The sequence below is a fragment of the Mytilus galloprovincialis genome, chromosome 14, assembly GCF_965363235.1.
Source record: "Mytilus galloprovincialis chromosome 14, xbMytGall1.hap1.1, whole genome shotgun sequence".
Classification (NCBI taxonomy): Eukaryota; Metazoa; Mollusca; class Bivalvia; order Mytilida; family Mytilidae; genus Mytilus; species Mytilus galloprovincialis.
Genome location: NC_134851.1, coordinates 72,476,831 through 72,537,778, shown reverse-complemented (window position 1 = coordinate 72,537,778; position 60,948 = coordinate 72,476,831). Strand labels below are relative to the sequence as shown.

The 60,948-nt window shown below is 32.5% G+C and overlaps 2 protein-coding genes and 1 pseudogene across 2 annotated transcripts; 2 read left to right on the top strand and 1 right to left on the bottom strand.

Annotated features, from left to right (window-relative positions):
• Window positions 1-4,117: 4,117 nt before the first annotated feature.
• On the bottom strand, window positions 4,118-18,757 carry LOC143058810 (nicotinamidase-like; annotated as a pseudogene).
• An 852-nt stretch (window positions 18,758-19,609) lies between these two features.
• On the top strand, window positions 19,610-36,479 carry LOC143058186 (uncharacterized). The gene is made up of 5 exons (XM_076231648.1): window positions 19,610-19,858; window positions 30,255-30,431; window positions 33,285-33,706; window positions 34,030-34,198; window positions 36,226-36,479. The coding sequence occupies exons 2-5, from the start codon at window positions 30,332-30,334 to the stop codon at window positions 36,477-36,479; spliced, it is 945 nt and encodes a 314-aa protein (XP_076087763.1). The 5' UTR covers window positions 19,610-19,858; window positions 30,255-30,331.
• A 2,285-nt stretch (window positions 36,480-38,764) lies between these two features.
• On the top strand, window positions 38,765-45,013 carry LOC143059601 (uncharacterized). The gene is made up of 3 exons (XM_076233116.1): window positions 38,765-38,786; window positions 39,609-39,656; window positions 41,339-45,013. Exon 3 carries the CDS (start codon window positions 41,563-41,565, stop codon window positions 44,515-44,517), a length of 2,955 nt encoding a protein of 984 aa, XP_076089231.1. The 5' UTR covers window positions 38,765-38,786; window positions 39,609-39,656; window positions 41,339-41,562; the 3' UTR covers window positions 44,518-45,013.
• Window positions 45,014-60,948: the final 15,935 nt, after the last annotated feature.

The window sequence follows — 60,948 nt, the reverse complement described above, 5'->3', positions numbered from 1 at the left end:
CACTCACAATCAATTATAAGGTGTTACTTGCGAAGCACAAACTACTGCGATTTCTGGTGTTCCAGTACCTTTTGTGTTATTGTCTATGTTTGCCATTTTGTATTTAGCTATCTTTATTTATACACACTTACATGAAGCATGTTGCTGTCAAGTCAGTTAATGTAATTACACTGAGTTAGTTTTAGTAAACAAAATACATACGTCGAAAAAAAACTGTCTATTTAGTAAGACACGTCCGTACGTAAGTGAACATTGCGTGTTTCTGCAAATAACATCATGACATTGTATGTTCATGGATTCACACCATTTTATTGTGATAAGTTATTGATTAGATTGTAAAAGGCTCAACAAATAAGCTTTGTTAAACGCAGTTGAATGTTAAGTTTGATAGGATGTTTTATTTCACTTCGTTTAAAATCATACATAAAACATGAATCTGCAGGGTAAATGCATGATCCCGTAGTGTCTATGTATAAAAATAAGCCAAAATCAAAATTAAGAATATGACCTTGACCTTTGACCTCGACCTAATTTTCATCTTTATGGACTAATGATCATAATCAATTCATGAAGAGGATATAACGAGATAATGAATTTATCGGTTTCTTATACGGTTGTGACATATAAGTAATAACAAGAAAAACAGTGTTCGGGGAGATAACTCTTACATTGAAAATATTTTGGTTTGAAAAGGGTATAATTGTTCAATATCATATATCATATAACTAAGCGACATCTTGCGAAACAAAACAAAAACAGCAAAGGAAAAAAAAGTTGGGCAGAAGAAAAAAAATGCTAATTTAAAAACAATTGTTCAAAAAAACAATTGAAGGTCTTTCTACCAGTAAGGATATATTTTCATAGGAAAACAGCAAAACTAAGTTTAAAATGTCAGTTCCGATTGCTTTAAGATGCATCAATATGAATTTAAAGCAAATGTCAAAATCTAGAACGTCAAATCAACCGATGACCTTGACCTCAAATTCATAGTCATAAACCAAAGACATCAAATCAAAAGATCACAGGTCTCTAATATGTATTGCTAATGAGTTACATCACTTTACTTTTAAATATAAGATGGGCAAAAACTCCCATGTATTGTCTACGCACCCTCTCAACTAAAATGTACATGTAACGACATGTCGCATCTAACAATTTAGTAAAAATAATTTGCGTAATCTTATAAGGTTTATAAAAATAAGTGAAAACAAGTTAAGATCAAAATTTAGAATATGACCTCGACCTTTGACATTGACCTATTTTTCAGTTTTTTGGACTAAGGATCTCAAATCAAAAGACCCTAGGTCTCTATCACTTATGGTTTACCAGTTAAAAATGCATATCACTTATATCAAATACATAAGGGGGAATAACTCTCATAAGGAATCACCGCATAGCTTCAATCAGAATAAATCCAATCATCCTGAGAATATAACGAGCAATTTGGTAAAATATTTTTTTCGGTTTGGAATACGGGTTGGACGTATAAGTAATAACAAGAAAAATAGTGTTTGGGGAGGTAACTCTTACATGGAAAAGATTTAGGTTATGCGGTGTCATTTTCAAAAGCGTATAAACTGTTCGTTATCACATACCATATGTCTAAGCGACATCTTACGAAACAAATCAGCGAAGGAAAACAAATGTTGACGGAAGAAAAAAATAATAATTAAAAACCAATTGTTCAGAGACCAATTGAAGGTCTTTCCACCAGTAAGGATCTATTTTGATATGAAAAATATCAAAATTTGGTTTTGAATATCAATTTCAGCGTCAAATGACAGCTTAATGTACGCTAGTTTCAAAAATATACAAAAACAAAAAGATATAACTAAGGGAGATAATGTTCTACTTCCAGTTCAAAAGATACTTGACGCTGATTCCAAAAAAAATATGATTAAACATACTTTAACAATAATTTATAAAAAAATAGCTACTTCCGGTTTACAAAAGATCACTTCCGGTTAGCTTTTTCAAGGTCATATTGCTTGCAACTTAATGCAAAAAGTCCCATAGCTTTATCAAAAATACAAATGAGGTAAAAGCAAAGGTCAAAATCTAGAACGTTAAATTTACATATGACCTTGAGCTCAATTTCAAGGTCTTCAACCAAGAACCTCAAATCAAAAGGCTCTAGGTCTCTACTTTATATTTTTAATGAGATATATTACCATACGACTGATATTAGATATTAAAGGGGGGAAAACTCGCATCAAGGATTACGTTCCCTTTCGACTAAAATTTATGTGGTGCAACATGTCGCAACTAACAATTGTGTGAAAATATTTCGTCGATATCTTATAAGTTTTCTGAAAATGAGAGATAACAAGCCAAAATCAAATTTTTGTACATGACCTTGTCCTTTGACCTTTACATCATTTTCATTTTTTGGAACCATGGACCTCAAATCAAGACCCTAGGCCTATATCACTTATGGTTTTCTAGTTAGATATACATTTCACTTATATCAAATAAAAAAGGGGAAATAACTCTCGTATGGAGTCTCTGGATAGCTTCGGTAAAAATTGATCAATTTATCCTGAGGATATAACGAGAATATTTTGTCGATATCTTATAAGTTTTCTGAAAATGAGAGATAACAAGCCAAAATCATTTTTTTGTACATGACCTTAACCTTTGACCTTTACCTCATTTTCATTTTTTGGAACCGTGGACCTCAAATCAAATCAAATACATTTCACTTATATCAAATAAAAAAGGGGAAATAACTCTCGTATGGAGTCTCCGGATAGCTTCGGTCAAAATTGATCAATTTATTCTGAGATATAACGAGCAATTTGGTAAAATAAATTTGTCGGTTTCTTATACGGTTGCGAATATTAAACGATAACAAGGAAAACAGTGTTCGGGGAGATAACTCTTATATGGGAAAGTGTTCGGTTAAGCAGGGTCAAGTAAACTATAAAACAATACCGGAAGTAACATCTTTTGAACCGGAAGTAGAAAATTATCTCCCTTAGTTATATCTTTTTGTACTTCTTTTAAGTTTGGACGCAAACAATGACATTTATTCAATTTAAAATATGAATAAAACCTACGTAAATACATCTTATGACTTAACATTTACACTGTAAATGTTAACTAATCCCTATTGGAAACAAAAACGTTAATGTAACACATTTGCGCTTGATATGTTAGAAAATATTCTCATTCTCTGATCGGACAAAAACATTGATATACGTCTATAAAATGAAAATAGCACTATCTAAAGTAAAACTATATTTTAAAGTCGTACTACATTTTGATAAAAATCATGGATCTAAATTTTGAACATCATGGTTTTTCGCACAGCTGTTTAGAGGATATTTCATCAGAAATTGTGACAACGGATCAAGCTGCTACAGACAACCAACTTGTTTCGAACAAATTATATGCAGCCATTGCCAAAAAAATCTAACTGGTGTTTATTTTTGAAATGGAAATAGATGACTATTCTATAATTTCTTTGTTCCCATACTAATTCTTGGTAATTTTATCAATGTACTGCTTACGTTTTACTTTTGTGTTTATCTATGTCTGCGTGAAATGTTAAATTATGTGACCTTAGAAATCAAGAGGTATATAGATAATAAACGCATTTTTTTTCAATATTTTATCGTTTAGAAAAACCTTCTGTTGATATTTGTTTTTATCGTAAGGTTTCTGTGTGTTTAGCGTATAAACAATAATTATAGTGATATGTTTAGCTATCTATAACACTTGGATTGTTACAACATTTTCAGGAATGTGAACGTTGTTTTGCTTTATTTTATGTGTTTGATCTCTTGGTTTTTACCATTTAATCAGAAACGTTCCCTTACTAGTTTTTAGTTCCGTGTTTTCGTTCTTTCACTTTATGAAAAGTTTTTTTTCAATTGAAATCAAAACAATATTTTAATTGGTACTTATTCCTGTAATATTCCTTTAAATTATCAATTGTTTAACACTGTTGTACACGCAGCAAGCAAAGATCTTACATGACAAATGTATTTTACATGTAAAGGTAAATTGTTTTGGTGTTTTCTGTGTAAGCTTGTTATCTCTCTTGGAACATACGGGCATCTGAGTCACACTCGTTACCAGTCACTGGTAGAGATAATCAGATAAAATACAAGGAACCAGTTTAATTCTATATAGTACTTGTTTGGAATCAAATGCGGTGATCTTGAGGTAAATGATTTATAGACTAACATCAATGATCTTACTTGTACATATAAATGATTTATAGACTAACATCAATGATCTCACTTGTTCATATAAATGATTTATAGACTAACATCAATGATCTCACTTGTTCATATAAATGATTTATAGACTAACATCAATGATCTCACTTGTTCATATAAATGATTTATAGACTAACATCAATGATCTCACTTGTTCATATAAATGATTGATAGACTAACATCAATGATTTCACTTGTTCATATAAATGATTGATAGACTAACATCAATGATCTCACTTGTTCATATAAATGATTTATAGACTAACATCAATGATCTCACTTGTTCATATACATGATTTATAGACTAACATCAATGATCTCACTTGTTCATATAAATGATTTATAGACTAACATCAATGATCTCACTTGTTCATATAAATGATTTATAGACTAACATCAATGATCTCACTTGTTCATATAAATGATTTATAGACTAACATCAATGATCTCACTTGTTCATATAAATGCTTGAAAATAATTACATTGTCATTCTACATTACATATTTTAATGCAACATCGTTTGTATCGTTTATTTTGTTTGGATAACGTCACAAATTTTAATGACATCAATTCTTAATTGATGCTTTGAAAGATTTTAAAGAAATGATTAGACTGTGTTTTCTGTCAGTTTCTTGAAAATTGAGAAACCACTATTGTATGTAAAGCTCCGACGGCATCTATCGGAGACCCGTCGCCAGAAAACCTAATTTGCAACCATCAAAACAAGTACTGTTGCTACAAGATTTACAGTGGTAAACATGAATTTTTCTACTTTGTAGCTTCTTCTCAGACTTTATTATACGTCACAAATGTATGAGTAGACAAGACAATTGATGGTCCGGGTTTATGTCAAAAACGTCTCGTCCGTTCCCGGGTCAACTTCTATTTGAAATAAGTTTATGAAGGCTTTAAATTTTACAATTTACTGCATAAAAAAGATAGAAAACTCATTACATGCCTATCAAACACTTAAATAAACATAGAATTATAGAAATCATCAATATAGACGTTGAATTTAAATATTTCGCATCACTGGTCAGCTGTGCAATTACCCCAGCTACATCGGGTGATTCGATTATCTGAATACCTGAAACATAAACATGAAACCTAATTTAATGAATAAATGAATTTAACAATGTTACTCTAGTAAAAAAATCAAAGCATACCGGTCATTCAGAAAGAGAGAAACAGCAAAAAAACATCGATTCTTACATATTTTCAACGTCATAACAACTTAATTGATCAAACATAATGTTAAGGGAGCAACCATTTCATTTCAAGGGGTGTATATTTTTTTCACAGAACACTTTAAGCTAAGCTCAGTTTTTCTATTTTTTTTTCAAAGTAAAACACAATAAGGTATTGATGAAGTCTCCAAGCATAATTTTTTTTTGTCATCTGCTGACCAGATTACTTTTTTTTCATCAAATTGTGACTATTTTTTATAAAGAAAAAACATAACTCCTCCCCCTGTAAAGTTATATGGTCGTTCCTTACTGATGGTAGATAACTCTTTTCCAAAGCAAGTACAAAGTTTGGGTGCTCTTATTGAGACATGTTATATAGTGTAGTCACTTGCCTATAGTGCTAGTTGCATAAAGAAATAATGTTTGGCCATGTTTAAAGAGTGTGTCATCGATATCAGAATAAGGGCTGCTATAAATAAAAATAAAAGAAGATGTGGTATGATTGCTAATTGGACAACTCTCCACAATAGACCAAAATGACACAGAAATTAACAATTATATGTCACCGCACGCCCTTCAACAATGTGCGAAACCCATACCGCATAATCAGCTATAAAAAGCCCCGAAATGACAATGTAAAACAATTCAAACGAGAAAACTAACGGCCTCATTTATGTACAAAAAATGAACGAAAAATAAATATGAAACACATAAACAAACCACAACCACTGAATAACAGGCTCCTGACTTGGTACAGACACATACATACATAATGATTGCGGAGTAAAACATGTTAGCTGGATCCCAAACCTCTCCAAACGTGGAACAGTGGTAAAAAATGACACCATAAGAACGAAATTTAAAAAAACAGGTTAAAAAGGCTTAAGAATGCCATTTCAGACCTAAAGATAAAAATGTACACAATTATTGATTGATATAAAATGGTCTGGAAGAGTTAACAGAATTGAGAATAGAGAATAATCGACGAAAACGAAATACAAAGTAGTAAATAACGAGGTGCTAAGATATAAAGAATAGAAAATAAAGTAGAATGTAGTTTGTTTTCGTGATCCATTCCACTGCCTAAATGTTCGGTTATCCCTGTTTTCCTTTCTCATGTTTCTCTATATTAATTCATTTAAATATTAAAAATATAGTCATGTAGCACTCTCTTATGTTTGTAAGTGAGTCGTCTTCGCCAAAATATTTTATAACATTATACAATAATGATACAGAAAGAACAATAATGTATTCCCAGTACACGGATGCTCCGTCGGCGTTATCATTTTCTATGGTCAGTGGACCGAGAAAATGAGGGGAAATTCTCTAATTTGGCATTACAATTAGAAATATCATATCAAAGGGAACATTTGTACTAAGTTTCAAGTTGATTAAACTTTAACTTCATCAACAACTACCTCGACCAAAAACTTTAACCAAAACTTTAACCTGAAGCGGAACAGACAGACGAACGGACGGACTGAAAGACGAATGGACGCACTGACCAGAAAACATTTTGCCCATAAGTGGGCAATTAAAATTAATCCAAATAATTAAAATTCAATCGATTCGTTAAGAATATCCTCCTACCACTCAACCGTACATATTCAGTTAACTTATTCTAAGGACCACACAAAGTATAACGCACTGTGATGATCCATATAGGAATAGATTGCCTTATCTGTATTTGGCAAAACTTTGGTCCTACATGTGCTTCAACTTCGTACTTTGTTTAGCTTTTGTTTTTACATTTTTGGGGATTTGAGCGTCACTGATAGTGTTGTAGACGAAACACGCGCGTCTGACGCAAATACAAAATTTCAATTGTGGTATCTGCGATGAGTTGATGTGTTTCCCACAGTTTTAGTTTATAACCCGGACCTGTTTTATCTCAATCGATTTATGTCTTTTGTACATCGGTATACTACTGTTGCCCTTATTTATCTGATAAGGCACATGCAATGGTATTGTAGAACCGGTGCATTCACTAGAAGATATCTAATTGAGAATGGAAATGGGAATGTGTCAAAGAGACTACAACCCTACCATAGAACAGAAAACAGTAGAAGGTAACCAATAGGTCTTCAATGCAGCGAGAAATTCAAGCACCCAGAGGCGTCCTTCAGCTGCCCCCTAAACAAATAAAATATATATTCAACACATAATGCATTTATCAAATCTTGTTTAGCACTTTATGTTACCTTTGCTTTTCATATCAGCTACTGCAGAATCTCCGGTTTCCTTGGTAACTGGTCTTGTCGCATCTAAAACAACGTATGTTTCATATCCTGCAGATGACAGAAAACATGGACATTAGAATAAACGACTAAGTTACATAAAATTGTATAACTAAAGGGCACAGTATGAACTTCAAATATCATCAAACCCAATACTGCATAGTATTGATAATTAAGTTCCCAAAATGACAAATGTAAAATAATTCAAACGAAATAAACAAATGTACGGTAATCTAGACCCTCCACCATAATAAAAAGAATCTCAGTGGAACATTCAAAACATCTCTATTAACGTGCTTACATTTAGACACGTGAAGCAATGAATGTGTTTTTATATTGATAGATGATTTTGTCCTTTTTTTGTAAAATGGTAAAATTGTTTCTTTTAAAATTGTAACACAGTGATGACTGCTGCATCCATATTTTGAACATTTCATTTATTATGTTTGTTTTGTTCACGCATCATTGTAAGTATAACGGAATTTGAATTGACTGTCGTACAAGTGAGAGGTTTAGTGCTATAAAACCAGGATCTATTCACCCTTTTCTACATTTAAAAATGCCTGTACCAAGTCAGGAATATGACAGTTGTTGTCCATTCGTTTTTTATGTGTTTTATCATTTGATTTTGCCATGTGATAAGGGGTTTTCGATTAAATTATCCTCGGAGTTCAGTATTCTTGTGATTTAAATTTTTAAGTTTGCCACGAGTGTTTAAAATTTGTATTGATTTGCAACAGTTTTGACAACATTTCAGAAACGATGGGCAGTTCATTTTATTCTCTTTCTTCCCCTTATCGGTACAATAATCAGTAATGAAAATCACACACACCCAGTTTTTTAGCATCCATTGCTGTATAGTAAACACAGTAATCACGTGCCAGTCCTGTTATAATTAAAGCGTCTATTCCGTCTTCCTGGAGTTTATCATGCAATTCCGTATTACGGAAACCGCCATTGTCGTAAAACGCAGAATAAGAATCTACCTAAAGTAACACAAGAAAAAGAGATGTAGAATGTTTCGTGTTTGTTATTTGTTTCTATCTTTCTCTTTAATATTTATTGTTTCACTTGCTGTGTTTGTTGTGTTCGTGTCTTACCATAAAAACGAGATACGTAAAAGACATCAACATAAAAGGTAAAACAAAGTTCTGAATGTTTCGTCTCCTAACTACATAATATATGTATATATTGAAAACTGATGTTGAACGCGACCTGTTTATAACATGTATGTTGAAGCATACAATTATTGTAGAAGTACTAGTTATTAAAACATGATGTCATTTACTTTGCAGATACGGTACATTCCGATTGTTCAAATGTTCTCGTTCCTATAAACGTGATTTTACGATATTTGGTAAGGATGAACTAACGGGCAACTTATTAAGTACTTACCTTGCAGTTATATCCTTTTCTAACAACAAGGTCGGATGGCTCATGAGTCAAGTTGTGTGAAAAGTTAGCTGATGGAGTGTTTATACCACAATGGTCTGGCCACATGTGCTGTGTAAGATTGTATGCCACTTCAGTACAGTTGTTGTTTTCATCACATAGGGAACCTAATTGAACATACAAATAGATATGAAATAATCAAATGGCAATCTGAAATCACATGTTGGAAAACAAAACACAGGTTTTGAGTAAGATCGTATGCCACTTCAGTGCAGCTGTTGTTTTCATCACATAGGGAACCTAAGGGAATATATAAATAGATATGAATTATTCAAATGGCAATCTGAAATCACACGTTGGAGGAAACAAAACAACGAATTGGCACTAAAACAAAGAAAGATTTAGATACGAACAACAGTCCAGCCAAACAATTACACTTCACTTCACTAACGATTCATTCACTTGATATATATAAGTTTGACAAACACTCATTTGATTATTGAAAAACTTAATAATAAATTGTTAAAATAAGGCCTTTGAAATAGTGGAATTCATTACTTTTATAGTGTCAAAAAGTCGTTGGAAGTATTTGATAAATTGCATGCTTATATTGTTGATTTTGAATCTGTAAAAAGTTTTGATTTTTCTACCCTGTATACCACATTGCCTCACATTCTTATTAAAAACAAATTCACACACCTAATGAAATACCACTACGCGAGTAAACAGGCATTTAAAAAGTCAGAATGTGAATACATATGTTCAAACTCTTTTAGGTAATGTTTTAGTAGCAATAAACAAAACAACTATGCTAATTAGACATGCTTTGATACTATATCTGCTCTTGAATGTTTACTAGATAACATTTTTGTTCGCTTTGGAGATTCCGTATATCCTCAGTTTATCTGAATTCCGATTGGGACTTACTGTGCATCCATTATTGTAGGCCTGTTTTTGTATTGCTATGAGTTACAATTTATGACTCAAATCAGCAAAGACCCATCGAAACAACATCTGATACAAAAATTAGATAATACTTGTAGATATTTGGATGACATATTGGCTATTAATAATGACGACTTCAGTATCTATAATACTAAAATTACGAGGTCCAATTTGTCAGCCGTCATCACGTAAAAACGACGAATCAAAAAATTTAACTTTATATATAACGAATATAGTACAAAGGTGTAGATTAAAAATTACACCACTCCATGCCCTTTTGTTTTCCACGTAATTAATATTGCCAATAATTAAGAAGTTCCGGGTCGAGTCCGATACCGATACCAATAGTATATTCACCTGTTACCTATTACCTTATCTGTACGTTCCGCATCTGACAGGCGCACCACCAAACGGTGTATTCAGGATTAAAATGCTATATACACGAGTCATAATCACAGGATTGACACTACTAAATTGTAGTATTTTAATCAGTAATACTTTCTAAGATAACAATACGAATACTAAACATCTGGACTAAAAATAAGGCGTATAGGTACAGTTTTCAATTTGTTAGCGGGCATGACGTAAAACAGCGAATCGAAGAATTCAACTTTATTTATAACTAAATATATAGGACATTGCTGTTGATTAAAAAATACTCCATTCCAAGACCTTTTGTTTTCCAAATAATTAATATTACCAATAATTGATAAGTTCCAGTTCGACGGGTTCAAACAGAAAGATTTGAAAACAGAGAAAACTGTGTATCTTATAATCGGCATGACTTTATCAGATGACAATACTAATACTAAAATAAGGCTTGCGCAAAGTTATATACTTTAATTCAGTCACGGACCCGCGATATCACGGGGTGTTCTAGTGTATACTAAATAAATGTATCCTGTTGAACTTACTTAAAGCTAATAATAACAATGACCACTGCCCTTTCCTCGATCTTGATATCTATATCATTAACGGAAAGCTTCATATAAAAATTTATGATAATAGAGGTGATTTTTTTCATTTCCTATCGTTAATTATCAATAGTGACGGTTCCTTATCACAATTTGTACGATTCGCTCGTGTATGTAACAACGTTTTAGATTTTTAACGAGAGAAATTTATGTATTGCTAAAACATTATTACACCAGGGTTTTCGATATCACAAACTAGGAACAACATTAAATATATGTTATCATCGGTACAAGGACATCATTCGTAAATATAGCTCAACATGCAGACATCTTATACGTTCAGGTATTTCACATGGAATTTTTTATGGTAATATTATTTATAAAGCACAAAGATGTCAGTATTCATCTAAGAAGCTAACAAAACTTTTAAAAAGACTTATTAAGAAGGGATATAGAAGTTATGATACTGTTGTCAGGTCATTAAATATGGCATTTTTTGGATTTAATATTGATTCATTTATAGTGTCTTTGCATCAGAACTTAACACATGCAAAAACCATTGTTTGCATGACACGGGTTATGTTCTTCTCATATATGTTACGACGGTGTTATACTAAACCCCTAACGGGAAGGATTGTGCCTGATATTCATATGATCACGAGATAAGTTTTCAATCAGTTTAATTTAGGTCAGGAGCATGCATGTTAGTTAACTGGTAGTAGTCTGTTGTTATTTATGTATTATTGTCATTTTGTTTATTTTCTTTTGTTAAATCTTCTGACATCGTACTCGGACTTCTCTTGAACTGACTTTTAATGTGCGTATTGTTATGCGTTTACTTTTCGACATTAGACAAGTATATGGGGAGGGTTGAGATCTCATAAACATGTTTAACCCTGCCGCATTTTTGCGTCGGACCCAAGCCATGAGCCTCTGGCCTTTGTAAGTCTAGCATTATTTTTACTTTTAGTTTGTTTGTGTATAATTTGGGGTTAAGTATGACGTTCATTATCACTAAACTAGTATATATATATATATGTGTTTAGGGGCCAGCTGAAGGACGACTCCGGGTGCGTGAATTTCTCGTTGCATTGAAGACCTCTTTGTGACCTTCTGTTGTTGTCTTTCTGAGGTCGGGTTGTTGTCTCTTTGACACATTTCCCATTTCCATTCTCAATTGTATTAATATTTCCATAAATAGAATTTAATCAAAACGTCAAGCTGATATTTACAGAGTCAGCTCCCTAAAGTGTTATGTACATGTATCACCTTAACAACATAAAATGTTGTTTGTTTGAAGGAAGAAAAAAAAAACATTTTACGTGTTATACTGAATCGTTTATGGACTTATCTTTTTTAGATATTGTCAAACATATTTTGTTAAGATATTATAGAATTCAATTCAGAAATTTCTACGTGTTTATTATTCCCATTGTCGTACGTCGTTCTACGTGTTTATTATTCCCATTGTCGTACGTCGTTCTACGTGTTTATTATTCCCATTGTCGTACGCCGTTCTACATGTTTATTATCCCCATTGTCGTACGTCGTTCTACGTGTTTATTATTCCCATTGTCGTACGTCGTTCTACGTGTTTATTATTCCCATTGTCGTTCGTCGTTCTACGTGTTTATTATTCCCATTGTCGTACGTCGTTCTACGTGTTTATTATTTCCATTGTCGTACGTCGTTCTACGTGTTTTTTATTTCCATTGTCGTACGTCGTTCTACGTGTTTATTATTCCCATTGTCGTACGTCGTTCTACGTGTTTATTATTCCCATTGTCGTACGTCGTGCTACGTGTTTATTATTCCCATTATCGTACGTCGTTCTACGTGTTTATTATTCCCATTGCCGTACGTCGTTCTACGTGTTTATTATTCCCATTGTCGTACCCATTGTCGTACGTCGTTCTACGTGTTTATTATTCCCATTGCCGTACGTCGTTCTACGTGTTTATTATTCCCATTGTCGTACCCATTGTCGTACGTCGTTCTACGTGTTTATTATTCCCATTGTCGTACCCATTGTCGTACGTCGTTCTACGTGTTTATTATTCCCATTGTCGTACGTCGTTCTACGTGTTTATTATTCCCATTGTCGTACCCATTGTCGTACGTCGTTCTACGTGTTTATTATTCCCATTGTCGTACGTCGTTCTATGTAATTATTATTCCCATTGTCGCACGGCGTTCTACGTGTTTATTATTCCCATTGTCGTACGTCGTTCTACGTGTTCATTATTCCAATTGTCGTACGTCGTTCTACGTGTTTATTATTCCCATTGTCGTACGGCGTTCTACGTGTTTATTATTCCCATTGTCGCACGGCGTTCTACGTGTTTATTATTTCCATTGTCGTACGTCGTTCTACGTGTTTATTATTCCCATTGTCGTACGTCGTTCTGAGTGTTTATTATTCCCATTGTCGTACGTCGTTCTACGTGTTTATTATTCCCATTGTCGTACGCCGTTCTACATGTTTATTATCCCCATTGTCGTACGTCGTTCTACGTGTTTATTATTCCCATTGTCGTACGTCGTTCTACGTGTTTATTATTCCCATTGCCGTACGTCGTTCTACGTGTTTATTATTCCCATTGCCGTACGTCGTTCTACGTGTTTATTATTCCCATTGTCGTACCCATTGTCGTACGTCGTTCTACGTGTTTATTATTCCCATTGCCGTACGTCGTTCTACGTGTTTATTATTCCCATTGTCGTACCCATTGTCGTACGTCGTTCTACGTGTTTATTATTCCCATTGTCGTACGTCGTTCTACGTGTTTATTATTCCCATTGTCGTACCCATTGTCGTACGTCGTTTTACGTGTTTATTATTCCCATTGTCGTACGTCGTTCTATGTAATTATTATTCCCATTGTCGCACGGCGTTCTACGTGTTTATTATTCCCATTGTCGTACGTCGTTCTACGTGTTCATTATTCCCATTGTCATACGTCGTTCTACGTGTTTATTATTCCCATTGTCTTACGGCGTTCTACGTGTTTATTATTCCCATTGTCGCACGGCGTTCTACGTGTTTATTATTTCCATTGTCGTACGTCGTTCTACGTGTTTATTATTCCCATTGTCGTACGTCGTTCTACGTGTTTATTATTCCCATTGTCGTACGTCGTTCTACGTGTTTATTATTCCCATTGTCGTACGTCGTTCTACGTGTTTATTATTCCCATTGTCGTACGTCTCAAGATTAATTATTGTGATATCAGAAAATACTGCTTACAAATTATGATACTGAAATTTAAAATGTGAGTCTGTAAGTGCACCTGAGATCGTGGGGTTCGTGTTGATCAGTTTTCTGTTTTATGTTGTTTGTTAACTTGTCTACCATTATCTATTTGTTGGACTTTTTCTGTTTTGGAAATGAGGTTTTGAGTTTATTTTCGGCTTATGAGTTTGAATGTATTTTTAGTATCTTTCGACCCTCTTTTACAGTAAGATATTTTTTATTGTTACCTGATTTATCATACGAAAGCTGAATGACTTGACCGGCACCTTTATGCTAAGATGCAAACGATATGTGGTCACTGCAATGCCAGTCTTGTGATAAAACCACCAATGAAATATCTGCTTTATATTCAGACCGGATATTGTTTATTACTGGTATCACCTGATCTCCTTCGGTTACCGCTAGACTTCCACCAGGTAAGAAACAGTTTTGGACATCAATAATCAATAATTCTATCTGTCTTGTACATGTTAAATCCAACAGCAAGATGAATGTTATTTCCGATAACCTGCATATAAATCAAATAAAATTGAGAATTGAAATGGGGAATATGTACTAGAGAAATCAACCCGACAAAATAGCAGTCCAAGGCCACCAATGGGTCTTCAACACAGCCAGAAATCTCGTATCCGGATGCGGGCTTCAGCTGGCCCCCTAAACTAAGAAAGTGTACTAGTTCAGCGAAAATGGACGTCACTCAAACTCCATAACAAATAAACCAAAATTAAAAACAAACATAGAAGACTAACATTGGCCGAGGTTTCTTATTTGGGACATGCGCAAACATGCGATGGGTAAAACATGCATGTTTTGTGAGATATCAACCTTTATGACAAATTAAATCATTAAAGTATTATAAATATCTTATTTTTGCTGTTGCAGAACATCGAATCACGTGACGCAAATGAACATCCGTTTGTCAATCACTGATTAACGATCTTATTCGCATACACATGTAATGGTTATTGATGTTGTAAGAAACTCCTACGTTACCGAGATTGTCTTTTTCCCCTGTACATGTATTTCCTTCCTTCGATGGATCGAAAATAGAGAGAAATAGAAACTTACAAACTTAAGATTATTGATCTATGTCTTATACGCTTTCGCGCATGCTCAGTTTACATACTGCCCACGAAATTTCAAAAATCTTTTTTGTCAACACTTGCTCAATAATAGAATGCGATCACGTTCTAGTATTATATAATACAAAAAGTACAGGAAAAGCACAATTAAAAAAAAACGAATTTAAAGTAGGACAGAGACTTTAAAAAAATGACACAAGTTGTTACATGGAACTTTTCCAGGAGGCTGCTTTTTACGATTCGTAGGAAGGCAACTTAAAGCAAATCAAATTTTTATTTTTGCCTTACTTTTTCTTGAATGAAATCCAACAACAAAAACAACAGTTTCTCGAAGACTGTGATGGGGGGAGGGGTCATACATGTATCTGAGTCCATTTGGTCAGCTGTGATATTGTGTATCGAAGACTGTGATAGCGGGAGGGGTCATACATGTATCTGAGTCCATTTGGTCAGCTGTGAGATTGTGTCACGAGGACTGTGATGGGGAGGGGTCATACATGTATCTGAGTCCGTTTGGTCAGCTGTGAGATTGTGTCTCGAAGACTGTGATGAGGGAGGGGTCATACATGTATCTGAGTCCATTTGGTCAGTTGGAGGATTATGTCTCGGAGACTGTGATGGAGAGAGGGGTCATACATGTATCTGAGTCCATTTGATCAGTTGTGAGATTGTGTTTCGAAGACTGTGATGGGGAGGGGTCATACATGTAACTGAGTCCATTTGGTCAGCTCTGAGATTGTGTCTCGAATACTTTGATGGGGGAGGGGTCATACATGTATCTGAGTCCATTTGGTCAGTTGTGAGATTGTGTCTCGAAGACTGTGATGGGGGAGGGGGAGGGGTCATACATGTATCTGAGTCCATTTGGTCAGTTGTGAGATTATGTCTCGGAGACTGTGATGGGGGGAGGGGTCATACGTGTAACTGAGTCCATTTGATCAACTGTGAGATTGTTTCTCGAAGACTGTGCTGGGGGGGGGGGAGCGGTCATACATGTATCTGAGTCCATATAGTCACACTGTGAGATTGTGTCTCGAAGACTGTGATGGGTGAGGGGTGTCATACCTGTATCTGATTCCATTTGGTCAGCTGTGAGATTGTGTCTCGAAGACTGTGATGGGGGAGCGGTCATACATGTATCTGAGTCCATATGGTCACACTGTGAGATTGTGTCTCGAAGACTGTGATGGGTGAGGGGTGTCATACCTGTATCTGATTCCATTTGGTCAGTTGTGAGATTGTGTCACGAAGACTGTGATGGTGTCTGACTGTTGAATTATTTCGCTTTTTTAAAAATTAAACACATTTTATAACTGAATATCAGTATCAAAAATGAGGGTCTGAATGGAGTTTACAGAGTAGAGAATCATCATGGTAAATGACATAATAAGAAACATTAGCATAAACACCGATAGAATAAATGGACAGATGGATGCAGAAAATTAAAAATAACTGTAGAATACAAAATCATTAGGTAATACTATACTGGTAACACTATATGATCAATCAATGTATTGTCAGAACAATATCATATGCATGATATAAGTACAGTTAAATTGAGAAATATATATTTAACAATATTTGTCTAGCGTCAAAGTCAATGAATTTCGGTCCTTCAATACTAGCATATGTCCATTTAGTTAGAAATACAATATAATGCACTTGGCAAAAAGTAAATAAACGCCTCGTTTCAATTTTGAATTGAAGAATATGATATTTATAGTTTAACACTTTTAATTAGGCCAAACGAAATTCTATATTTCACGCCTCAAAATGCATATCCTAAAGTTTAAAGACATCCTTGGTAGTACAAAATCGTAGCAGAATTGTAAGCAGTTCCTACAATTAAATTAGAAAGAGTAAAATAAATCCCTCTTACATAATTTAGCTATTATCTTTAAAAGAAAAAATCCTTAACACAAATATTTTACCACACATACATTTAATTATGATCACATCATTGCATCAAACATAAATATGCGTGACATATTTGCGACTGGACGTTAAGCGACAAACAATTTTTAAATCATCTTATAATGGCTACTACTCTTCTCAATTGCTGAAAAATGAAAGGACATGAAACAACGAAAATAAACGGTATTAAATGTGAAAACTTAGTTTCTGTCGTAGTACGGGAAAAAAACACCTGCAATACTGAGAACAGATATATGTAATTCTTGTTCGATGCTAACTTCATTTGATTTATACAAATAATTTTGGGAAAAAATAGGCGATCCAAATACTGCCCGTGGTGTACTTTGTCCTTTCAATTTAGCTTGCTCAGTAGATCTGATACCAATTGGTGGCCTTCGTCTTTTTTCTGCTCTTTGGTCGGGTTGTTGTCTCTTTGGCACATTCCCCATTTCTATTCTCAATTGTAGATACCATGAACACGTTGTATGTACTTTATATGTACCATGTCTGAGACCACACCCACGACAGGTAAATAATCATCAAATTTAGGTGTTTTTTTTTTATCATTGCCATCAGACGAAACAAATTATGTGTGGATATAATGGGGGATTGGGGGGAGGGTGTCCGGGGTTAGAACCCTTCCCTTTTTTTGAACGATTAATGTGCATTTGAATATGGACACACATGTAGTTACAACTCTCTTTTATCCTGGGTTGGGACTCACCCTTTATAATAGGGGGTAGGGGGCGAGGGTGATATTTCAATGTGTTGTTCTAACTGGTTCATCAAATTTACTTGACCCTTTGATAGGTTTTCATTGGTTTAAGTGAACATCCATTATGTGATCTGGATTTTGAACCTCATTTTTTGAACAACTTAACAGATACAGGCGAGAAAAAATAAAATACAAACTTTACAGCTATTTTCCTAATGCATGTAGAGTAAAACTTTGGTAGGCTTCCTTGCTTTGTTTGTATAGTTATTTATGCAAGCTTTGCAATTAAGATTGACATCTCCAAACAATACATATGACATAATTAAACCTGTATATATAATATTTAAATTCAATTGGACATTTTCCCAAATAACTGTACAATATACAAACAAAGCAATCAAGCTAACCAAAGTCTTCATCTACATGCTTTAGGAAAATAGCTGTAAATGAAAAAAAAATCTCGTTTGCTTTCCATGTGGGTTCGAATGGGGTTATCATAATAGATAATTGTAGGCAAATAGATATACAATTAAGGGCAAAATAAATAGAGAAAACGGCAAACTGTACATGAAAATAAACAATGCAGAACACTGGGGTTCTAAATTATAAACAAAAAAGAAAAAATAAAGTATATTGAAATGTAGGACCTCATTGTTTGCACCCTCTTCAATACTCGTATTCGTTATGTTCATGTCAATACCATTAAGTAATGAACATTCTGAAAAAAATAAAGTAAACATGTACAAACAATTCTCTTACCAGCACGGTGATATCATTATGTCCAAATTATTCTGTAACTAGATAATTTTACATTCTTTTGGATGTAAGTATTGCAATCACTTAATTTATCGGAGGCTCCTGTGGGTTAATTTGATAACGTCTTCTGGATGTAAGTATCATAATCATTTAATTTCTCGGAGGCTCCAACAGGTAAATCTGATAACGATGAGATAGAAGTAACTCATTCGTCTCGACTCGGCCAATTCCGTACCCTGATAGAAGGAGAGTAGCGGATTCTACCGAGGATTGCCGAATGAGTAATAACTATCTTGTATGAAGAGGATTTACGTAATACTTATAAGTTAACCATTTACCACAGAAGGGTGAGTGGATTGTTAAAGGACTTGTCATCTCTATGGATATCTTTAAAATCTTTTAGTTGATTTATAGATAAAACTCGATAAACGTCAATTATAACTTGTCATAAAAAAAAACGCTTGTTTGAACAGTTCAAATTTATTTAAAAAGACATTGTGAACGTGTATATTATGAATTGTTAATGCATTTTTTATTTGTATGTATATTATTTTTGAACTTCTCTGTAACCTTTGTACTTGCATGGTTTTATGAGAATAAACTATCTATAATTATAATGCACTGCATTTAATTTTACATTCTTTCTTATTTCCTTGGATTGTTCGTTTTTTTGCATGATTTTAAATTACAAAAATCTGTCATTATCATCATTTGTGTTTTTTGTCATACCCGCAATCTACTGACATTACTAATTTTTTTCTGTCAAGTTCATGCCGATCTTATTATGTTTTGCAACTAATTCATCTTTTGATCAGTACATTTGATTAAAATCTAAATGCTTTCATTAAACAAAAGAATACTATACAGAATAAGATCCCGTAAATCAATAATAATACAAAGATTTATTTCCCCTTGTTTATTTGTATACTTTGTTCAGATGTTACACATGACTAACTATCATGTCAATCAATTGGATTATCTAAATTAAAATTTCGTCTTGTGATTCATATTATTTGTTTGCTGAGTAGAATGAACTAAGCGTAAGGAACATTTAAAGTTTTATTAACCGTGTGATGGACCTGAATAGTATGTTCAACTGATAGAATTGCTGTTAAATTGTTCCCTCATTTTGGAGGATCGTTTTTCTTCATGCTGGCGTTTCATAAGACTGCTTTAAATCACCACGAAACAAGTATTGTTTAAAAGCATCGAGACGTTCTTGTTATTGCAAAAGAAGGTAAATATGATCACTTGTTAAATATGACACATAACATAATCGCTTTCGTTCACTTTACTTTATAGTTTTCAACAACATAATTAATCACTATTCGTACTTCCTGATCCCCATCTTTCTTTTATTACACGACATGATATCATGGCAAGAACACTGAAAATAGTTTTCACTTAATCATATACTTTAGAAATTTTTAGTGTTGCAAACAATACTTTTTGTATTAGTCCTTTATTTAACTGGCATCATGAGGGGCGTTCTTTTTGAAGTTATGATTAATTGTTTTACAATGACTAAAACATACACCTTATAACACAAAATATATGTCAAAAAGGACACTAACATTACATATTATAACAGTTGCATTTTCAATAAGATACAGCCCATTTTCAGTTGAATCCTATATGAATAGTAATGCTATTGATCTGAAACATTTACTTTATTGTACTAGTATTATCATATTAACAAAAGACTGTTTCTTGTAACGACCAGTACTCATTTCTCTTAAGAATATCAAGTTCCATTATGTTTTCATACATAAGGCTATTTTACAAATTGTATCCCCTTATGTTAAGTTGAGTATATTCTCTTTTGATACACCCTAGAGTTAAAAACCTCTGTTCGAGGCTGTTAGTCCCATTGGATAACACCAACCCAGTAGCAGGACTTAGGTACTGGCATTAAAATACCATAGAGTTAACAACCTCTGTTCAAGGATGCTAGTCCCATAGGATAACACCAACTTAGTAGCAGGGTTTCAGTACTGGTATTACAAGACTATAAGTTAAAAACCTATGTTTAAGGCTGTTAGTCCAATACAATAACACCTACCCGGTAGCAGGTCTTTGGAACTGGCATTAAAATTAAGATACAGTTTGATCATGTTGATTGAAATCTGCTGTAATAAAATTTGAAAATGATTACAACTCAATGAATGTATCTTCCTCATACAAAGCTCTGATTCCTTTCTAGAACTGGCTTTATTTTATGTTCTTATTTGTGAAATAAACTCTCTAACGTTTGTACTAGATTTATTATTTTCACACATTTTGAATTTAAACATTACCAAAAGCAGACATTATTTTTAGAGATGAAAATCTACTGCAGTGAAATTGTAACTCGTTAGGTTATTTACACGTGTTGTCATAGTGTACGTCTTATGTAAAACAAAGGTAAAATAAGAAAAGTACCGAATTCAATCGGAATGTCCCTTATTGAATGGCTAAATCAAAAGAATGGAAAACAACTGTCGTGTTCTTTACTAGGTACAGGCATTTCCTCATGTAGAAAATGGTGAACTAAACTTTAATTCCTAGCTTAACCTTTCACTTCTATGACAGTCGCAAAAGTTTCTATTACCTATTCCTTATTTATCAATTCATTGTTTTTAATCAATAAAACTAAGGCGTCATAAAATAACAAATAAATTGATTTATTGAAAAAAAGTATGTTTTATTGATTTTAAAATATTTGTTTTCCTATGTAAAATGACAGGCTCACGCACATTAAACAATTTAAAAATAACTGTGATATTCCTGACTTGGTTCAGGCATTTACTTATGTAGAAAATGGTAGATTTAACCTGCATTGATAGCTATCTAAACACCTTACTAGTATGATAGTTGAGATTTAACCTGCATTGATAGCTATCTAAACACCTTACTAGTATGATAGTTGAGATTTAACCTGCATTGATAGCTATCTAAACACCTTACTAGTATGATAGTTGAGATTTAACCTGCATTGATAGCTATCTAAACACCTTACTAGTATGATAGTTGAGATTTAACCTGCATTGATAGCTATCTAAACACCTTACTAGTATGATAGTTGAGATTTAACCTGAATTGATAGCTATCTAAACACCTTACTTGTATGATAGTTGATATGTAACCTTGATTTTGCGACAATGAGTTATCTTGAAAACATTACGTGTGGAATGTTTCATAATTGTTTATCTTGTTAATTGTGTCGCGATTTTCACTTTTAATATTCATTATTAGTGAAATGATTACCTGTCTTTTAATATATCACAGTGTGTTGTTCATCTCTCACTTAATGAGAATAATTCAATATTTACTATTATCATTAAACTTTCCAAAAAGGTTAAATCTAGCTAATATAGAAAGACTATCGTTCTACTTGTAAATTCCGGATGATATGAATCATGTTCAATACAAATCGTCAATATTCACAATTAAAATCTTACTGTTTTCACTTAACTACATTTACGCTATATATAACACTGTCTAGTAGGGTATATTCTGTGTATTTAACATAACATTTTAAAGCTATCATTATTCATGGTATGCATACTATTGTTTATATTACATTATAAACATATTTATACAGTTTTTATATTTTGTTTTTATTTTGAACTGTTATAATTTTGTTTGCAATAGCATAAATTGTTCTATATAATAAGAATGTTCTTATCCCGGGCATACAAACAATGCCGTATTTGGCAAAACCTTTTCAACTTTTGATCTTCAGTGCTGTACAACTTTGTACTTTTTTCACTTTCGATCTTTTATATCTGGGCGTCACTGGTGAGTCTTGTGTGGACAAGACGCGTTTTTGGCGTATTGAATTTTAAACCTGATGCTTTTTGTTATCTATTAATCATGCTTTTCTTTGTCTAATATGTACTCCTTTTTATTTGTATTGTAGTCCTGTAATATTATGTTGTCATTTCAATGTTATATTTAACTTTGCCATTAAAGTGCGAGGTTTGGCATGCCATAAAACTAGGTTCAACCCACCACTTTTATTCCCCTTTAAAAGTGTCCTGTACCAAGTCAGGAAGATGGTCATTGTTATAATATTGTTCGTTTCTGTGTGTGTTGCATTTTAACGTTGAGTCGTTTGTGTTTTCTCTTATTTTTGAGGTATTGAGATAAGACGTGGCACGGTACTTGTCTATCCCAAATTCATGTATTTGGTTTTGATGTTATATTTGTTATTCTCGTGGTGTTTTGTCTGTTGCTTGGTCAGTTTCTGTGTGTGTTGCGTTTCGGTGTTGTGTCGTTGTTCCCCTCTTATATTTAATGCGTTTCCCTCGGTTTTAGTTTGTTACCCCGATTTTGTTTTTTGTCCATGGATTTATGAGTTTTGAACAGCGATACACTACTGTTGCCTTTATATACCACTGTCCCAGGTTAGAGGGAGGGTTGGGATCCCGCTAACATATTTAACCCCGCCACATTATTTATGTATCGCCTGTCCCAAGTCAGGAGCCTGTAATTCAGTGGATGTCGTTTGTTTTTGTGTTACATATTTGTGTTTCGTTCATTTTTTTTATATAGATAAGGCCGTTAGTTTTCTCGTTTGAATTTGTTTTACATTGTCTTATCGGGGCCTTTTATAGCTGAATATGCAGTATGGGCTTTGCTCATTATTGAAGACCGTATAATGACGTAAGGTTTTTAATGTTTGTGTAATGTTGGTCTCTTGTGGACAGTTGTCTCATTCGCAATCATACCACATCTTCTTTTTTTATATATATGAATATAGTTTGGTACATAAACAATGAAGGCCTTGCATATTATATTTGTTATTTTCAGTAGTATCTAAACACGGGCATCATATCTTGTTGTATATTTTCAATATAAAACGCCTGTGATAATCACTATGTATTGCTTCATAGGTTGTACATAACACTACTTTAACGTCATCAAAACTTGTACATATCAGGTAATTTGCATTATCGCTATTTTGTGCATTTTTCCTTTGATCTTTTTTTGTGATAATTTTTATATCATGCTTCTCGCTTGAGATGGAAAAATTATCGCTAGAAACTAAGGAGGTCACTTGGCGTTGCTAACGAAATTGACATTGAAATTGACAACGTCGTCATACATAGGTAAATAGCGATAAACAGATTATCATTGGTCATCTCAACTCGATTGCTTTTCTCACTTTCGCTGTTCCAGCTCAAGCTAGAAAATCAATCTCGTTGAGATAATCAATGATAATCTATAAGTATATAGTGTTGTTTATGGTATATCTGTGTTTGCCTGCACATGTAAACTTTGGAGAATACGATTGTGGATGGATTATGTTGAATGTTAAATTGTAGTTGTTCTTATTTTTTTCTTCTTCGAATTCTTCATTATGTATACTATGGTCTTTCTATTTCAATAGCTATAAAAATTCTACATCGCGGAAAATGTCGTCTTTTACATTTAAGGGTATACGATAGTTGAGATGAAACCTCGATTTTGCAAAAATGAATAATTTTGAAAACAGTACGTTAACATAAAGGGAACCTATTTAGGTATGCATGGGGTTTTCCCCTTTAATTAGTCGTAATTAGTAAAATGATGACGTGTCTTTTGATATATCACAGTTAAAGTTTTTACTTTAAGTGGATAATTTAATATTAAATATAATTATTAAACAATGAAATGAGATGAAATCCAGCTAAAATAGAAAGTCTATCGTTTCTACTTAAAAATTCCGGAAGATGTCAATCATATATAATACAAATTGTTAATATTCACAACCAAAATCTTCCTGTTTTGACTTAACAAAATGTAAACTATATATAACATAGTCTAGTAGGGCATATCTTGTGTATTTAACATAACATTCTAAAGCGGTCATTATTTATGGTCAGCATACTATTGTGTACATTACATCTGAATACAGTTTAGTACATTACATGCGAAGGCCTTTCATAGTCATGATAGTGAACTTATATATTTTTGTAAGCAGTATCTAAACATTGTCGTCATCTCTTGTTGTACATTTTCTTCAATAAAACACGCCTGTGATTATCATTGGTACCTAGGATGTACATACCACTACTGTAACGCAATCAAAACTTGTACATCTATCAGATAGTGTACAGGTCATCTGCAATAAAAAGTATTTTCTAATGTATATCTCTGTTTGGGGAAGACAAATTATAGTGATTTCTATTGTATATCTTTGTTAGCATGCACATGCTATCTTTAGAGTGTTTTCTATGGTATGTATCTGGTTGTATGCTCCTGTTATCTTTGGAGTGTTTTCTATGGTATATCTGTTTGCATGCACATGCTATCTTAAGAGTTCTTTCCTATGATATATCTCTGTTTGCATGCACGTGCTATCTTTAGAGAAGGCGATTGTTGATGGATGATGTGAAATGTAATTGATGTTTTTTTTTCAAGAATTCTTCATTATGTTCACCATGTTCACTATGGTCTTTCTATTTCACTAGCTCCTGTTATCTTTGGAGTTTTTTCTACGGTATATCTCTGTTTGCATGCACATGCTATCTTTGGAGTTTTTTGTATTGTATGTCTCTGTTTGTATGCACATGTTATCTTTGGAGTGTTTTCTATGGTATATCTGTTTGCATGCACATGCTATCTTTGGAGTTTTTTGTATTGTATGTCTCTGGTTGTGTGCTCCTGTTATCTTTGGAGTGTTTTCTATGGTATATCTGTTTGCATGCACATGCTATCTTAAGAGTTCTGTCCTATGATATATCTCTGTTTGCATGCACATGCTATCTTTAGAGAAGGTGATTGTTGATGGATGATGTGAAATGTAATTGATGTTTTTTTTCAAGAATTCTTCATTATGTTCACTATGGTCTTTCTATTTCATTAGCTACCAAACTATCGTCTTGCTTGCTATATTAGTTATACATCGTTGAATATCCTTCTTTACATTCAAAGTGAGATTTAATGACTGATTTAATCTGACTCGTCACGAAACCTATAATTATTTTCCCTTAGTGTTTTAAAAAAATCTGTCAAGTTCATGCCCGATCGTATATCGTATATATTGCGATGCCTATTTTTCATCTTTTTTTGGCATACCCTTCAATATATTTTATCTACATTTACAATGATTTATATTTGAAACACAGAAGAAGAAAAAAATCAACAATGAAATAGATCCTGGAAATCAAAAAGAATACAAATATTTATTTTCTCTTGTGTTTTTGTTTATTCTTTGTTTAGATGTTACATACCAACTTTCATGTCATTCAGTTTAACTTAGGATATTAAATTGAATTTTTTTTGTAACTTGTTATTTATAAATTGTTTGCTCAATCAAACTAAACAAATACAGGAACATCTAATGATTTATAAAGCTCATTAAGAACTTGAATAGTATTTACATCTGATAGAAAATCTATTAATCATGGCCTCATTTTGCGCATCGTTTCCCTTCCTGATCCCTGTGTCATTAAACTACTTTTCAACCTCAAGTTTAGGAGAAACCTGTTTTAAAGTAACGAGACGTACTTCTTAATGTGGAAAACGGTAAATTTTATTAGTGTTGAATATGACACTGTTTGTACAGATAGCATAATCTTTTTTATTCACGTTACTTTGATCATTTTTAAACAACTTAATTAGTCAATGTTCGTACTCCCTGATCAACATATCACAATAAGTTTTATGACCATGGACGATATTTTTTTTCAATTAAGCATATTGTTAAGGAATTTTGACAATGTTTCAAGTAGTAGTTCCTATTAGTCCTAACTATTGTTCAAATTGTATTGAACTGGTATCACATCAATATTGTGTATTAGGAAAATACAAATCATTCTTACCGACATTATTATAAATTGTTTTACAAAAACTAAACGTTATCACTTAGCATGTTTAGCTCTGATTTTGAACATGCGATTTATATCACAAAATGTATGGAAAAAGGGAAATCCACAGTACCTGTTGTAGCAGTTGAATGTTCACTTAGATAATGCCCATTTACAGACGAATCACACATAACTTTTTTTGCTTTTCGTTTCACTATTATTATCATCCGTTCCAATACTAAAAACGTACGACAAGATTTCATTTGTGTTTTTTCCCCTCAATACAATAGATTTTATAAAATTAAAATTGTCTCCTGAAATTTTAGGTTCTAAAAAAACTCGTATGCATATATCCTGGAGTTAAATACCCCTGTTTGAGGACTTCTTGTTCAATAGGTTACCTCAGCCAAGTAGCAGTACTTCAATACTGGCATGGAAAAACGGTTTGATCTAGACTAAAAGAAAGGAAAATTATTAAAATTCAAGGAATGTATCTGCCTTATACAAAGCTCTGATTCTTTTTCCAGATTTAGGTTCAGTTTTGGTTACCACTAAATTCATTTTAAATAGTGTCTAAAAATAGCAAAGACATACTTATGACATCAAAAGTAAAGAAACACGAAACCTCTAAATTTGGGTGTTACAAACAATGCGGTAGAAGCAACTGTAAGTATTGTAAAGCCGCCAACACTGACCACTCTTTCAGCAGCACAGTAACAAAGCAGCGATACAACATCTATGTTACATCTAATTGCAAAACGGAAAATAGTTTTTATATTCTTACTTGTGGAACTTGCAAGCTGCAGTATGTTGGTGAAACAGAAACCACATCCAACATCAGACTAAACAATCACCGGTCATTCTATACAAAATGGAGAAACTGTCCAATTACGAGACACCTCTTAGGAACAGGACATACTTATGAAAATATAACCTTTCATATAATTGAGGTAAACCAAAACTGGGAGTCCGAAATGAGAAAAGAGAGAGGGATGTTCTGGATGCATCAGCTACGTACTCTTGAACCTGATGGACTTAATGAGAGGGATGAAAAACAGTTTTACCCGAAACCAAAGGAATAAATCATCAATTTTACTTCTATTTAACTAAAACAACTATTTGTTTTAATTTTTGAAAAAATGTTTATGTACAATAAACGGCAAAAATTTGTTTTATGCAGATCATCAATCAATAAGTTAAACTGTTGTGTAGCTCAAGCTACAAAGATATTTTTTGTCGTGCATCCGATTTCACCTAGATAGATGCACACGCCCGATGAGGCTAATTTGTTTAGCGAAATATTGCGTGAATAATATATAATTAGTTTCATTGTTATCTTAACATCGCACATGCATGATTGTTAAGATGAAACCTCAATTGTGCAAAAAAGATATAATTTTAAAAACATAATGTTTACATATGGGGAACCTATTTGTTTATTTATCGAGTGTTTCACTTTCACTATTCATAATTAGTGAAATAAGTACGTGTGTTTTAGTATATCACGTTTATTTGTTCATGTCTCTCTTTAAGTGGAAAATTTAATAGTTACTATACTTATGAAACAATGAATTGAGGTCAAATCCATCTAATATGGAAAAACTGTTGTGTCTACTTATACATTCAGGATGATATGAATCATGTTCAGTACAAATCGTTAATATTCACAAGCAAAATCTTCCTGTTTTGACTAGACCACAGTTACGCTATATATAACATTGTCTAGTAGGTTATATCCTGTGTATTTAACACAACATTTTAAAACGGTCAATATTCATGGTCAGCATATTACTGTAAAATTACACTATAAACATATACAGATAGTTTCTTATTTAACATGTGAAGGCCTTTCATAGTGAAATTATATATGTTTGTAGGCAGTATCTAAACATGGACATTAGGATATAAGTCCTAATCAAGTGGCAAAATCAAAAGCTCAGACACATCAAACGAATGGATAACAACTGTCATATTTCTGACTTGGTACAGGCATTTTCTCATGTAGAAAATGGTCGATTAAACCTGGTTTTATAGCGCTTAACCTCTAACCTTTATGACGGTCGCATAAAATTCCGTTATTATTACAGCGATGCTTGAACAAAACAGACATAATCGGTAAAATAGTCAAAATTATGCTATAGCAGTCAATACTGTGTTACAATTTCAAAACAGACAAACATTTACAATCAATTCAGAAATATCAGCTATCAAATTAAAAAAAACCACATTCATTGTTTCGCGTGTTTGGCGTCAGAAAATGTAGACATCACAAAGGAATTATAATTTGACATGTGGATGGTGGTGTGCAGGGTTAAAAAATCAAAATTTATGTAAGAATTAATTTCAGAAACAGACCGAGATTTAAAATTATCCAGAAGTTTTTTAGAATTTTTATGGGAGTTAAATTTTTGAAGTTTGTCGTTCAGAGTATTATCAAATTTATAATAGAACAAAAATATAATGGCAGGATCTTAAAAAGTACAGAGTCAAGTTATAAAAACAAAAGAAACACAAAAAGTCGCATAAACAAAACGCACTATCAAAAAAGAAAGATAATGCAAACACACGGGATGTATTAGTACTGAGTCACGTCAAATAAATATCACATAAAACTGACCGAACAGCAAAAGTAATATTCTTAATTGAATAAAGACAGAATAACACTTAGTAAAGGTGACAAACAACGTCAGTAGACCATAATCTTTACATCTACACCATCAGGAACTGTTTGTGAAGTTGATACGGAATACAGAAACATAGAAACTGTCATGTAAATAAAACTTGCATTTAATTTTGTAGTTTCAAATTAGTATATTTGTTTTTATTTTAATGTATATTACAGTCTCAGTATACATTGGATTGCAATAATGTAACAATAACGCAATGGTATTGTTACATTCGTAATGAATCAGTTTCTTGCGCAACCCTGCAGTCTGGCAATTATTTGCCAATATAACAATAACATGTTTATTATTGTTACATTTGCATTTAACCGTTGACAGTGCCTTATATCTAATTATTAGTAAAATTACAAATTTGAACCTTTAGCTAAAAAACATTAAGATAGCAAATTTTATCCTTTTGATGCAATCTTTTACCCATAAATTTCACTTTTGTTGAACAAAATCCTAAAATAAAGGCTCTTTCTAATGAACTTATTCTTTCATTACATATTTGTCTAAGCAGTGGATATTATTTTCCTGTAAAATTTAAGGTTTCATATTTCAGATTATGTAATAAACCATTACTGTTCACCATCAACAGCACTGTTCGAGTGTGTGTGAAACTAGTGGGGGTAATTGAAATAATAATAATTAAAGCAGTGATTTAAAAATACATCAAATTTGAAATCCTCAATCATTGCTACATGTACGTGTACCTGTTTATTACTCTGTTTTTTATACAATGAAATGTCAGAATAATTTCCCGAAAAAGCTGTCAAATTCGGAGAAATTTTTGTTGAACTTTTGTCAAAGTTTGACTGGATGTGACGTACTATTTTTTTGTGGAATTAAACATAAAGGCCACCTGGCATTGAACTACAGAGTTCTCTTATATTGCTTAACATTTTCGTCTGCTATTATACATTGTGTTTTGGTGGTTTCAGAAAAAATGTTGGCATTTCCTTTCCATCTTTAAGTCATTTCTTTTTGCTGTTGGCTTGTGTGGGTAGAAAAATGAAGTAAATCAATTTCTTGTTAAAACACGTAATTCTTTAAGGTACAAACCCTACCATAATTGCATACTATAATGCCAATTCTAACATGGTCGATTTTATTTGTGGTAAATTGTATAGGTTTTATTGATAATTTTTTTTGGGATGACTTATACATATTGTTTTTACTTTTATTTTCACAGTAATCGTCCAATTAAAAGCTCTTTAAAGATTGACTGTTTAAATAACGAGAAGTGAAGAGTAGATTTTATATGACACAATGACTGAACCTACAGAAGATAGACCACTAAAGCGGACGATACCACCTGATTTACAGAGACAAGTAGAGGACATACATATAAAGATACCAAGAACTACAGGTATACAACTTATATTTAATGTTATCTAAACAATTTAATCGTGGTAAATTGTACAAATGTAGGTCAGAATAAGAGTAAAAAATGACTGAACCAACAGAACCAGGGCCACTAAAAAGGACAATACCACCTGATTTACAGTATCAAGTACAAATGAAGTAGAAGATGTACGGACAAAAGATACCAAGAACTACAGGTATTATCCTATTCAACAGGTTTTGTTTTATATATTCTCACTACAGAGAACACATACTATTAGTAACAAATTAAAAAAATAACAAACATATTGTACCAGTTAGATGTCTGTCGGGGTCACACAATCCTTGATTAACAATTTTAATAAATTAAATATTGTTTTTCACAATTTGTTATTATATTCCACTTTTCTTAATTGAATGGGGTCCTTTGATATATGTTATATCAAAGCATGTATTCAGATTTTTTATTGTTTGCATAGTTGGTCCAAATTGGGGTTCAGAACTGAACTTTGTTTGATTTCATTAGAAAACTAAATATTGGTGATCTTTCATTTGTGCAATCTAACATATTTTAAAATTCTGATTTTTATCGCGTTTTTATACGTTCCTTAACGATACTTTATAATGTATACCTTTGTCTGTCCATCTGTCCGTCCGTCCGTCCCTTTCTCATTCAATGTTTATATTGTACTTCCAGATAACTCCGCCTTCAGTTTGAAAGCTAGCAGGTTTTCATTTTATATATGCACTCACTGCTAAAAATTGGCGTATTGTTTTACTCCTTTCTGTCCGTCTATCCCCTGTCGGTCCGTTAATGCATCTGTCTCATTATGAGTTGATACCGGTACTAATTCCAAATAACTCTTACTCGTCCTACAAATTTATGGCTATGAAGTGTTCACGTTGCTTGCTGTTTGTACATATACTGAGCCAAAAAAGTTTCAAATAGCAACAAAAATGTGAAATTTTATTTTATTACAAAATCATAGCAGCATATATATAAATTTAATAATAACAAAATGGAATTATGACAAGTCAGAAGCAACATGAATGTCAATGAGCGTGGGAAGGTCAGAATGCAGACATGCAAATGACATGAGTATAGTGTTATTCAAAATAAATTTCTCAGCCATGCCCTTTGTCATGTATGTGTACTAATGAAGGATTGGCAGGCACACCAGCAGCTGCCCTTGGGCAATGCATTACTTTTGTGGCCTGAAAAAAACTTGTCACGTGTTGACGTAAAGGGAAAGTAACACTCCTCCCTTGACAATAGTTTATTTTGGTCTACAAGAAATCAATCACCAGTAAAAAAGTTTTAAATTACATAAATTACAGGTGAAACTAAGGATTATATCAATGATGTTTAAATAATGTTTCTCCAGAAAGAACCAACAAATTTTTTTTTAAAAGTGTTGCTAAACTTCTTTGTCTCAGTATATCGAAGGTTTGCATGTGGTCAGGATTTTGATTATTGCTTCTTTGGAAATTGTTGAACATTGTAATTTTTTTAGTATTCTTGTATACGAGATGTATAGTGTTGTCTGTTTGTGATTTCTTAGGCTTTACAAGGAAAGAACGATGTATGAGTAGAAAAGTTTTTATATGAGAATTTGAAAGGAAGATAAAGATATTATTTGAGCTTAATGTTTTGTGGTAAAAAGTGAAATCACAAAAATACTAAACTCAGAGGAGAATCCAATCAGAAAGTCCATAATTACATGGCAAAATCAAATGACAAAACACTTACAAAACGAATGGACAAGAACTGTCATATTCCTGACTTGTTACTGACATTTTCAAATGTAGAAAATGATGGATAAAACCTTGCTTTAAAGCGCTAAACCTCCCACTTTGATGACAGTCTCATCACAAAGTGAACATATTATTGTGATCTTAGAATGAATCAGGCTATTCATTTACGTTTTTTGATTGAGGTAAGCCTTCCAATTGATATTTTATCGTGTGGTTTTCTATGTTGTGATGTTATACTATTGTTTCAGAAAAAGGGAGAACGTTTGGTACCATTAAAACATTCAATCCCCCTGCAAATGTTTGCACCTGTACTAAGTCTGAAATCTGATGTACAGTAGTTGTCGTTTGTTGATGTAATTTATACATGTTTCCCATTTCTCGTTTGTTTTGTATAGCTAAGACCATTGGTTTTCCCGTTTGAATGGTTCTACACTAGTAATTTTGGGTCCCTTTATAGCTTATTGTTCGGTGTGAGCCAAGGCTCCGTGTTGAAGGCCCTACATTGACCTATAATGGTTTACTTTTATAAGTTGTTATTTGGATGGAGAGTTGTCTTGTTGGCACTCACACTACATCTTCCTATATCCATTTGTTACAAGACCGACACACTGAGCTGAATTTTTAATGTACTAGATCACAAAGAAACAGTCTACAGAAGAACAAGTCTCCTATCACAGACAAACCATGCTAGATCTCTGAGTGGACAGGATTAATGCAAAAGCTGCAAATACCTTTCAAATTCACTGGTGTGACCAAGATGGCAAGCGAACCAAAACCTGCCTAACTTGAGGCCAGCAATCTTTTTTATTCTACAAGGCATGAGAGGGGACGAATATGAATGAAAATCAACAGTTTAAACTGCAAAAATTTTACAAATGAAGATGTATCACAAAATATTGTGAGCTTCTTATGTAAAAATAAATTAAAAACATGAAATTATTGGTATGCACTAACATCCCTTACCATGATTATTTCAATTCTAAACAAATCCTTCAATTCTGAACAAATCCTTACACGAAATAAAAAATAAACAAAAAACTGTTTGAAAAGGAAGACAAGAGAATATATTAAATTCCGTCTTCTCTCTATGAAATAAATTTCTCTCACATTGTTTTTCTGCTAGGTCCACCAGGAGATCTAGATGAAGAGAAGAAAAGATGGCTGATCGTGGGGATCTGCCTACATTCGATCCTTTCTCCTCTACTCAGAAAATATGTTGATCCTATTATTAGCAACTTGTATAATTCACTGGTATCCAGTGACTCTATTGACACACAGGGATATACTACATATCTGAAGAAATACCCATCAACAAATAGATATTTTCTCAACTATGAATCAGTCAACAACAACAGAAGATTTAACAAGAATTATAGGAGTTATGATTTCAGAGTAAGAAGCCATGTGGATCTGTCAAAGTTGTTTCTTCAGCCTAATATGGCTCAATACACTGGCTTTAATGAGTCATGTGACTCATCTGCATTGCTTGGTTTAGTCATCAACATCAGTTCATTTCCACCAATTATACAGACGGATGCTGAAAAGGTATACATTTTCAAGATATTTTAATATATGCATTATTGCATGTGTACTTTTAATTTGTCTTTTGTTTTTTTCTTATATGTTGCTATGCCATGCCATTGTCGATTTTCTTTGACCTTACAAGTTTAAAAGTTTCCTTTTTATATCCTGCCTCTTTTTTTAACACTGCGAATTGAACAACTTTGAAACATATAAGAATTTAGGTCAGTTAGGTTCAAAATCATACCTTCTCTTTAAGTTTTTAAAAAAAATGGTATTTTCTGTCATCAAATATGAAATGGACTAAATAGTTATCCTTCTTTTTTTATCTATTTTTTATTTTATAGATACGATCAGACATACGTAATCCCTGGGCACACTGTGACTTCAGAGAATGGACCACAGGCAAATATACAGATTCGTTCAATGCAATGGAACAACTTGTTAAGGACATTAAACTAACTAACAGAGAAGAGAACAGGATCTTGGGAGAACTCAATACCTGGGCAACAAATGGTAAAATGATAAAATGTATTGCGTTACTAAATGTAATATTTTGCTGGGCTAACACTACTTCAGAATCATAGTGAGAAGTGACTTCTCTTTTTGAAACTGATTGGAAGAAGTGGTGAGATTGTTGGCTCGCGCCGCTACAATTTTAATTTTTTTTTATAGTAAAGGCCATATTTAACTTATTTTCTTTTTTATATTGTTCAATTCATATCTGAGTATGCAATTTTAGTAACATTTTAAATTCAATGTGTTTTAGTTCTTGTTATAAGTTTTAAACTAAATATCTAGGACAAAAAAGAATTTTTAGTTTATGTCGAAAAGAAAAAGATAGAAAAATATATCAATTACAATTAAATTAAAAAAACTACATGAACTCTTCTGTGTCTGTTTTAGCTCACTTGGCCCTGTAGCCAAAATGGTCAGTTGACCTCTTAAGGAGGTATTGCCCTTTATAGTCAATTATTTACAATTTTTTTTTTTAATTTTTGTAATCTTTTACAAAAATCTTCTCCTCTAAAACTACTTAGACGAATTTAACCAAACTTGCCCACAATCATCATTAGGGTATTTAATTGAAATTTATGTCCGATGACCCCACCCGTGAACAAAGATGGCTGACAGGCTAAAAAAAGAACATAGGGTAAACTGCAGTTTTTGGATGAATCTGACAACCCCTTTGTTTGGTAATAAGAGTTAATTAAACTCTAAACAACAATAATGTTTAGCAAAGTAAGATCTACAAATAAGTCAACATGACCAAATCGATCAGTTGACCCCTTAAGGAGTTATTGCCCTTTAAAGTAAATTTTTATGTTCCAGCAACGAAGTGTTCGGTGCAATATAGTTTTACCCTTGTCCGTCATTCTGTCATTCCGCAACATTTAAACCATTGTACAGACTTTTTTTTCTAAATGCCTTGAGATATTGGGCAGATTTTTGGTATGTGAGTTAACCATGATGAGTTACAGATCGAGTTTAGGTAAAGTTTTGTGCCGCTGATTTTTGACAAAATAAAGGGTTAAAGACTTTGATAATTGTTGTAAATCACAGTTACAAAATGTATGTGGAATTTGTTTTTATACGCCTTCAGATTATGAGCTGGTTTTTTATATGTGAAGGTACATGTACCATCATGTTAGTGTCCATAATATGCACATAGACCAATGTGATTGACACAGGCTCTGTGGAGCCTCTAGTTTAGGAAGTCAAGTGTTTCTCATTAACAAATATATAGTTTTAACAAAGTAAAGCTGGGTCATAGTTATGATTTTATATATTAATACCAGAGTTAAGCAACTTTAATTAATAAATTGAAACAATGCTAATACCTGAAATTATATATATTAATCCAGTAAATCTAACCAAAAGTCTTTAAGTGCGTAAGGAATGCATAATTTTTTACTTTTGGAATCAATATTCTTCTGTTAGTCCTGGCTAGTCTGTTTCCAATTATTCCAGCCTCTGATCCCTAGTTTGTATAAATACGGTATTTCAATGCCGGACAAAAAAAACTTACGAACAATGACGATGTTGACAAATTATTTAGAAATATATATGACATTTTTAATGCAATAAATGTTTTAAACATTTGATTAAGGCAACTTTCGTCACGTTCTGATAAAGTAACAATCTTATTTTGTCACAAAAAGTTATAATAATTTGATGTATGCTGTCAACTCGAGAAACAAGTATCGGAAGTGATAAAAAAATGTCTTTTTATGAAATAACTTGAAACAAACTCTAAAAGTCAATGCTTTAACCTGTTTTCTAAACAAGATAAATCATTTTTGTTTTTGAATTTCTTTGATTATTAATAAACTATTGATGTTTCATCAATTTGTTAAAAATTTAAAATGACAGTCAATACAAAAAACTAGTATACTTGCAATGACCTTAATTATATAATTTGGTACTGTGGTCAATATCAAACACATACATGTAATATAAACTTAGTTAGTTATCAGTATGTTTTTGGAACAGGTCATCTCCAACCATGCCTGAATATGCAAACAAATGGTCTTGTTTTACAGGTCAACATTTCCTTAGTGGAACACCACTTGGTTTAGAGATAGTAGGGGAGATTCGTCAACAGACACACATTCTTAGTAGTTATGTAAATACTTTGTGTTCTGAAGCAGACGGTCAGTTTATCAGAGTGCAAGAAGAATTAACAAGAGTAGAAAATGATTTACAGGGAAGAATACAGAGTTTAGAAAGTGTATGTAAAATTAACCAATTAGATGCAACTATTGTACCTAAGTTACACTTAACAAAAAATCAGTGATATTCATGATATTTGCTGGAATATATAAAAGGAATGATAATTTTCCCCATCAGCAGTATGATGCATGATAAAATACTTTTTGGAATTTTGGATCCTCAATGCTCTTCAACTTTGTACTTGTTTGGCTTTATAAATATTTTGATATTGGCGTCACTGGTGGGTCTTATGTATACGAAACGCGCGTCTGGCGTACTAAATTATAATCCTTGTACCTTTTATAACTATAGATACATATAGAAATTGTAGGAATAAGCTGAAAAATAGATGGTCATGGTCTGTCAAAACATGATAGAAAAAGTGCAATAATCTGTCAAATATTTGTCTGCCAGGTAGTAAGTATGTCTGTCCTTCTTCTTTAATTGTTTAACACCCATGCTTGCTATATAAAGGCGACAGTAGTATACCGCCGTTTGAAACTGATAAAACGATTGAGAAAAAAAAATCCAGGTTACAAACTAAAACTGAGGGGAACGCATCAAATATAAGAGGAGAGCAACGACACAACAGAAACATAACATAAAAATGTAACACACACAGAAACGAACTATTATATAACAATGGCCATTTTACTAACTAGAGTTATTTATTAAACATGGCTAAATCATCAAACAATACCTTACATGAGTTTAATAAAATTATAGAAAATTATAGTAAACTGTATAAGAAAATCAAATATCTAAATACTGTATCTAGCAATTCAGAATAATAAATGAAATCAGAGGTCGACTGAGTGTTGGTACTTTTTAGTTAATTTTATCATTTTGTATTTTTCCGAATCTATTGAACACTTTTATAGACACTAGAACCACAAATGAGTCAAAATACATAATATTGCTTATAGATGTTATTCCTCAAGCATAATGTTGACCATTTTTTTAATGTTGGCTTCTTTTCTTGTAAACTGCTACATACAGACACACATTTGATTCAGCCAAAAAAAAATATCAAGAGTTAACAATTTTGGCGTACTGTTTCAATTCAACACACACATTTTAAACGATGGGTATTAAATGCGAGGGATTTCATATCGTATCTAAATTTTGCCATGGTGTTGTTTTTGTCGAGCCTGCAACTTTTGTTGCAGAAAGCTCAACATAGGGATATTGATCTGGCAACGGCGGCGGCGTTAGTTTACTTCTTAAAATCTTTATATTGTAGAAGGTGGAAGACCTGGATGCTCCATACTTTGTATATAGATGCCTTATGTCACGAGGTTTCTGTCAGAAGAAACATGTCCAATGTCCTTGACTTCATTTTCATGGTTCAGTGAGCACTTGAAAAAAAAGTTTTTTGTAGTGTTGTATTCTCTCTTTTTATAAGTAGTAGGATAACTATATATGGTATGTGTGTAGCTTGCAATGTTCTCGTGCCAGTCAAGCAGTTTTCACTTGACCTCGAACTCATTTTCATGGATCAGTGAACAAGGTTGTTTTGGTGGTCAAGTCCATATCTCAGATACTATAAGCGATAGGCCTAGTATATTTGGTGTATGGAAGGACTGTAATGTGTACATGTCCAACTGGCACGTGTCATCTGAACTTGACCATGTTCATGGTTCAGTGGTTATAGTTAAGTGTTTGTGTTTTGGTCTGTTTTTATAATACTGTATGCAATAGGTCTACTTTATTTAAATGTGTTGTATGGAATGATTGTAAGGTGTATATGACTAGCGGGTAGATGTCATCTGACCTTGACCTCGTTTTCATGGTTTAGTGGTCAAAGTTAAGTATTTGAGTTTTTGTCTTTTAATCTAATACTATATGTATAGGTCAACTATATTTGGTGAATGGAAATATTTTATGATCTATATGTCAGTTGCGCAGGTTTTATTTGACCTTGACCTAATTTTCATGGTTTATTGCTCAGTGTTAAGTTCTTTGTGTTTTGGTCTATTTTTCTTAAACTGTAAGCAATAGGTCAAATATGTTTTTTGTATGGAAGCATTGTTAACTGTACATGTCTGTCTGGCATGGTTTATCTGACCTTGGCCTTTTGTTCATGGTTCATTAGTCTTTGTTTAGCTATCTGGTTAATGTTCAGTTTATTTGACAGTTGTAATAAAGCTTCATATTTAGGACTATCAACATAATATCAATGATGAATAAAGAAGGCGAGACATTTCAGTGTGTGAACTCTTGTTCCATAAAAGATTTGTAATTGTCTTTGCCATTTATTTTTACAAAAACGAAACTAAACAGCATCACTGTCAGATTGACTAAATTATTGTAACAAGACGGCATTAGAGTTAATTTGTTAACTTGTATTCAATTTCCTTTCAGATAACAAAGGAGAATAACCAAACAATAAGTGAGTGCATTCATTGTGTCAGCCATATATATTAGAAAAAACAAAGGATATCAATCCATTACCCCAAACCAGTACATACACAGCAAATAATAATACACAAAAAGCAAAGACAAAGCATGTTTATTGCTGTTCTTCATCTATTCATTGTAATAGATATTTCTCACATCTCATTCACTGATTGCTATTTATACAGCTGAATTGTGTGAGGTAGAAATGATACTTGGGTTAATTCTAAAAGACAACAAACTGATCTAAAACTTTAAAAATACAAATAGTGGGTAACCCCATATTATCACAAATAATACAGAGGCAGGACTGTTGAGATTAAATAATTTGATAAGAGTTCAACAAATATCTTTTTATTGTTTGCATTCATATCTCAAATTAATTTATTAATATAAATATCTTCTACTTCATACTTTATTAGGCCTTTTTTTTTTTTTTTATTCAAGTGTCACTAATGAGGTTTTTAAAGATGCAAATACAACATTTCTATCCTGGTATCTATGAGGAGTTTATTTATCCACTACCTATAGTCAGCTATTAAAGACACTGACACTAAAAACTCTGAAACAATTAAAACGAAAAAAGAAATGAACTCATTCAAGACAAAAAAGAGAAAAATCATTACAAAAAAAGCGATATAAAAAACAATTACACAGAAGAGCAAAAAAGTATATAGAAATATCTTCGTATTAAAACAATAAAAGTAGTCTTATTTAAAGCAGGTGTTTAATAATAAGATTAAGACAGAAAAGATAGAATTTACATACAAAAATATGTCTGTTCTATTGTATTTTGAGTAACTGAATTATTTTTCAGAAGAACTGAAAAAACGAGTTGAAGATCATATTCCACAACATATTCGAGGTAACCATAAATTAAAGTTTACTAAGTCTCTATTTTCAATAATCATACAAGCCCATCAGTTGTTATATATGATTGTATTTATAACAAACAGACAGTGCTCTTCATTTATATAAACTGGTACAAATTGATGAGGTAGAAAATATTGAAAACACCACATTTAATAATTTCATTCGTCCTATTAAAGCGCTTTTCTGTGATCTGCTAAATATTTAATGTTGAAAGAAAAATATTACTTATATATTTGATGATAATTTGAAAATAGATATACATGACAGTTCTTGTCCATTCGTTTTTGATGCGTTTTGTTATTTGATTTTGCCATGTGATAATGGACTTTCCGAATTGATTTTCCTCTGAGTTCAGTATTTTTGTGATTTTACTTTTTGCATTACATCATATCTAATTTTAGAGATCTATGATCATATCCAACGTTAAGAGTATTTTTTCTAATTTTTGTGCTATTTTCACCTAGCTTTCCTGACCAGTGTGAAAAAAAATAATTCTCCTCACTAGTGAAAAATCTGTTCTCGGCAAATGATTGGTTGATATTTAACAGTGACGTTAAATTTTCTTGTTTTCTTCTGAATTTTCTTATTGTGACTTCATGAAAAAAGGCGACCATGTCTGATGACGTCACATCAAAAGTACAAAATTTTCCTCAAATCTTTGAAAAGGAAGGATAGAAATCATATTAAGAGAAACAGATTCCTCCACTGTAACTCTGGTATTACGATATAGCTCCACTCTCAACAGTTAAATTTTAATTATTTAAAAAGCTCGGCAAGCCTCGCGCTTTAAATATTAAAATTTAACTGTCTCGAGTGGAGAAATATCATAATATACTGGTTGCAATTGTGAAATCTATATTTCCACTCTTTTTTTTCATCATGCATGAAGATATATTGATTGATAATTGGTATATAGTTTTATCCTGAAAAGTAACAGACCAATTTCAAATTTTTTGTTTTGGTCGGATAATTTTCTGCATGTCATGGTCCTTGGACTTGAAAAAGTTATAAAATTCATAAAATTTATAAACAGACTATTTCAAAGGTTTGTTATAAATCATGGCAGTACCAAATTACTGACTACTGAGCTGATGATACCTTCAATGACTGATAGCCAACTAGCAGAGGTATCGACCCAGTGCTGTAAAAAAATGAAAACAATGTCTTATCCACCTGCGCTCAGCGAAGCAATTTATTAAGATCTTTCACTAGTTCATGGAGATTTGTAATTGAATATTCCTGCCTTGCAATAGCTAATAATAAATTCCCATATTGTCCAAAACAGGATGATTTTAAGTTGTTGTTAGTATCCCATGACTGAATGGTGGCAGGTTGAGATTTATTTGTTCATTTATGATCGATGCAGACATTCGGGCTAAGCTCCACCTACTGAATGTATATACTTTTGGTTGATTAAATTATAGAGATGAACAGTACTGGAATAGCTTATTTTAAAATCCATTACAAAATAGATTTATGCTATCAAGAACAATGTATTAGTTCATACAGTATTAAATTATTGTTTCCTATGCTCTGAAGATAGATTAAGAAACTTTCAGTTACAATCAGCATGATCAGTTAAGAGAGTGAGGCATTTGAGATTGGATATGTTTCTTTTTGGTTCTAGTACAAAATTGATCTTACAAACTCATCTTGCATTATTTTTGTTTGCAGCTCACCATGGACAAGAAATAAGAGAATGGGAGCAAGACCAAACTACCTTTTTCGAAACCAGAGCAACACGTCACATACTGAAGTCTCTACCCTCGCATAACTGTATTATTGTGACAGGAAGCTCGGGCTGTGGTAAATCTTCAAACATACATCATGCTGCGTTACACTTACGTGACAGTTTTGAATATGAGATAATACCAGTGTTAACAGGACCATCAGACATAATGAATTATTACAATAGAAACAAAAAACAAGTGTTTGTTGTAGATGACATCTGTGGGAAGGAAACAATCAACACACAAACATTACAGACGTGGAGAGATTATTCAGAAAAAATGGAGAAAATATTTAGAGTTGCAGAAACAGATGTTAGAAGTATAAGTGATGGCACGGCTTCCAAGATATCAAATCCAAGATTACTGATTTCTTGTAGACTGCATATAAATAAAGAATCACAGTTTCAACGTATTGCATTGTTCACAAAAAAAGTATTCAATTTATTATCACCTGAGTTGTGTCTGCTGGAAGCTGAAAGAATTCATATGCTGCACAAGTATCTTCCTGATGACATAATTGACAATATAAAACAAGTCAAGGAGAACTTTGATTACTTTCCCTTGCTTTGTAAATTGTCAAAAGACAAAACATGTGAGGAACTGGAGAAACTATTTACAGCTCCTCTGGACAGTATTAAAACAGACATAATCACAATTATTGATACAAACAAAGAACACTTCTGTGCTCTTGTTCTGTGTATTGTTTTTAACGATGGATTTGATACAGATTGGCTTAAATTAGGATCAGTGTCAGAAAAGGAAAAAAAGGACAAACTTGAGCACATTGTCAAAGAATTTGACATAGACTTAAGCAAAGAGAGGCATAGAAATTCTTTAAAAGCTGGCTTTTCAACATTACATGGCACATATTTCAAACTGAGAGGCACAGAGTACAGAATGATACATGACAAAATCCATGAAATGGCAGCTGTAATCTGTGGACAACACCTTACCGAATGTTTTATGAAATATGCTACTCCTGAATTTATTCAGGATCATTTCATCCTCGAATCTTTAACAGAAATTCAAGAAAAGGATGATTTAATAGTACTATTGAAAGATCAAGAAGAAGATTATTTTGAACGACTGTTATGTGATTTAAAAGAGCATGCCGTTACAAGCACATTCAATAATGCACAGTTAATTAGTCAGACATTTAGAGATAAGTTAATAAGCTTTTTAAAAAGGAATGATGTAAAAACAGTATTAAAGAACATTGATACAGAAGGCTGCATTATAGACGATGATTATGATGAACTAAAATATAGAGATAAGAAGAAACACTTTTATACGACACCTTTAGTAGAATCAGCAACTACTGGTTACATTGATATTGTTCAATTTCTGATTGTTCATGTTAAATCTGATGTGAATAAAACAGACAGTGAAGGCAGATCCCCTTTACATAAAGCATCTGGAACAGGACATACAGCTGTAGCTAAACTATTATTAGAGAACAATGCTGATGTATCTCAGTGTGATGTGGTTGATGAGTCGCCATTGTATGTGGCTTGTAAAGGAGGACATAAAGATACAGTAGAACTGTTACTGCAGAATAATGCTAGCGTATCTCAGTATAATGGGCATGCTGAGTCACCATTGTATGCGGCCTGTGAAGGAGGAGATAAAGATACAGTAGAACTCTTACTGCAGAAAAATGCTGATGTCTTTGAGTGTAATATTATTGGACAGTCTCCATTGTATGTGGCCTGTGAAGGAGGACATAAAGATACAGTAGAACTGTTATTGCAGAACAATGGTTACGTTGATGGTAGATACTCTCCATTGTTTATAGCCTGTGATAGAGGACATACAGATATAGTAAAACTGTTACTGCCGTACACTGATTATATATCTCTGTGTGGTGAGGGTGGAGACTCTCAATTGTTAGTGGAGCGTGGAGACTCTCCATTGTTAGTGGCCTGTCAAGGAGGACATAAAGATATAGTAGAACTGTTACTGCAGTTCAATGCTGATGTCTCTAAGTGTAATACTGATGGTGAATCTCCATTGTTAGTGGCCTGTCAAGGAGGACATAAAGATATAGTAGAACTGTTACTGCAGTTCAATGCTGATGTCGATGCTGATGTCGATGCTGATGTCGATGAAGGTGATGATTGGGTGGGAACATCGCCATTACATGCGGCCTGTGAAGGAGGACACACAGATATAGTAAAACTGTTACTGCAGTACAGTGCTGACGTCTCTAAGCGTGACATGTTTGGACACTCTCCATTGCAAGTGGCCTGTAAAGAAGGACATAGAGATACAGTAGAACTGTTACTTCACAACAAGGCTGCGGTCTCTCCGTGTGGTTTTTTTGAAAGGCCTCTGTTGGATTTTGCCTGTGAAGGAGGAGATAAAGATACAGTAGAACTCTTACTGCAGAACAATGCTGATGTCAATCAGTGTAAGAAGAATGGATGGTCTCCATTGTTTGTAGCCTGTAAAGGAGGACATAAAGAGACAGTAGAACTGTTACTTCAGAACAATGCTGATGTCAATCAGTGTGATGAGGATGGAAGACCGTTGTATGTGGCCTGTGCAGGAGGACATAGAGATACAGTAGAACTGTTACTGCATAACAATGCTGATGTCTCTAAGTGTAATACTGATGGTGAATCTCCATTGTATGTGGCCTGTGCAGGAGGACATAAAGATACAGTAGAACTGTTACTTCAGAACAATGCTGATGTCTCTAAGTGTAATACTGATGGTGAATCTCCATTGTATGTGGCCTGTGCAGGAGGACATAAAGATACAGTAGAACTGTTACTTCGGAACAATGCTGATGTATCTCAGTGTAACAGTAGAGGAGAGTCACCGTTACATGCGGTTTGTTTATCCAGACTAAAATTGCAATCAAAAGTGAATAGTATAGATACAAATTCACTTAAAAACAGACTGAACAAGAATTATGCAATTGCATTTAACAACATAATGAACAAGAATTATCTACACCAAATTGAAACTGTTAAATTATTACTTTCATGGAACGCAGATATTAAATTGTGTGATAAGGAAGGTAAGACACCACTTGATATTGCCTTTAAATCACAGTCTGTGGACATTGTAAATCTTTATGAGCAGCATCTTAAATTGAAAGCATCACAATTAAAGTAACCATCTGTGGATTTTACAAGTAGGAATAACAAGAGTGGACACACACAAATGTCTCGCCTGTCGTGTATTTCTAATTGAAGTTATGTTAAAAGAAAATGCTATCAGACATACATTATAAATTTTAAGCTGTAAATAATGAGATAATATCGCTGCTGCTGATGCATGTATGAATGCTAAAGCTGCTGCCAGGCCTGCTGAAGACAACTATCATAGTGTCTGCATACTACTAATTGTATAGGTTTATTATCCACTATATGAAGATATGCTGGATAACTGTGGTTAAGAGTGAAATAACTTAGTGATATACCATTGATATTGATAATTGTGATTAAAGATGGCAGTGAAGATTGATGTATGATTGTTAGATTTTAATAGAAAAGGATATTTAACAATGTTTAAACACAATCTTAGGAAGTTAAGTGCTGAAAAGTAACATAGTTTGACTTGTGATAAAGTTACATCTGTAGTGAGTTATAAAAACATTATGAATACTGAATTTTTTTTTTATTATTAACAACTGTTACTGAAAGAGAGGAATTTTCTTGATACCAGACACTTGTCATGCTTGTAGACAGATTTAAGTCGGAAACAGTCATGTTGGTCTGATCAAGTCTTAATCGACTTAATTTACCGCTAGGGAAAAACGTTAATACCTGTTAAGACATTCAGACACTTTTCCGATTTATCGTATTAAGAGTTATCAAAGGTACCAGGATTATAATTTAGTACGCCAGACGTGCGTTTCGTCTACATAAGACTCATCAGTGACGCTCAAATCAAAATATTTATAAAACCAAACAAGTACAAAGATGAGCATTGAGGATCCAAAATTCCTAAAGGTTGAGCCAAATACGGCTAAGGTAATCTATGCCTGGAATAAGAAAATCCTTAGTTTTTTCGAAACATTTAAAGTTTTGTAAACAGGAAGTTTATGAAAATGACCACATTATTGATATTCATGCCAACACCGAAGTGTTGACTACTGGGCTGGTGATACCCTCGGGGACGAAACGTCCACCAGCAGTGGCATCGACCCAGTGGTGTTGATAGTTATCAAAGTTTTGTTTTCAACCGACCCTCATTGTCAATTTCTAGATGTAAGTCAAGATATGAAGCCGACTTAACTGTATCTGTAGTATCCTTTATCTCCAATTCGATGGGATAGATGCGTTCCACATAGTCACCAAATTTTGAATTGTATAGTGAAAGAACGTCATCTTTATAGCGGAAAGTAGAGTTAAAGAATATTGCTTACTTTTCATCCTTCTTCCTCAGAAGTTCCTGCATGAAGTCAGCCTCATTATAATAAAGAAACAAGTCGGCAAGTAGAGGGGCACAGTTTGTTCCCATTGGAATGCCGACAGTCTGTTGAAAAACACGTCCTCCGAACGTAACAAATATGTTGTCAATCAAGAAATCAAGCATCTTGATAATATCGGTTTCAGATAATTTTTTGTTTGAATCAGAGCAGGCATAAGGTACTCGTAATCAGTAATCGTAATCAGCTGTAATCGATTACATTTTGCAGTGTAATCCTATGTAATCAGTAATCATGCAATTTCTGATTACAAGTAATCATAATGTAATCGATTACATGGCAAAAATCAGGTGTAATCATGATTACTTTTAGATTACTTTAAGATTACATTCATATGATTACTTGCTGATTACATTCATATGATTACTTGCTGATTACATATCTTGTATATATATGAAAATAAGTTTGATATACAAGATGGAAATAAGAAAATGTAAAGCTTGAATGAAAAATCATGAAACTAGTATTCACAATGATGGGACCTTGTTTAATGTGATAAATTGTATCATCTATATAACAAATTTGTATAACCAAGTGTTTTATTTTGTTAACAGTTTACTAAAGAAAATTGCCTCTCCAATATTTCTTTGTGAGATTGAGCTCTTATGATACAAGAATATGCCTTAAAAGCATTTATTTTCCTTCATTGAGAACTTCTGATATTAACTCCAATTTCATAAAAGTCTACCCAATATTTTTACATAACTACATTGAAATTCAAATGCAAAAAACATTTAGTTCCAATTTGACTTTGATGGTGGACATATATAAAGAGCCCACTTACTTCAAAATGGAAGTTAAAACCGGATTTCATTTATTGATTTTTTTTAGTTTTCCATAAATTTGTGTATAATATGTGCTTTTTAATTTTTATTTTTTATTAACTTTGAGTCTAACGGCTCATCAGTATAAACAAGTACATGTTCAGTGTATACACATGACATAATATTACAAACAATATGCATAGTAAACAATAAGTGACGTCAGAAGTTTCATCAATACAAAATATCTTTTATTACTATAAACTGTTTCTTAATTTAAAGAGAAATGTATATACTTTCCAAGTTACAAAGCTGTTTTGTGCTTTCACCTGACAATAATTCTATTAATTAGATCAAGAATTAAAAATTTTCAAAGAAATAATGACAATCAAGCACTTTTAACTTTATTGATATTGTTATTAAGACAATAAAATGTTAATACCCAAGCTCACCTATTGTTTGTTAAAAAATAGGAAGTATTGATTAACACCTGTAAAAACATTAATGGATGTGTCAATTATGTCCCAACAGACAATAAAACTATACTTAATTAATTTTTCCTTATTTGTTCAGGTTTTTTGTTAATTAGACAGTTGGTTAAAATTTGTAGCAAAAAAATAAAGTTATATCTTTAACATTGAGAAATGACACTTGTCTATAGTTATTTTATCAAATACACATGTTACACTGTACTTGTCTTAATTCTTTTAAATAGGATGAATAAATTAAGGCTTTACAAAAATCACCAAAATTAGCTTTTTTCTGAGGATAAAAAGTTATAAAAAAACTTTGTTATTGCAATATACAATGTAATCATAAGTAATCTAAAGTAATCCTGATTACTTTAAAGAAAAGTAATCTAATGTAATCGATTACATATGAAATAGGGTGTAATTGTAATGTAATCGATTACATTTTATTAGCAAAGTAATTGTAATTTAATCTATTACATTTTAAAGTAATCGACCCCATCCCTGAATCAGAGTGATTCTTTACAAAGTAGGATTTATCCCTCCCTAAGACAAGATACTTGTATCTACGTTGGCCATTCTTTTTTATGAAGCAAAGTAATACCAACTCTTTCAATTTGTCTTTTAGTTTGGAATGTGGAATACTTGTGTAATGAGTAGAAAAGTCAAATGTTTTAATACGGTTACAAGATGAACGAGAGTTAGATATTTACTCTAAAAGATCTTAGGAATTTTTAAGTATCCACATCTGATTCACGCAACATCTAGAATAGGCAGTTTCACAATACCTTTGAAGCCAGTATTTGATTGCTGATAAAATAGATGTTAATATTTTAGAAAGAGATTTCGTGGAGCAATTTGAAGACCCAGCAAGAAACCGTTGTTTGTAAGGACACTTATGTAGTTTAGGTATCCAATACAGTGATGGAAGATCCAGTTCTTCATCTTTGGTTGAAATAACAAAGGAACAAAGAATAGACCTATGATTATCCAGGATTTTATCTTTGGTAAGTGTCGTGAGGGTATATGTTGTGTTTCCAAGTGAATTGTCTATACCTAATTCGTTTATCAAGCAATTAATGTAATGACTTTTACAGACAAAAACGATGTTATTTGGGGCTTTGTCTGCGCGGGGACAACAACATTTATCATGGAGGTCGGATAGGTGTTTTGCAACAATTGGGTCTTTAAAGATTGACGTAGCATGGGCATTGATGAACCCATTCAGTTTCTTAATTCTGATTTGTATTATCGACCTCACTGCCTTAATCCATTCGGATATAGTGTCTACGTCTTCCTTCTCGCGCTTAGCCCATTGCCTTGCATAATCCTCGACTGAACCATCAAAATTTTAAAGTTGTATTTCCAATTGATGGATTTAGGCTCACGATATTTCGGACCTTTCGATAACACATTTCGTAGAGAAGTGTTATTAACAATGTTAAGGTCACCGGTAATAACGTGGCCAGCAGGATTATATGTGAATTGGGAACTAGCACAAGTGCAATCAGGAGGTTTAGACTTGAAGTCGTCAATATTGAGATCCTGCAAAACACGTTTGTAATTGAAAATTCTAGTTGCAATAGGTTTGGTATAGGTATAAGAAAAAGAAAAAAAAAAAAAATACTAATCTCCGAGGAAAAATCAAAAGGCAAAATCAAAAGTCCAAATTATTGGTACAGACTGGTCTTTGAAATAAGGAGGTATTTTCGATTGAACCAATTTATGATGACGGATATTGCTTAGGTTGACGCCATCGAGACCTTTGTTGGCAAAGGAAAGATTTAGAAAAGATATTTTCTCTTTTTCATCTTTTCCAATGCGAACTGGCTTAAAAAGTCTGTGACTTGCAGTATCCGAAATTATAGCTTGAAGTTTGTATTGGTTTAAATGAGGGTTTGTAACAGTGGATTCCAAACATAAATTGAACAGAGAATGAAGTTTGGAAGGGGTAATGAATAAAGTTTCGTGCGAATGTGATGAATACCTAACGGCTTTTGTATGAATGGCAGCAAGTCATTAATAGAGACATCATGCAGAGAAGGTGATGTAAAATGACGATGACCATGACTGCGTCTACTGTGTTTGTTATCCATAGCGTTGACATTTTTTTTTTCGAGCTATGACTTTCACTATGTCTCTGGTATATTTAGTTCTTTTTTATAAGCAGGGTACCTCTGATAACCTTTATCAATTTCGGGACGAAATTGTATATGGGGATATTTTTGGTTCTTTTTCTAAGTATAACTTAAAACCGTTTTTGGAGTATGTTTAACCATCATTTTTTTTAAATCTTTAATGATGTTCAAAACCAAAACTAAAAAGTTCCAACTGTTGATAATGAATAACAAAGTATGATGCAGGATACGATTTCCTTTAACTCCTTTCTGGTATTATTTCCACTTGGTGCATTTTATGTAGGAGAATCATCTGCAAAAGAAACATACATTGCAATTAAAATGGATATACTTCAGAAATAATAATAATTGATAACATTCTGTTCCATATATTGTTTTTAGTTTTCTATTGTTTGTCTGTTGTTCGTTTGTGTGCTCATAGCGTTGACAGTTTATATCCAACTTATGAGTAAGAATGTCCCTTTGGGGTTCGTGTGTGTGCTCATAGCGTTGACAGTTTATATCCGACTTATGAGTAAGAATGTCCCTTTGGGGTTCGTTTGTGTGCTCCTAGCGTTGACAGTTTATATCCGACTTATGAATAAGAATGTCCCTTTGGGGTTCGTTTGTGTGCTCATAGCATTGACAGTTTATATCCGACTTATGAGTAAGAATGTCCCTTTGGGGTTCGTTTGTGTGCTCATAGCGTTGACAGTTTATATCCGACTTATGAATAAGAATGTCCCTTTGGGGTTCGTTTGTGTGCTCATAGCGTTGACAGTTTATATCCGACTTATGAGTAAGAATGTCCCTTTGGGGTTCGTTTGTGTGCTCATAGCGTTGACAGTTTATATCCGACTTATGAATAAGAATGTCCCTTTGGGGTTCGTTTGTGTGCTCATAGCGTTGACAGTTTATATCCGACTTATGAGTAAGAATGTCCCTTTGGGGTTCGTTTGTGTGCTCATAGCGTTGACAGTTTATATCCGACTTATGAGTAAGAATGTCCCTTTGGGGTTCGTTTGTGTGCTCATAGCGTTGACAGTTTATATCCGACTTATGAATAAGAATGTCCCTTTGGGGTTCGTTTGTGTGCTCATAGCGTTGACAGTTTATATCCGACTTATGAATAAGAATGTCCCTTTGGGGTTCGTTTGTGTGCTCATAGCGTTGACAGTTTATATCCGACTTATGAGTAAGAATGTCCCTTTGGTATAGTTTGCCTCACTTTTACTTTAATTACAAGATAGGTATAATTCTACATTGATATATGTTTTCAGTAGAAGAACAAAACAAATATTATGATATTGACGGCACGAGTTACTCTTGTGAGATACGTTTTAGTACTTTATACGATATTCGATACTTTGGCACAATCAGGACGACACAACCTTCTAATGCTCATGGATTCTGAAGCTTATTGATTTTTTCTGGTTCGTTATGCTCAGTCTGCTTCTGGTTTTTATATAACTATTTGATTTGAATGTGTATATCATGCATTTGATAGGATAAGCTGTCACTTACTGTAAGGTTTTATAACTAACACTGAACCCAGGTTTTTGGACTGCACCATCAGTTACGAAGTGAATGATCATCTTATTGGAAGTGGAAGTAAATTCTTTTCCTTTAAAAGGACCGGAAAACAAAGTACCTAGTAATGCTCCGGCTTTAACCTCACCATCATATATCTAATCAAAATCATTTATTATAAATAGATAATGATGTTTTAGTATCACATTACATCTACTGTCCACTGGACGATAACATAATGTAAAACAGAGCATTGATATTGATTTTTCATTACAATAAATATGTTGCTTACTATGAAGTACATATAGTCGACTGTACATTGCATTGACTATCGAGACGTGTACCAATAAATGAACTTGGTCTGCTTTATTTCCTTTCCAGTGTATCTGAGATCAACCTATAATTTATAATGATGCATGCTTCTTATTTGTTACTTTCTGTGTCTGGTTTTGCATACTTTTTTTATAATTCGTTGCTGGTTTTTTTTTAAGATGACGGCTTTAACTACAATAACCTATTTTTTTCGACTTTTAATTTTAATTTTGATTTTAGGTTTGATTATTCTGTTTTTATTTGTATAAAACAATTTTTAAAGAAAGAAAAATACGGCAAAAAGAAATAAAACATGTGTTGGCAAACAAGTCTTCTATCAATGTTTAGAATCCCCAAAACATACATGAATACAATTATATAACTTAAACAGCATGTTTTAAATATTTTTATAATCATTTGAATATGTATATACCTGCACAAAGTCATAAGGCAGACCGCCGGTATCGCGTCTTCCCGACTCTAAATGAAAGTAAGTGAAGTTCAGCATTACTTTTAAACCTTCTGCAACTGTGATAGTGTAATAACAATTTTGATTATTACAATACATAGAAGGATAGTTCGGTGACGTGAAACTTCCAACTGGTCCATTAAATATTCCACCACATGTAACTGTCATAGTAAATAAGTCAGATGTTTATTAGTAGAATTCTTGTATCTAAATAGATGGTTGTTTTTAAAAGATAAGGGACTACTTTTCATCTTATGAAATCATGGGAACAAATTAGACCATCTTTCCATTTTTATGAAAACCATCTTTTAATATGTTATAGCATGTTGAATACCAAACTTTATGTGTGTAACGTTGTTACCGTTTTCTTTTAAAAAAAAAATTAATTTAAAGAAAAAATGAAATGTGGTCAACAGCCTGTAATAATAATGTATCTAACAGAGAAAAAACTTATCAATACAAAACAAGCTTTTTTTTAACTCTTACTCGTTAATCTTGAACATAAAATTATACAATGGAATAAAAAAATTATTTCGAGGCTTTATTAAACCTTTCAGTGTATTTTGTCTTTTGTTATAACTGTTGGTCTTGTCTTCGTTGCATCAGTATCCAACCAACAGCTGATTCTACCTTCACAAACTTTCCGTATAAGCAAGTTCATTGTGAATCTAATGTGTACTGTTATATTCCTCTGGTCAAGTGAGGGGTTTTAATGGTTCTACCTGTCCTGTTTGGACTTTTATTTGTTTGTGTTAGATTGTTCGAAATATACGGAAGAGCCTCTCATACGCGTGATAATTTAATTTAATGTGTTAGTGCCTTCACCAAACAAGCCTGTTTGCAGCGCAATCAGCATTAAATATTGTTGCATTACCATTGCATCAAATTGACTCATATGGAATGATTCTAGCCTTGTTCAAATATAGTATTATTGAGTTTTTTTTTATTGATGTAACAATGATAATGGCTTTTTCTAGACGGTAAATTTTTATTGAAGAAGAAAGCACTGTTCACGGAAAGAACCCACGATCTTTGGCAAGAAAACTGACAATTATTACCAAGGAAGACGTAACACATGCGGGTTCGAAATCATGACCTCAAGGTTAAGAGACAATATTTATCTCATTCTTACTCGATTTATCCTTTTCCTGACCCGTTCATTATCATTATTTAATCGACTTGTCAATCTGAGTTATTCACTGGTCTGAATTTGATTATGACGTCCTATTAACTTACTCTCCTCTGAAATGTCTATTGTGACGACAATGCCTCATGACATTACATAGATAGAACGCAGCTTTTTGTAGGTAGTTCGAAAAGAAGAAGTAAGATTTCTGCTTATTGTCTAAAATCATATGAGAAACAGATTCCATCATCAAACCTTGTACAGTACGATATGTATCCACTCTCGAAAGTTAAAATTTACCATTAAATCACTCGTCGAGCCTTGCTTTTAAAATAAAATAAAAAAATATCTGTCTTGTATCATATTCGATGCAATGGGAGAATCTATATTTATACAATAGGTTAAGTGTGATCAAAGTTTTTAGATGAAATGATCAAACGTGTGGTGTTTTTTAGGTTATAATTAATACGAGAACTTACGACAGTTGCAATCTGTAAAAGAATATGAAATGTGTTTTGGTATTAATTAACACGTCTTTAAATTGTTATGTTTGTCTATCTTTTCACTACTCAAATAAAGGCAACAGCAAAATACCGCTGTTCAAAATTCATCAATCGAATAAGAAAAAAAAAATCAGGGTTACTAAGTAAAACTCAGGGAAAGACATCAAATATTAAAGGAGAACTATGACACAACATAAACACAACACAAAAATGTCATACACACAGAAATGAACTATAATATAACAATACCCATTTTCTTGAATTGGTACAGGACATTTTAATAAAACAAATGGTGTGTTGAACCTGGTTTTGCGGCTAGTCAAACCTCGCGCTTGTTTTTAAATAGCAAACATATATGCTCTATGTTGAAGGCCGTACCTTGACCGTTAATAGTTTCTCTTTATTAATTTGTTACGTGGATGGAGATTTGTCTCATTGACACTCATATCTTATCTTCCTACGTCTATATAAGAAGTAACAATCCTGAAATTTTCTGATAATTTCTTATTAAAAAAGGTAAACAAATCGTCAAAACAGAACTAGTAGTTGTGACACACATTTTACTTACCTAGATGTATGGAAGTGACATGTTAATTACATTTTCCGGCACATTGTTTGTTTCAAAAAGTTAAAGCGACTTACTAAACTATACAACGGGTAAGATATTTGTTACATACCAATGCATGTAGGCGGCTGACAACATCTGTTTGTATTGCAAAAAGGGCCTATGCCTGTATCTTGTTCATTAACATCACACACAGGTTTAATATCTCCGTTTTTAGCTTTACACTGGGCATACTGAAGCGTGTCTTAGAATAGATAAGAAAGACAAGACAATGGTCATAATATATTATAAATGAGTTGCACTAATTCTAGGATTTCACGCAAAGAAAAGTATCATTACAAATATCTAACATGTAGTTTTCATGAACTTTTTTTTTTACATTTAAACCTAAAAATAAAGTATTATTTATACCTTAAAAACACATCTGCGTTTGCTTTTATTGTCTTGTAAAAAAAATCGCAGTTATTTTAATTTATTTTAGAAAATTACCAATTGTACAAATTCCTGACCATTATTGTTACTTCGTGATAAAATGTTTATAAATTAAACGATGTTTGGACAGACGTGTATTACAAAGAATCCAAGTCATGAAAAATAACTAATATTCAAAAACAAAAGACAGATTTTCATGAAATAAATTAAAACTTGATATCTTTGAAGTTGTAGAAATTGCAAAGAAATAGTAGAGCCATTAACGATGTAAAGGTCGTCAATAAACACCAAATTATCTAAATAAAAAAAAATAATTTCTGTTGATCAATAAACATGATAAAGTACGACCAAAAAATATCATGAACAGTGGATTTTTTCTTTATTGATGGTAACAATGTTAATGAATGAAGGTAAATATACGTTGACCTTAATCCGATCTCTATATTTGACGTGTTGTTGAATAAGTTGTTTTCGTGATTTTGCTAAAGTCTGCATACCACTTGCAGAAAAGGAGTAATTCGTTCGACATTTCGCACTGTATCCCTTAGTCTTCAAAACTGTTTTTCGTTTCAATCAACAAATCACAATCAATCAACAGTAATATGTGTACGCGGTTTTCATACCATAACATGTAGGCGGCAATCAACTTATATCACTATTGCAGCATGAACCTGTGTATAACACCATAATATGTAGGCGACAATCAACCTATATCCCTATTGCAGCATGAACCTGTGTTACACACCATAATATGTAGGCGGCTATCAACTTATATCACTATTGCAGCATGAACCTATGTTACATACCATAAAATGTAGGCGGTAAGCAACGTATATCACTATTGCAGCATGAACCTGTGTAACATTTGTACGTACCAATACATGTAGGCGTCTGGCAACATCTATTACTATTGCGGCAACATGAACCTGTGTCTTCTTCATCTACAGCACACGTTTGTTTACACATTCCACCTTTAGCTTTGCATTGACGTGTATCTAGATATGCAATTGATACAAATATAATTTCTATTTTTTTATAATCCGTTATTTAATTATAGAAAATATAGAAAAAAATACTGTTATTCTTAATTGTACACTGTGTCTACATTCCTATGGAATGGTTAACTGTTAGTTATAACACAATGTCACTTTTAACTTATTATGTCTTTTAGTTTTGTTCAATACAATGGATGCATGTTTGACTGTTATCGAAGCAAATAAGCAATAAATCCAAGTTAAATCGATCATGTTTTACTGTTTCAAATCAGGAATATGACAGTTGATATCAATCGTTTGTTCGTTTTTGATCTTTTCTTTTTAACATTTCCTGAACAACTTTTTTTTTTAAATTTGATCCAGTCAATCTATATTTTTTATTATTTATTTATATGCTAGTTTTATAGCTGTTGATATGCGCAATAAGAACAAACAGAAATTAATTGATTTTAGAAAATACGAAAAGTATATATTAGAAAATATACTCGTTTACTGACTATTCAAAATTTAAAAAATCAAGTAGGCCTGACTACTTGTTATCATAGGTTGTTAAAAACAGATCAAACTAAACAAATTCGTATAAAATTAGATTGAAAAAAACGTATCTAAATGCTGTCATTTGTATTAAAAACCAAACTGTAATCAACTCGAAAAAACTAAAACTAAAAAAAGTTAAACTTTATTTTACATACATAACTATACTTTGATTCTGCATTAATGTATAAAAACACATCACAAATTTGAAGAAAACAATAAGACAACAGAAAATTCTTGTCCATTGTATTAAAAAAAAATAATATATTTTCAAATAACGATAAAGATGTCTTACTTTTAACTTTAAGAACTGTCACTGCTGCAGCACAAACAATGAAATTGGCAAGTACAAATACAAATTTCATCTTGGTGTTCTGTTCAGAACATGTAAATTGTAAGTAATGTAATTATGAACGTATAGATATATATATATATATATATATATATATATATGTATACGTAGTATTGATCGCGAGTTTGTCCTGTTATAAACGAACACGTTTTACCACGTTGAAAGCTATATTTAGATACATTGTTTCAATCTGTTGCATATGTAGAGAAAAAGTAACCACGAATTGTATTCAGACACTTTTAAAGATTGCTATAGAATTACTAATCGAAGAATTCAAGTAGAGAAAAATATTCAACGTGTGACCGAACCCCACATTAATTCACTCAATGAGTTAATTATCAGTGTTGTGCGGTCACGAGTTGAATATTTTTTTATATTTGCATTCTTTACTAAGTTATTCTCTTTATTACATTGGCAAATGGATTTTTTTTTTAAATTAATGTAAAATATGTAAGACAATAAATCTTTTTTCGACGCATTTGCAATTTGTTTTGATCCGCCGTTATCGACGTCTTGAGAACGCCTATTGTTGTATGACGTCAGAGAGTGAAATAACCATGATTGTTTCACATGTGAAATTATCGGTTTTTATTTTACTGGGAAATCAATGTAATTCATTGGAACAATTTAATAATAAAATTTAATCAAATACAAAAATTGCAATGCACTGGAGGATACATAGATGTGCAGTTTTACAAAATATGTTCCTTACATCGTAACTTCAATCACCTTCCCTTTCATCAATGTGTCCTACCGAATAAGACTATTAGACCGGATTTGTTATCTTATAAGCAACACGATCGGTGCGACATGAAGAACAGGATCTGCTTACCCTTCCTTCCGGATCACATGCGATCACCCCTGGTTTGTGGTAGGGTTCGTGTTGTTTATTCTTTAGTTTTCTATGTTGTGTCATGTGTACTATTGTTTGTCTGTTTGTCCTTTTCATTTTTTTTTCTCGATTTATGAGTTTGACTGTCCCTCTATTTTTTTGCGACCCTCTTATACAGCTATACATAAGTGCATTACATAATATATTAATTAATTATCTGATCATTCTTTTCTTCTTAGATTTGTTCCACAAGAAAAATTCATAAATGGACTGTTGTATTGGTCAAATAATCAATAAAACTATAAGTTTTAAACAAGCTAAGGTAATCTATTCTTGGGATAAGAAAATCCTTGGTTGTCGAAAATTTGTGTTGTAACAGGAAATTTTTAAAAATGACCATATAAGAATTTTTTCAAATATTTGTATAAGTAATGCCTTTGAAAGTAATTTAATTTATTACTTATTGAGCGTCAAAAACTCTATATACCCCTTTGCCTCATATTCTCATTAAGAAAAAAATCACACACCTAATTAAATGGGTATTTAAAAAGCTAGAATGTGATAACATATGTTAAAATTCTTTTATGTCATTTTTAGTAGCAATAAACAAAAGAACTATGTCAATGGGACATGTTTTGATTTTATAACCGCCCTTCATGTTTTGACTAGATAGCATTTGTGTTTGCTTTGGAGATTCCATATATCATCAAGTTATTGGAATTCAAATAAGGGTCCTACCGTGCACAAGTCATCTGTGTTCGCTTTTGATAATCAAGTTAATGGAATTCAAATAAGGGTCTTACTGTGTAATTGTGGACGTGTTTTTTTTTTGTATTGCTATGAGTCTCATTCCTGACGTAAATCAGCAAAGACCCATCGCAAAACATTTGCTACAAAAATTTAATGATATTTTTGGATATTTTGATGATATACTGGTTGTCAATAATTACGATTTTAGTATGTATACTACAAAAATATCCTGTTGAACTTACTTTAAATGAAGCTAATACATACAATGACCTCTGCTCTATCTCGATATTGATATCTATATCATTAACGGAAAGCTTAATACACATATTTATGATAAAAGAGATGATTTTTCTTTTCCTATCATTAGTTATCCATCTATAGATGGTGACGTTCCCTTGTCACAACCTACCGGTATTTATGTATCTTCACTGGTACGATTGGCTCGAGTATGTAACATGAAAATCTAAAGGTTACCATTTTGTTATTGTTTTATGATTAATAAGTTTACAAGCGCATTTAATGTATGGTTTTTGTACTGCATGTACAACAAACTAATATTAATTAAGATATTTGGAATGAGTCAAAACGTTTAAACAACACCCAAACCCTATTGATTACGTAGATTTGTTTTTAAATATGACTTTAATTGTGGGATGCATTTAATCCAGGTGGAATTAAACATTGATATACATGATATAAACATGCTAATGAATTATGAAATCTTCTGTTTAGTATTGAATCGATTTGTCCGATTATAGAATATGAAGTACATGTAAATAACCTCTATCATGCGTTGAAGATGAGATTGAATAAAAAATAATAATTAATATCAGTACAACTCATTTCTTGTTACGGCCATCGTATGGGTCTCTTGGTATACAACAAATATTCATGCAATGATCGTGCTAAAAATAAGAAGTCCTTTTATGTTTTCAGTTAATATGAGTTTTATTTTCTAGCTATATACAATGATTCGAATTGCACAAAGTAACATTGAGCTGCTATATACATGTATTGTTTGCATTTGGAATTGTTGATATTGTTCTCTGCATGTAAGGGGAAAAGAACACGGAAATGATCAACAGTCAGTGAACGGTATCTTAAAGATGAAGTGAAGTCAACACTCACAATTTTACGTAACAAGGTTAATAAATTATGATCTTTAGTACACGCGTAGAACACCGTTCAAATACCAAAATTTATAAAAGTTAAATGTTCATTTGTATACTATAGCATATTCATACTTCATATAAACATGAGATATTGTACTTTTTCAACAAATTTTCAGACAAATACAGTAAATTATTATCATATTTATTCACAAATGTATGTTACAGGACATTTAAAAATTCTACTAATTATATGTAAATATTTCCGGTTTTACAACTAGACAAAATTCTAATAATGCAATTACATTTTAAAGTACTTTATAGGTACCCCGTACTTGTATGTTGTTTCTCCTTTGCTATTAATAACATTGAGAATGGGAATAGGGAATATGTCGAAGAGACAACAACCCGAGCGACCATAGAACAGACAACAGCAGAAATTCACAAATAGGTCTTCAATGTAGCGAGAAATTCCCGCACCCGGAGACGTCCTTTATTGTTTCTGCAGATTTTTTTAATTGATCAAGAATCATTCAAATCCCGGACTGTTGGTCAATATGATTATATCATATATTCCTATTTATTTAAGTATTGTTATTGGCAGGACTAATTTGAAATTCTTGAAAAGGGACTCTTTTGATGCAAAACACTCCCAGCTATAACTGAAATGAAAAGTTTGTAATACCTAGTCCATAAATCTTTTAAACCTTTGAAAATCCTTGTACAACACTTACGGGTGTAACTCGTGGTTGTGATGTAAAGCAGATCTATACTTATTGTTAGTTTAATAACAAAAAGATGTTTTAAATTCAAAACAAATAATAAACGAACTTTTTTTCTCTCAAAATATTAATGATTACGACATATAAATGTATAAAACTATATATTAAGTATAATGCAAAATGTATTTATTAATCTCTATTGTAAATAACTAACACATATAACAGGTATGGCTATTAAACGATATTCGCCTCAGCGAGTGCCGTTAATTTATATCGTAGGTCTCCACATGACTTGACCATCTAGTAGTCATGCAATGATCGTGCTCAATATCAGAAGTCTTATAATTATTTTAGTTCGTGTGAGTTTTATTTTCTACCTATATTTAAAGAATCAAAATGTATTAACCGACAAGATAACCAGTCAACGCACGATATCTTAGAGATAAAGTGAACAAAACACACACAATTATGTTGACAAGGTTATTAAGTCGACATCTTCAGTACATGCATACAAAACCATTCAAATACCAAAATCCTCAAAGTTAAATGTTCATTTGTATAATATAGCATATTCATATTTTATGTTTTAAATGTTCTGTAACATATTTGTGAATAATCATGATGATTATTGACTTTATTTGTCTGCAAAATTTGTTGAGAAAGTACAATGTCTCATGTTTATATGAAACCTGCATAAAATATGAATATGCTATATTATACAAATGAACATTTAACTTTGAGGATTTTGGTATTTGAATGTAAATACTTCCAGTTGTACAACGTGACAAAATTCCAATAATGCAATAACAGTGTAAAGTACTTTATAGGTACCGTGTACTTCTATGATGTTCCTCCTTTACAATTACATGAAAGTATTGTTTCTGCAGATTTTAAAATTGTTTAAGAATTATATTCAAATCCCGGACCATTGATTTATTTGATCATATCATATATTTCTACTTTTTTAGGTATTGTTTTTGGCAGGTTTTATTTGAAATTCTTGAAAAGGAATCTCTTGGTGCAAAAACAAAAATGACAGATATAAACGAAATGAAAAGTTATATTATACCTAGTCCATATATCTTGTAAACCATTGAAAATCATTGTACATCACCTACGACAGTAAGTCGTGGTTGTGGTGTTAAGCAAATATATACAAGATTTTAATTTAAGAACAAAAAGATGTTTCAAATTCAAAAACAAATAATGGACGCACTTTTTTTTCCTTTGATTATTGATGATTACGACATATAAATGTATATAACTGATTAAGTATAATGCAAAATGTATCTATTTATCTGAATTGTAAATAATTAACACATATAACAGGTATGGCTATCAAACGATATTCGCCTCAGCGAGTGCCGTTTATATATATTTTAGGTCTCCACGTGATTTGACCATCTAGTAGTCATACAATGATCGTGCTCAGAATCAGAATTCTTATCATTTTTTCAGTTCATATGAGTTTTATTTTCTATCTATATTTAAAGAATAAAAATGTATTACACAGCATTGATCTGCTATGTACATG

Coding starts and splice junctions, on each gene's coding strand:
- LOC143059601 (XM_076233116.1), top strand. CDS start 41,563: ATGAATTATTACAATAGAAACAAAAAACAAGTGTTTGTTGTAGATGAC.
- LOC143058186 (XM_076231648.1), top strand. CDS start 30,332: ATGACTGAACCTACAGAAGATAGACCACTAAAGCGGACGATACCACCT. Junction 33,707..34,029: donor TACAGACGGATGCTGAAAAG/GTATACATTTTC, acceptor TTTATTTTATAG/ATACGATCAGACATACGTAA. Junction 34,199..36,225: donor CAATACCTGGGCAACAAATG/GTAAAATGATAA, acceptor CTTGTTTTACAG/GTCAACATTTCCTTAGTGGA.